A 72,089-nucleotide genomic window follows, 5' to 3' on the forward strand; every position below is an offset into this window, starting at 1 on the left:
TAAGAGTTTGTACTTATTCAATGATTTTGTTAAGACAAATATAAGGTTTGCACTAAAGCTACTGGGTTCGGCCGAACCCGTTATCGAAGCTCTAGCTCCGCACCTGGTTTGGTTCAAGACATTTTCTATTAAGAACTTGAAAATAAAGTTGAGCTACAATAAGAATGAATGATGAATCTAAATATTGAAAAGACATTGGTTCACTATGCATATTATCTTAAGAGTTATTTTTAACCCAAACATTGTATCATTATATTAGAAAAGTAAATAAAGATCAAGAAAATTTCAATTAAAACGAATATGATTGAACAAGGCAAGACTTTACCATTTAAACGAAGTGTTTTTTTTTATTTGGTAAACCAGATATTTAATTAATAAAAGTTACAACGCAAACATGTTTGTAGAGCTGTCCAGGTGGCCAGCATTGTTGGTTAGAGTGTCATTAATATTACAGATCATAGTTTTCCTATTAAATGTAGTTACTAAGATGTTTGTTCATATTGCATCGATAGCAAACATCGGACGAACTACCAAAATCCAAGTTTTATCAAAAAACTTCCTATTTGCTCCCTCTTTAGCTAGAAAGTCAGCTACTTGGTTCTGCTGCTTCCTGAAGTTATGATTGATGACTGGGTTCCCCAATTGATCCATCAAAGACCTGCATTTAGAAATAATAGGATTGTAAGGCAAATGACCAGCATGTAACATCTTAGTAACTTTCATTGAATCAGTGTTAATGCTCAAAGGAGTTAGATTATGTTCTGTTGCTAGTCTAAGTTTGGAATAAAGCAGATAATTCATCTAGGTTAATAGTGATGTTAGGAAAGCCTTCCATGCATCCAATAACCCAGTTGCACGAATGGTTCCTGATTACACCTCCCATACCGCATGTCCCTGTGTTTCGAAGGGAGGATCCATCTGTGTTTAGTTTGTAATAAAGTAACCTTGTGAGGGGGTTCCCATTTAACCTGGCTAGAAGGTGGTATTCCTTAGCCCTGGCAATAACGAAGTGTTAATTTCACCGGTATTTGTTTCTCTCATAATATATGGAGTAAATACTATAGTGGTAGGGGGATAGATATCATTTTCTTTTATAATCATGGTATCCGGACCTATTTGCGCATATCTGAATTAATTACACGGGGAATTTTATACCTCCCGCCAACACATGTACTAGGTTACTTTGTCCACCAACGCTAGGACAATTAGAAAAAAATTACGTATCTAGTAGAATACTATTTTTTTTCTCCGCTCTAATTTAAACTAGACCTCATGATTCTCAAATCACAACCCATTTTATTAACTCCTAAACCACACTCTTGGGATTGATCATCATTTTCTTCCTCCAACTTTAGCTCATAAATATTTTTTTCCACTTATATCAACTAATTATTGTCAACCCTGCTCAATATATTATATTATAATAATTTAATTCTTTTTGTGGCCTCTTTAACTATAATTCAAATAATGACATATCATATACGAAATGATGATATTTAATTGATTCAAAGTAGAATAGAAATTTCTCTTATAGATCTGTCATAAATCTACTGCCATTTTTAGTAAATGCTATTCAAATATTACGTGTATTATATATTTGAGTTCTCCTCCCTCGCGCCTCTTCTATTATCAGTTCTTTTAGATTGATTTATGAATTTAGGTGTCCTTAATGAAATTGCTGATATAAACAATTTTAGGATGTAAACTAAGGGTCCACCAAACTGTATAGAAAATCTGGTTCTCTATTAGTTTGTACAAAACACACACACACACATCGGTAAGTAAAAAACACAGCAGAGTTTTACGTGAAAAACTCCCAGCTCACGGATTAAAAATCACGACCTACACTCGTAAGATTTCAACTTCACTAATTGAGCAAACTTTAGATTACAACCTATTGTAATCTAGGAATTAACCTCTTAATCTCTCACCTACTTGTAATAGCTCTATTACAAGCCTCTTTGTAATAACTCTATTACAAAAGGCCACACTTTGACTAACTCTAGCCAAAACACAAACACAAGGTTTATGGTTTAAAAACCGATCTCACATGAAATGCTTCTAAGTAAGCGGAGTAGGAGTTACAAATAAAGAACACTAACAAAGATACAACAATACTAAGGACATATTATAGACTTAATGTTGGGATCTGGTCCTTGGTTTTGTTGTTACTTTATTCTTCGATCACTTGAAAGTCGGCAACACACTTGAGAGAGAATTGATGATTTAGGTTTTGCAAGTGTGTGTTTTCCCTTGCCTCATGTTGGTAATATATAAGTGAGATCATTGGGATAATGTATGCAATTATTCGATACAAGACATGCTTCATAAAGTGATTGCTGCACTGTTGCGTGTGCAGAGAACAGTGCAACGACTTTACAGCTGTAGAGAGTTTACTTGTACTGTCATCAGAAGAACTGATGGCCATCTGGTCCCTCTTTGGTTTCTTTGACTCAAGTTGTTGGAACTTGTGCCACATTTGAGACTTGTTGTTCTTGATCTCTTTGAGGATGTGTAAGATGTTCCCAATCTAGTTCTTGTTATGAAGTTTGTTAGATCATCAAAATTCAAGAAAGTACATAACTTAACGATTTCCCCCGTTGAAGATGACAAACTTATAATTGAAGTTCCCCCTGAGAACCACATCTCTATATAATTTTTCCTGCAAAAAGACTTTGTTCCTCCTCTCAATTTTCTTCCCCCTTTTGGCATCATAAAAAGATTATACACAATTAAATACAAAAAAGAAGTCCATCAAAGTTAACTCAGGCCACATATGTGCGCACAACATGGCTAAAAATAGAGCGCAAGAGTATAATATGCATATCAAAAGATGAGATGCACATTAATTTAAAAGACAAGAAATCAGAGGTAGTAGCACCATTGTTACAAAAAAAGCTACAAAAAAACAACTTAAAGTACCAGTCATAGGAACAATAAAAGAGACTAGGGTAGGACAAACATCATTCAACTGGACACTGGGAAGGGAACTGTTTAAGGGGTACTAGAAGGTGGAAGGAAGGATGAGGAGACAAGGGTTCTGAGTAGAATGTCCACTTGAGCATTTGCAGACACTACCTCATTAATCAGCCTCTCTTTCAAGTCCTTGACCTATTTCCTTAGATCTGCATTTTCAATGGTCAGGCGAGCAACCTCTGTGCCTTGTGCACTGCTATACCCAGGTGCCTCATTGGACTGACTAAGCTGCCCTTCAAGAATGTCATTTCGTGCCTTCAACCTCCTTATTTTCTCATTTACAGCATTTTGAGCATCAACCAATTGAAAAATAGTGGAATTGCTGCCAACACCCCCTTTCTTATCAATACACTCACATTCCTCCAAGGTTGTCTTTGAGAAAGTTTGCTTGCGAGTTGCCACTGTTGCTCTTTGATCTCGTCCAATTTCACCCCTCAATTCGAGGTTATGAAAATAATCGATGCAATAATAATACCCAACAAGAATTGGTGTCGAATTCTGCAGGGAGCTATATGAGTGGGAGTTAGTAGTATATATCGTAACGTGTGAGTTTGTATATCTAAATTTGCACTTCCACAAAATTGGGTTATTTTAAAGTCTAATTTAAACCACGATTGCAATTTAAGAAATAGAACTAGGAAATTGTTTTAGTTGTTTTTCAAATATTATAAAAAGCCTAGGGCTATGACCTTCACCTAGGTGTTTGCCTAATGGGATATAAACTTAAATACTTGTTTTATTAGTCGGGGTGTATTATAGCTATCAACACTATATTACCCACTCAATACCCTTCGGTCAGAGAGTGATTTTTGCTCAATTTGGCTTTCTCAAGTCCAAATGGATATTGAACAAAACGGTTGATAAAAGCTTAAGTCGGGTTGTTACCATTTCTAGGTTGAACCCTTTAATTGGGATTATCAATCCCTCGACTGACCCAATTTCTTGTTAGCCAAGTTTTTCTAGACTAAGTCTCTCTTTTTCAAGTAGAGACTAATAGGCATGAACCAATGTTTGTAACCATTAATTCCACAAAATAAAGCAAGAACAAGGCTAAATAATAAACACTCAATCATAAATAAACATTAAATTAAACACCCATTAAGTTTACACACTAGGGTTGGGTCACAACCCTTGTAAAAATCTAGCTACTCATGCTTGAAATGGAAGGAAACGGCTACTATAGCAGTTGATGTCAAAAGTTGACCTAAAAATGTGAAATTCATCTATTTATACATGGCTGAGAATTTCGGATAAAAATGCTCTTCAGGAGGTTCTGCGGCCGCATAATTCCATGTGTGGTCCTCACTTTTCTTCAGCTTGACAGGATTGGAAGTCTGCGGCCACATAATTCTGGTCTGCGGCCACAATGCACTCTTTCTGTGGTCCGCACAATTGTCACTGCGACCGCATCTTGCTCTTCTGCGGTCCGCACAATTGTAACTGCAGCCGCATAGCTCTTCTTCTATGGCCGCACAATTCTTGTGTGGTCCGCACTTCTGGGGACATGAAATGCATTTTCTCTAAACTTTGCTCCTGGCCCAGCTTTTGTGGTCGCACAATTCATGTGCGGACCGCGCTTTGCACCAAACTCTGATGGTTTTTCCTTAACAACATGCGACCGCAGATGGTATTCTGTGGTCCACACTTCTGAGTTTCTATGCCTTTTATGTCTTTGAGTTTATATTACTCCTTCTTGAGTTGGATTTCATCTCGGGAGTTCATCTTTCAATATTCCTGCAATTAAGCACATTTTATTAGTTTTCGGGAATACAATTAAATGCTTTTGGACTAATAAGTAGTCAAAATCCCCACTTATCAACTCTCCCAAACTTAAGTTCTTGCTTATCCTCAAGAAAATAAAGTAGTTCCTACCTCCATAAGTTAAGAACCATTCCAACTAATCAGAGGCGAGTCATTCACACATCAATTGGGACCAACAATATCAACAAGGCAACAAGTTAAACTTTCATGAACAAATAGTTCTAATGTGACACTTGAGCATTAAGAGTTGACTTTATTCATCAAGGAAGCTCGCTCTTTCATGTAGGTCATTGTGGATCCCAAACTCCTCCTCCTTTACTCTCCATTTGCCTATCTCACTTAAGAATTAAGCACTAAATCCAAATATTTGCGAAAGGTTCACTCCCCCAAACTTATCAACTCCCCCAAACTTAAGTTTTTGCTTGTCCTCAAGAAAATAAAGTAGTTCCCACCTCCACAAGTTAAGAATCATTCTAGCTAATCAGAGGTGAGTCATTCACACATCAATTGGGACCAATAATATCAACACGACAACAAGTTAAAATTTCATGCATAAATAGTTCTAATATGACACTTGAGCATCAAGAGTTGACTTTATTCATCAAGGAAACTCGCTCTTTCATGTAGGTCATTGTGGATCCCAAAATCCTCCTCCTCTACTCACCGTTTGCCTATCTCACTTAAGAATTAAGCACTCAATCCAAAGATTTGCGAAAGGTTCACTCATCTCTCTCAAAAGAATGCTGCAAGTATGACTTTAAGTACCATAGGCTTACCCCTCATGTAGATTACCACTAATGTAAGCTCACTCGGCTTGAAATCATGTAGGGCTTTTTCAGAATGCAATGGGTTTTGGACTAAGGTTGGATGTGCTATGATAGAACGGGTGCATCTTTCCTTAAGCACTCCATTTTCTTTTCTAGGCTCATGCTTTGCCAACTCTTTGAGGCATTTTCTTTTCCTTGGGGGAACTTGAGAGACTTAACACCACTCTTTCTTGATCATGACATTCATTTTCTCCCTCTTTGATTTCTCCATGCTTTGCAACATTACCTTTCTTTGAATCTCTTCAATTCCTCAACTTATTTACTTTCTTTTTGTATTTTTCTTTTTGTTCTTTCCTTTTCGCCTTTCCTTCTTTTTATTTCTTTTCTCTTTTTGTGCCTTGATACCTCTTTCAAGTTCCTCGTCTCTCCCCCAAACTTATGTTTTTAGCCAATTGTTTCACAAGAGTATTAAGGAAAGTTGGGGTGCCAAGAGAGGGTCACGACAAAATGGGTAAAGGCTTGTAACGTGGTTATCAAATGAGAAAGGTTTTAGGCTCAAATGGGTTGACTAGGGATAACAACATTGGTGGGCAATGAAAAACTTCAAGCGAGTCAAGGAGAGCCTACAATCACTTCTCAAGCCAAGGAAAACTTAAAATTTCGCCTAGAAACACATTCAGGGCAAGGTCTAGACCATTAGCACGAGTACTTGAACTTGCAACAACAACATCTCACCTCTCACGCTGCTGGATTGTTAAAAAGGATAAGAGTCGAGGGCCCATAATGACTATATTGAAGATTGAAAATCACTAAGGCTCGATTGAACCACTCAATGATTGTCTAAGTCAACACAAGAGTCACAAAGTCACTAACTAGAGCTATTTCTTTCCAAAAACCCTTATTTTTAACTATAAGCATGTAGTTAAGTGTGTTAGTACCAAGTGAAGCATGTTTGACTTTTCGAGCATGACTTAATTAGTTCTTTTTATTCATTACTACTACTATTATTGCCTAAACAACAAAAAACAGACTCAATCCCTTAAGAAGGTTGTCATGCCATCCATCGTTGGGAAGAGTCATACGGTTCACACAAACACTACCTTTGAAAAAAATGTGGCATTAAGAAAATCAAAGGCTTATTATCCACTAAAACATAGAAAAAAAACTATTAAATCAAAAAGAATCTACTAATTCAAAAAGAAAACAAACATAAATATAAAGAAGCTACAAAGCAAAAGAAAAACTATTAAAAGCGTAATGAATATACATAATGAGAGATAAGAGAGAATATATACATAATGAGAAAGAAGAAGAATATAGTAATAAGATAATTACATGCCAAATGTCTCATAATTATCAAAATAGAGGATCATTATAATATGTCAAAGAAACTCCACCCCCACCCTCCCGAATAAAAATAAGCATTATCCCCAATGCTTAACCAAATAAGAGTAAAGGAAGGGTAAGAGTGAAGAAGACTCCCTATGGCTCTGTGGCCATCTCTGTGTCCCCAGCAGTGACACCGACCTCAACCTCCAATTGGATCTCATCATCCTCAAGTCCGGGAGTAGCTGGGTTGGTGAACATCTGACGGACTGCCTTGGCAGTGTCAGTAGCAATGTTTGGCTCCTCAGACTGGCCAGCTGGGGCTGTAGGATCTGGGCCTGGGCAGTGCGGGTTAATAAGCATGTCAAATGGAATATCTCCGGTTGCTGCTATCTTGGTGACCTGTCTCCGGAGCTTATCCACTGACTTCTTTGAAGCCTGTGGCTTCCGCATCTTCTTCACTTCCTTGGCCAGCTCCTCTAGGACCGACCCATGCTGTACCAGAGTAGCCATAATCGTGTTGTGATTGTCCAAGATCTTTTTCAAGGTTTCTTCAACTGTAGGGGGAATTTGGGGTGCCGGAATAAATGACTGTGCTGCAACATGACTAGATATGTCAGATAGCTTTGCAGTAGCTGTCTGCATCCAGTTGTTGAGGCTCGCCAGTATCTGGGAGACTCACAATGTAGAGAGTGGAGCAGAAGTCATATGCACCGGCTTCAAAGTCGAGGTGGGAGGCACTGAGGCTGAAGGTGGAGGCATGGCAGCTGCAATGGCAGAAGGCTCTACTGAAGTGGATGGCAAATCAGTTTTCTCTATACCCACCACCGATGGCTCATCAGACTGGCCTACGGTAGTAATCGGCTGACCCTTTCTCTTCGGGTTGTGTGTATCCATCAGAGAATACCACGAGAAGGGCTTCTTCTCCCGAACCTTCGTGTCAAAATCTCTGGGTTCTACCCGTTCATCCGTAAGGTACTCAATGATGGTGTTGGGATACGGGTAGGAGATATCAGCTTGCCTGGAGACCACTCATGTTGGATGACATCACGACACCCACATTGATTGGCTACCCAGCCATAATAGAGGCGACTAGAACTGCCCGCGGAATAGGTAGGTTGGTTTCATTCTGGCACGGGTCTAGTCTGCTACATACGAAGGTCTGTCATCCCTTCGCCTCAAAGTTTAGGGAGTTCCGCTGAATAGGAACTCGGGCAGTAATCCATGGTGGTGGTGGCCCCAGGGCTGCAAGAAGCTCAGCTAGCCATGGGCGAGCTGCATCACCCATCGCCAGCTTCTCTAAGAACTATGCAGGCTCCACATCCTCAAACCCCAAATAGGAGTTCAGTGTGTGCTAGTCAAATCTCACTTTCAGATTCCTTACTTTTGTAACTTTGGTCCCTTTCTTGATGTGCGCCACATTGGCGTAGAACTCCCAGACCAAATACTCTTTGGCGTCCACAATAGTCTGAGTGAACCACATCCACCCCTTCAACTCCCGGAACTTTCTCAATACTGTTGGATTATACTTGTCAAGATCTTTGAGTTGAAACTGTCACTCAAAGTGAGCGATATCACAGGCCACCACCTACGAAAGCTGGTGAAGGCAGCTAGACTTACAAAATAGTCCTCCCAGACCTCTTTCTTTTTCGACCTCTCAAGGCCGGCAACTGTAGTATCACCCCCTCGGCCATCATCCGGAATATCATCAACAGTAGCCGTTGGTGCCTCAGGGACATGTGTAGAAGAGGGCTCTGAAGCCTGACTGGTACTCTTCGAACCCTCGGAGGTGCTATGTGAGGAGGAAGGCTCGTCCCGGAGTTGATACCTTCCTTGTGGTTGTGATTGGACAGCAGGTTGCTCTTGCACTGAGTCGCCCTTCGATGTTTCCCGAGATGGGGCATATTAACTAGATTCAGAGGTCTCTGGATTTCTTCCTCTGCGGGTTGTAGATTTCTTGGTGATTATCTTTTGGAGGGCGAGGGTTAAAATGCTTTTGCCTCGACCTCTGGAAGGTTCACCCCTCTCCTTTGAAGTATCACCACGACCTCAAGATCTAACCATTTTCTGTAACAAGCAACATCAACAGTCAGTTGTAGTTCAATTGCAAACAGACACTAAACACACAGCTTAGAACATGCTGGCAGGGTGGGGAAGTACGGTCCATATAATTACAAGTGCGGCCGCAGGCTGGGCTGTGCAGACCGCACAATTTGAACTTGTGGCCGCAGCAATGAATCTGCACTTTTATCATCGTGGCCGCACATCAGACTTACCAAAATGTCACCTCTATGAAGACAAAGATTGGGTTGTTATGCGGCCCCACTCACTTTTCTACGGTCGCGAAGGGATTTCTATGGTCGGCACTATTTCAAGTGCGGCCGCAGAATCAGCTTTGGCGAAGGAACCCTAATTTCAACTTCTGCGGGCCGCATAATTTCTTGTGCGGCCGTAGGTTTCAAAATAAAATCGAGCAGACTTTCTAGGGTTTTCAATTTTTTGCACAAATTCGACATGGTATTAACAATTAAACATGAAAATAAATTCACCCATTCCCCATAGAGTAATTAGCAGTTGACCCAACACAGATTAAACCCCACATGGTAGTAAAATTGAAATCTATTGACAAATGACCTAAAACTACCTAACAAATTGTATATTAAACTAAAAATTGAAAAATTCTATGAGTAATTGAAGCACACTAGATATGAAGTAATTGAGATGAGTGATCACAGATACGGATTGAGTATGGCAGATGATTGAACAGACGATTTCAATGTTTTAGAGTTTAGGGTGCTCAGAGAGGGGAAAAAATGTACAGTAACCCTAAGGTTACTATTTATACACACCGACTGACTAAGGGACAATGGTGAAGAGTGCGGCCATAAAATTCTTTCTGCGGTCCGCACTCTGTTACCTGGGGGCTCAAATACCCTTGATAATCTACTATTCGCAGAATTTCTAGTGCGGCCGCAAAGTTTTACGCGGACCACAGATTTTGAAGTGCGGCCGCACTTTGGCCATTTCTCTGACAGACCAAACTTCAGAGAATTTGCATTTTCCATTTCCAATTTGTGCAGTCCGCACTGTAATTGTGCGACCGCAGTTCCCTTCTGTTGTAGAAATCACAATTGTGCGGTCCGCACAATACACATGCGGTCCGCACAATACATATGCAGTCTGCACTTTTACCACACTTAGCCAATTTTCTGTGAACGGTTCTTGTAAATCACTCTCATTCCTACAACACACTTCAAATTCAGTTAGCACACAAATAACACCTATCTATAAATGAAGAAAAGAAAAAGAAAAAGAAAATATGGGTTGCCTCCTAAGAAGCGCCTGATTTAGCGTCGCGACACAATGCAGATTACCATCACTTCAAATGAATAACTGCCACCACGTAACCATCATCAACTTGTCCCAAATAATGCTTCAACCGTTGACCATTGACTCGGAATACCTCATCATTTTTGTTCTTCAATTCCAATGTACCAAAAGGTGTCACACCCATAATTTCAAAGGGACCACTTCATTTAGATTTCAGTTTTCCGGGAAATATCTTCAATTGTGAGTTGAACAACAAAACAATATCGCCCATCTTGAACTCCTTATTTCGAATGTATTTGTCATGAAGGTACTTCATCTTTTCTTTAAGGACGAACTTGCATATGCATGGTACCAGAACTCATCCAATTCATTCAAATGTGCAACCCGCAAATTAGCGGTTGCATCCCAATTAAGATTCAACTTCTTTAAAGCCCACATGGCTTTGTGCTCAAGTTCCACTGGAAGATTACAAGCTTTGCCAAACACCATCCGGTATGGAGATATCCTGATAGGGGTTTTGAAAGCAGTTTGATAAGCCTATAGTGCATCATCAAGCTTCTTTGACCAATTCATCCGGTTAGCATTCACTGTTTTGGACAAGATACTCTTTATCTCCCGGTTGGAGACTTCCACTTGACCGCTAGCTTGTGGATGATAGGGATTCGTAACTTTATGAGTGACACCATACTTGCTAAGCAAAGTGTCAAAAGCCTTGTTGCAAAAATGCGACCCCCCATCGCATATGATAGCCCGCGGAGTACCAAACCTTGTGAAAATATTTTTCTTCAAGAACGCCACCACACTTCTCGCTTCATTGTTGGGTAGAGAAAAGGCCTCCACCCATTTAGACACATAATCAACCACTACCAAGATGTAGATGTTTCCACAAGAACTCACAAAAGGACCCATGAAATCAATACCCCTGTTACACCCTGTGCGTCTCAAGGTGACGTAATGAATATGAGACTTTTTAATAATAATTTAAATGATTTGAAAGTCATAATATGGCTATATATGATGTTTGGATAGAAAATATGAAGTTTAGAAAAATCGGATTAAAGTTGCGGAAAAACTGACTAAGGATTTGCCTTGTAATAGAGCTTTTTGAGAAATAAATTTCGTGTGCTATATGAGGTCTTTTTGGGACATATTATATACCAAATTGAAGGTCCTGAAATGTAGTTTCCAACGCTCATAACCGTTCATTCATAATACATCCGTATAAAAAGATATAAGCGTCAGAAGATGGGCGAATGAGAGGGTGCCAAGCTAGCACCTCTTTGACTTTTCAAAAGTTGATATTTATGTCTTAACTCGTCTCTCTCATCATTTTTTCATAGAACCCGACCAGAGAACACCATAAAACTTATCCTTGATCTCTCTAATAGTGTTTCAAATAAGATTATCATCCCGGGCACGGAATCAAGAAGCGATAACATTAAAACGATCCCTCTCTTTTTCTTTGTAGTTTAAATTTTGGAAGGTAATTCACAGTTACGAAAATGTGTACTTTCTATATTTAAGTATTTAAATATCAAGGAATGTTGATAAATTCGTTTCCTAATAGTTAGAACTCACGGGACAGTGATTGGAAGCTGTGAGTTCGAGTTATTTAACTTGTAGTGGACTATTTTGTGGGCTGTTTCGTGTTGCCTTTGGGCTGTATATTTTGCTACTTTATAATGGAGTTTTGGAGGATAAATGGTGTGGATAAACACCACATAATTAGTGAATGGTGGGCTGGTCGTTCATCGTTATATTTTTTTAAGTTGTTTGACACTACTTTGGTTGTCATTTTATGTATGAAGTGATTATGGTGTGTGGGCTATTTTATGGTATATTATGATGGAGATAAGGTTGGAAAATGATGCTTACATTTTGTTATTGTTGTTTTCTTGTTGTTATTGTTGGTATATGGTATTAGAAGAGGGCCTAGTTACAGATGCTGCCCAAATTTACGTAAACGTGCTACTAGTTTAAGTTGCGGACTTAGCCTTTACTTAGCACTGATTTTGAATCTCCTTGTGATATGGTAGATTGAATTGAGTTGTTTGAAGAATTTCTTGGAAGGTATTAAGGACTCAACGGAGTTAAGGTATGTTAAGGCTATCCCTCCTTTCTTTTTGGCATGATCCGTACAATACAAACGAAACGAGCAAATACGCAACTTTCATAAATGACTCTATTCATAGAAATACTAGGGATGTCTATATTCTTGATTCTCCATGTGTATTATTATTCTATCACATGTTCATGGGTCTCATAAAAATACGCAAGTTGATAAAGTTTATTTCATGATATTAATCAAAGGCATAGTGATCTTATGACATTTTGAGAAATCTTATTAACGTACTTCTTATGCATTTCATTCATGTATACTTGTACAATGACCCATGATCAGATGACATTATATACACATATATTATATGTATATGAGATATGGGAAAAGGTTATGGCGTTATATACGCACCACCACCTGATCAGTTGGTATACGTTGATGATTTTGCCCATAGTGGCTGAGATGATATGATGGGATGCCCTCATAGGCTTGATGATGTTATGTACGCATATAACTATGCATGGTATGGCATTTATACGCACATGCATGACATTATAAATTTTCATGATTCACAGAGCTATTCAGAATTACAGGTTGAGTTCTTTACTCCATGTTTCTTTCATGTCTTTTATATACTACTGTCATGTCTTAAACACTCGGTACTTTATTTGTACTGACGTCCCTTTTGCCTGGGGACGTTGCGTTTCATGCTTGCAGGTCCCGATAGACAGGTTGAGAGTTATCCAAGTAGGCTATCAGCTCAACGAAAGATGTTGGTGCGCACCATTTGCTCCGTAGTTGCTTATTTGATCAGTATGATTCAGACGTGTATTGTTTAGTATGGCGGGGCCCTGTACCAACCTTTATGGTATTTATCTACTCTTAGAGGCTTGTAGACATATGCCATATACGTAAAAGATTGTATGGCCTTGTCGATCTATGTTTTGTGTACGAGTGATCATTTTGATCTTATAGGCCCAAGTTGGTATTTCATGTTTTATTCTACTTATCTCACGACAGCCTCTCCAGCTCATTTACATATGATAGTATGATACGAAACATACGTTACGTTGGTACTCGGTTGAGTAAGGTACCGGGTGCCCATCGTGGCCCATCAGTTTGGGTCGTGACAACCCCACACATCAAAAATATCAATCTCCAAAATGGTAGTGAGAGGCATTTCATTCTTCTTTGAGATTCCACCGGCCCGTTGGCATCCATCATATCTTTTCACCATATCACTTGCATATTTGTAGAGAGTGGGCCAATAAAAACCGCAACGTAGCACTTTAGCCGCCGTTCTTGCTCTGCCATGGTGACCATCATAAGGCAAAGAATGGCAAGCCTCAAGAATAACATTTTGCTCTTCATCCGGTACACATCTTCTAATTATCCCATCCGTGTAAATCCGGAAGAGGTAAGGCTCGTCCCAATAATAATCTTGACAATCCCGTTTGAGCTTCTTCATTTGATTTGAAGAGAACTCATCCGGGATGATTCCACACACAAGGAAGCTTGCTAGATCGCCGAACCATGGCACCTCCTTCATTGAAATAGCCAAGAGTTGCTCGTCGGGGAAGGAGTCATTGATTTCAAGGCCATCATGCGGCCTCCCCTCCTCCTCCAAACGAGACAAGTGGTCCGCCACTTGATTTTCACGCCCTTTTCGATCTTGGATGTCAATATCAAACTCTTGCAACAATAGCACCCATCTAATCAACCTAGCTTTTGAATTTTCTTGCTCATAAGATAGCGAAGTGTCGCATGATCCATATGAACAATAACATTTGCACCCATCAAGTATGGGTGGAACTTCTCAATTGCAAATATAATGGCAAATAGATCTTTCTCTGTAACGGTGTAATTGACTTAGGCATCATTCATTATCTTACTATCATAGTAGACTGGATAAAAAATCTTGTTGATACATTGCCCCAAAACAGCTCCAACCGCTACATCACTAGCATTACACATGAGCTCGAAAGGAATACTCCAATTAGGAGTGGTGGTAATGGGAGTAGTTGTCAACTTGAACTTTAGCAATTCAAAGGATCTCACGCAATCATCATTGAAAAGAAATTTAGCATCTTTCTCTAAAAGCTTGCACAAGGGGTTTACCACTTTGAAAAAATCTTTATGAAGCGCAGGTAGAACCCTGCGTGGCACAAGAAACTTCTCACGCCTTTCACTGAAGTTGGAGGTGAAAGTTTAGAAATCACCTCTATCTTTGCCTTGTCGACCTCTATGCCATTCTTTGAAATTTTATGGCCAAGGACAATGCCTTCCTCGACCATAAAGTGGCATTTCTCCCAATTCAACACCAAGTTCGTCTCTTCACACCTTGCCAATACTCTATCCAAATTTGCCAAGCAACCATCAAAAGAATCCCCGACTACCAAAAGGTTATCCATTAAGACTTCAAGGTAATCCTCTACCATATCCGTAAATATCGCCATCATACACCGTTAAAAAGTTTCCAGTGCATTGCATAAGCCAAATGGCATCCGCCTGAAAGCGAAAGTGCCATAGGGACAAGTGAAAGTCATTTTTTCTTGATCTTCCGGGGCTATAAGGATTTGGTTGTAGCCCGAATATCCATCTAGAAAGCAATAGAAAGCACAGCCGGCTAACCTATCAAGCATTTGGTCAAGGAAGGGGAGTGGAAAATGGTCCCTCCTTGTGACTTTGTTTAGCTTCTGATAGTTCATACACACTCTCCACCCGGTCACCGTTCTTGTGAGAATCAACTCATTCTTGTCATTGGTGACCACTGTTATGCCCCCCCTTTTTTGGGACACATTGTACCGGAGAAGTCCACGAACTGTCAGAAATAGGGTAGACCACCCTCGACTTCCAACTATTTGATAATCTCTTTCTTGACCACGTCTTGCATTGCTTCATTGAGTCTCCTTTGATGTTCAACAGAGGGTTTGGCATCTCCAAGTTAATCTTGTGCATGCAAAATGCGGGGATTATTTCCCAAATATCCGCCAAAGTCTACCCAATAGCTTTATTCCTCTTGTGGAGCACCGCCAATGTAGAGTCAACTTGCACGTTAGTCAAGCAAGAGGAAAGAATAACCGGTAAAGTAGAACAAGGGCCAAGGAATTCATACGTGAGATGTGGAGGCAATGGCTTCAAATCCAACATTGGAGGCTCTTCAATTGAAGGCTTTGTAGGAGGAGTTTTCCTATTTTCAAGATCCAAGGAAAGTTTCCAGGGTGCATACTTGTACGGCCCCATTCCTTGCAAAGAATTAACATATTCTATGAAGCCATCCATCTCGTCATCATCAAAATTGAGCAAGACGACCTCCAACATATCACCCACATTAATCGTGGAACTTGTATCATCAATAATCACATCGGTCACCAAGTCCACGAATGAACACACTGCATTGCTATTCGGTTGCCTCATAAATTTGCACACATGGAACACCACCTTTTTATCACCCGCCCGGAAAATGAGTTCTCCGGCTTCCACATCAATAAGAGCCTTCCCCGTAGCAAGGAAAAGTCTTCCAAGAATAATCGTCACCTCATAGTCTACTTCACAATCAAGAATAACAAAATCAGCTAGGAGAATGAACTTATCGACACGAACCAATACATCTTCAATCACTCCCAACGGTATCTTCATTGTACGATAGGCCATTTGTATTATCATAGATGTGGGTCTTGGTTACCTAATTCCCAAGGTCTTGAAAACCGAATAGGGCATCAAATTGATACTCGCCCCAAGATCACAAAGAGCTTTGGCAAACTCGGCACTTACAATGGTACAAGGGATTGTGAAAGCATCGGGATCTTCCAACTTAGGAGCCATCGAATGCACAATTGCACTCACTATGTGAGTGACTTTGATAGTTTCAAAATTCATCGACCGCTTCTTTGTCACCAAGTCCTTCATAAACTTTGCGCATACGGTCATTTGCTCCAAGGATTGAACTAATGGCACATTTAACGAGAGACTCTTGTTCATATCAATGAACTTTTTGAATTGATTCTCGCCATTTTGCTTGGCGAGCCTTTGAGGATATGGAGGAGGTGGCTTAGGCAATGGTGCCTTAGCCTTTTGCACTACCGGTTCCGGTATGTCAATCACATACTCCCCAGACAGGTTCACTTCCTCTTGAGTTTCTTTCACCGTGTCATCAATATCAATCTGTGCTTCATCATTTGCTTGCACTACATTGGTCAGGATCTCCTCTTCTTCTACCACTTGCTCATCATCCACAAGTTACCTTTGACTTGAGGTGGGTGCATTCCCACCTCTTCCACTTTTTATAGTAACGGCCATGGCATGCCCCGTATTTTTCCCACCCTTCGGGTTCACCACCGTATCACTTGGTAGTGCCTCCTTAGGATGAGAATTTAACACTTGAGAGATTTTCTCCATTAGTACTTCTAAGTTGCGAATCGATGTGTTGTGTGAAGCAAGTTAGGCATCGGAATCAGCATTCTTCTCCATCATTTGCTTGAACATGTTCTCAATATGGCCCATTTCATTATTGGAAGAACTAGGACCATGGGAAGGATAAGGAGGTGGGTTGCTCGGTTGTTGATACATCGGGAGCCTTTGAAAACCCGACCCCCGATTTCCTTGATTATTATTCCACCCACCTTGATTGTTGCCTCCCCAATTGCCTTAGTTATTATTGTTATGCAAATTTCCTTGATTATTGCTTCCACTCCAATTGCCTTAATTTGTGTTGTTATTCCAATTGCTTTGATTGTGAGAAGTCCAATTACCTTGATTATTTGAAGGTCTCCATTGTTGTTGACGAGGGTCTTGGAAGTTGTTTCTTTACCCTTGAAAGTTGTTCACATATTGGACCTCTTCTTCTTGATCATTATAGGAATCATCTTGATCAAATCCACTATCATCTTGCATAAAATTATCTACTCTTTGTTGCACTTGTGGACTTCTTGTTCTTCTCTTGTTCACCATCATATTTACTCCCTCCATTGTATTGACTTGCCTTGGGTTTCACACTTATTGAAGTTGAGCCTTTCCCAATTGGTTCATGGTGGTTGTCAATTCGACTATGGCTTGTCTATGGTCATGTAACTCTTTATGAAGAAAAATCACATTGGGATCAACTTGTGGAATATTGGATCTAGATTGCCACGTCAATGAAGTATCTGCCATCTCATCCAAAATATCACACGCCTAAGAAGTTTTCACCGGCAAGTTGATTCACTACACATTGGTTGGTGGTATTGATCCTCCGATAGAAAGTTTGTTGGATCATTCTCACCGTCATATCATTGTTGGGACACTCTTTTACCATTGTTCTATACCTTTTCCATATCTCGTGTAGTGGTTTATTGGGCTCTTGCTTGAACGCTAGAATTTTATCCCGAAGAATAGCCATGTGCCCGGGAGAGAAGTACTTAGAAATAAATTTTTTCGCTAGTTCATCCCAAGTATGAATGGAATGATTTTGGCAAACGTTCCAACCATTCTAAAGCTTTCCCCCGAAGAGAGAAGGGAAAAAGCCTTAGCCTCAAAGCATCCTCGGAGACATTAGTTTGTTTTGCTCCCCCAACACGTATCGACGAACCCCTTCAAGTGTTTATATGCATTTTGACTCGGTGCACCGGTGAAGAACCCTCGTTGCTCGAGCAAAGTGAGCATCACATTGGTTATTTGGAAGTTGTCCGCCTTAATACTGGAAGGGACTATAGCGCTTGCATACCCTTCATTCGGCAACACCCGGTGTGGTGCCTCTCGTGGTGGAGGTGGGGGTGGAGAGGAAACATTATTTTGAGGCGCTCGGCCTCATCTATTGGCTTGAGGTTTAAGAGGGACCTTATCCATTTGATCATCCTCAACATCCACATCCCCCACAGCTATGTTTCCAAGCTCATTGTTTTCCATGATTGCACCTACAATACTCAACACGTTAGTAACAAGGAAGGAAAAGAAGATATCCCCAAAATACACCTAAATATATAGCTAACACCATTTTTTAGCTCCCCGGAAACGACGCCAAAAATTGATCTCGTCCAATTTCACTCCCTAATTCGAGGTTATGAAAATGGTGGATGCAATAATAATACCCAACAAGAGTCGGTGTCGAATTCCGCAGTGAGATATATGAGTGGCAGTTAGTAGTATATATCGTAGCGTGTGAGTTTGTATATCTAAATTTGCACTTCCGCAAAATTAGGTTGTTTTAAAGTCTAATTTAAATTACGATTGCAATTTAAGAAATAGAACTAGGAAATTATTTTTTTGTTTTTCAAATGTTGTAAAAAGCCTAGGGCTATGACCTTCACCTAGGTGTTTGCCTAATGGGATATAAACTTTAAAGCTTGTTTTATTGGCCGGGGTGTATTATAGCTATCAACACTTAATCACTCACTCAATACCACTCGGTCAGAGAGTGATTTTTGCCCAATTTGGCTTTCTCAAGTCCAAATGTGTATTGAACAAAACGGTTGATAAAAGCTCAAGTCGGGTTGTTACTATCTCTAGGTTGAACCCTTTAATTGGGATTATCAATCTCTCGATTGACCCAATTTCTTGTTAGCCAAGTTTTCCTAGACTAAGTCTTTCTTTTTCAAGTAGAGACTAATAGGCATGAACCAATGTTTGCAACCATTAATTTCACAAAATAAAGCAAGAACAAGGCTAAATAATAAATACCCAACCATAAACAAGCATTAAATAAAATACCCATTAAGTTTACACTCTAGGGTTGGGTTACAACTCTAGTAAAAATCTAGCTACTCATGCTTGAAATGGAAGGAAAAGAAGAGGAAATGATAATTAAACTCATATTGCAAGATTAAAATGATAAAAACTAAGTTAAAATAGCTCAAAATATGAAAAAGTACTAAAAAGAGTAAAAGGAAATGGCTACTGTAGTAGCTGATATCAAAAGTTGACCTACAAATATGAAACTCATCTATTTATACATGGCTGGAAATTTTGAACAGAAATGCCCTTCGGGAGGTTCTGCGGCCGCACAATTCCATGTACGGTCCGCACTTTGCTTCATCTTGACAGGATTGGAAGTCTGCGGCCGCATAATTCTGGTATGCGACTGCAATGCACTCTTTCTGCGGTCCGCACAATTGTCACTGTGGTCGTATCTTGAACTTCTGCCGTTCGCACAATTCTAACTGCGGCCGCATAGCTCTTCCTCTACGGTCGTACAATTCTTGTGTGGTCTGCACTTCTGGGGGACTTGAAATGCATCTTCTCTGAACTTTGCTCCTAGCCCAGCTTTTGCGGCCGCATAATTCATGTACGGACCGCGCTTTACACCAAACTTTGATGGTTTTTCCTTCACAACCTGCGGCCGCAGATGGTATTCTGCGGTCCGCACTTCTGAGTTTCTGTGCCTTTTATGTCTTTGAGTTCAGATTACTCCTTCTTGAGTTGGATTTCATCTCGGGAGTTCATCTTCCAATTCCTACAATTAAGCATATTTCATTAATTTTCGGAAACACAATTACACGTTTTTGAACTAAAACAAAGGAACTTTGAAGAATTCAAACACCTTAGTGAGCAAGAACCCATAAGACAAACCATGGTTTCCGTCCTTGAAGTCTGCCACCTTCTTCATATTTTCAATCATAATAACAACAGATTGATGGTGGTATATGCATCCAGGGCTTCCATGAGAAACATGTCTGCTTTTGAAGTAATTGGGCGCCTTTCTACGCATGGAAGCAAGACCTTATTCACCATTTCAAACATAAGTTGATATATGGAAGGAGGGCCTTCTTGTGCACCCGTTCCCCTACTGTACAACCTGATCCTTCAGAATGACTCTTCTAAAGTTAGGAGAATATGTCCCTTCAATGGATGAGAGCCCTTCAGTAAGCACTCCCAAAATATTCCCTAGAACAACCTCGTCCATCACAAAATCTACTCCATTAACCTTCAAGCAAATGTGCTGGAGGCATATCCTCCTTATTTACTAGCTTTCCCCCTTTCACCAACCTCCTTCTCTTCTTTTCCTCTTTGTTTTTCTTCAGAACAGTCTCATACGCTTCTTTCTTTTGTAGCCTAGTAGTGAGTCTTTTAAGAATGGGATCTTTGGGAATTTCCCTAATACTTCTAGCAGTAATGAAGCTTGCCATAGTCATATTATCATAGTCTTCCATACTATTTTCATTTTTCTCTTCAAACAGAGGTCTCATTTCAGGAATAACAAAGTTCAAAGGCTCAGCATCAAAGTGAGGAGAAGGAGCATGATCAATACTGACATGGGGCTCTTTTGAGGAGCAAGGGGTTTTATCCCAAGTAGGAGTAGAGTGCTCTTCTTGGGCAGAGAAATCAGGTTCCTTTATTGTTTCCCCAGTAGTACTGAGTGGTGCCAAGTTTTTTAAAGGCACCAGTTCCCTACCCACAGCTCTATGACCTTCACCTTTCCCGTGATACCCAATTGTCTCATCATCACACTCATACCCTCTAACCAATTCTCCCTCTATAGCAATCAGTAGCTTGCTCTCAATAGCTTCTCTCTCATTCACCCCCAAAATATAATCAGAAGATGTAGGAAGAACATTATCTGTCGGAATGGCAATATTCAGATCAAAACTTGGAGCGAGCACTGCTGATACTTCACCATAGCCAACAACATCTTGTTGGGTTTCAAAGAATTCCCCAACCCGTTGACGGGAGACCTCTTGTCCCTCTTCTCTATCTACTATTACGCCATCTGCTATTGTTTCCTACGAGGCAGAGAGAGATGTTGTAGCAACAGATCTTTTGGGGTTATGAGTCTTATGGCTGCGGTGAGAACCAAAACTCGAAGGGGTTGGAGAAGAACCAGTAGGTGGTGGTTGTTCTGGTGTGGGGTTCAGACTGGGTAACGGTTGGGACTCAGACTCGCACTCATGTACTTCAAGAGACGAAGGCACATTAGGAATGACACTGGTAGTGTTTGAAGGCTCTGGACTCTACGACATAGTGAAGTTTGGAAGTAGAGACATGAGAAAAAGAGGGTTTTCTTTTGAGAGAGTAAGGAAATTTTGTGGCTTTGATGTGGATAGTTGGGAAAGAGACATCTTTTGGGGTTATTTAGAGGAGGTAAGGGACCTGTTGCAAATGGGTGTAGCGTTCTGGGTAGACGGGTCGGTTTGTAACGGGTGTGACATTTGGGTTTTTTTAAAAAGGTGATAGAGAGACGACAACATTTAATGATGTGGCACTTTTATAGCCGTTTAAAATCAAAAGTATTCGGTTATGAATGCAAAAGGAACTACTAACCTGAGTCAAAGGAACCAGGGAACTTAGTTTTGTAAATATGAGCCTCATCCTTTTACCAAGATGTAGGGTTGTTGGCTGCTTGTTTACTCTGGAATTGCCATGCATGTTTAGAAATTTTACGTGTTCATTCTTTCATAGCCAATCATTGAGGGACCTGGTACTCAGTTTGATTTTATCTACCCCAATGCCAGTCAATTCTTTTCAAAGTGCTCTCTGCTCAATGCTTTGGTGAAGATATTTTCTACCTGGTCCTCTGTTTTGCAAAATTTCATGCAGATGAGGCCCTTTTCAATATTATCCGTGAGAAAATGATGCCGCACATCAATGTGCTTTGTTCGCTTATGTTGAACCGGGTTCTTTGCCATGTTGAGAGCACTTGTGTTATCATATAGTAGTGGCACAAAATCCAAAAACATACCGAAATCCTCCAGTTGTTGTTTGATCCATAGCAGTTAAGCATAATAAGAGGCAACTGCCACATATTCAGCTTCTGCAGTTGAAAGAGCCACAGATTTTTGTTTCTTTATACCCCATGAGATTAAGCATGACCTCAAAAAGTGTGTCATGCCAGATGTGCTCTTTCTATCAAATAGATAACGAGCATAACTAGCATCAGCATACCTAATTAAGTCAAAATTGTCTCCTGACATATAGTAGAGAACCAGGTCCTGCGTTCCTTTGAGATACCTTAGAATCCTCACGGCAGCTTTCAGACGAGATTCCTTTGGACTGGATTGAAATCTAGCGCATAATCCCACAGTGAATACAATATCAGGTCTGCTAGTTGTGAGATACAAGAATGAACCAATGATACCTCTATAAATAGTTGCATTAACAGGAGAGCCGGGTTCATTCATGTCCAGACAAGTGGCAGTGGCAATAAGAGTATCAATAATTTTTGAACTTTTCATCTCAAATATCTTCAGGAGCTCTTTAATATACTTCTGCTGACTTATCATCGTTCCCTTAGGTATTTGCTTAACTTGCAACCCGAAGAAAAAATTCAGTTCCTCCATCATGTTCATTTCAAACTCGCTTACCATAAGCTTTGCAAACTCCTCACACAAGGAATCACTTGTTGCACCAAAGATGATGTTGTCAACATAAACTTGCACAATGAGTAGGTTCCTCCCTCATTTCTTCAAAAATAGGGTGTTATCAATTTTTTCTCTTGTAAAGCTATTTTCCATAAGGAACTTGGGCAACCTTTCATACCATGTACGAGGGGCCTATTTCAGCCCATATAGTTCTTTGTCAAGTTTGAATACATGTTCAGGATACTTATGACACTCAAAAATACACTCTTGACATCCATTTGGAATATTTTGAATTCCATATGAGATGCAAAGGCAATGAGGATTCTGATGGCTTCCATTCGAGCAACTGGGGCAAAAGTCTCATCATAGTCAATCCCTTCTTCTTAATTGTAGCCTTGAACTACTAACCTAGCCTTGTTCCTTGTTGTATTCCCATACTCATCAAGCTTGTTTCTGAACACCCACCTGGTTCCTATAATAGTTCTATTTGAGGGTCGAGGAACCAAGTGCCATACACCATTTCTCTCAAATTGATGGAGTTCATCTTGCATAGCAGTAATCTAGTCAGCATCTTTTAATGCTTCCTTGATATTTTTGGGGTCAATTTGAGAAATGAAAGTTAAGAAAGCAAGCGAGTTTTTTTGTCTTTGATCTGGTTTAAATTCCTGAATCAAGAAGAGTGATTATATTTTGGAGAGGATGTGAACTTTTGTGCTTCGAGTTAGACACTTGAATCTCATTGTGTGAAGACTCAAGTTCCTCTGAATGGGATCCATTATTGGCATCTATGGAGGGGTGAGTACCATTTCTCTGCTCAGCGTCAGGGGTTCCTTGCACGACATCAACAACTCTGTCTTCTGCTTCAGTTATTATAATGGAGGAACCAGGTTCTTCTGTATCAGCTGGAGGTTCTATTGTATTCTCTTCGTTGGATTCCTTGACTTGACTCATCAAATCAGTATTTCCATTTGCCATATCAATAACTTCTCCAGGAACCTTTGACTGCTTTCAGTCTTGATCAATCTTATCATGTGAATCTTTACCATATAAGTGGTGTGATTCATCAAAGATTACATGTATGCTTTCATCAACACATTGAGTCCTTTTGTTGTAGACCTTGTCTTCTTTGCTTTATGAGAAATATCCAAGAAAGATTCCTTCATCACTTTTGACATAAAAGTTTGCTCTAGCGCTTCCTTACCATTATTGAGAACGAAGCAATTACACACAAATTTTCTTAGGTGAGTTAGCTTGGGTTGACACAAGTTTACAAGTTGAATTAAACTTACACGAAGTAAAATTAGAAGGAGAAGCCCGGTAGAGTCAAAGTAAAAGTCCAAACCTCGATTTATTAGTCAACTTGGTTTGGCATCTTTGCAAGTACTAATCAAATACTAATAGTGAAAAGCGCAATTACCCTAGCAGAAATTTCAAACGGTCAAAGTTGTTCCTAATAAACAATCCCTAAGTCTCCACTGGCATTAATTAAATAAAGAACTAAGAGCCTGTTTGGATGAGCTTAAAAGCTGGTAAGCTTTTAAACAGTTTTTAACTTGTGGAAGTGTTTGGCAACCAAAAAAAAAAAAAATTTAAAAAAATTAAAATCTGCATAAAAAAAAAAGTCAAAATCAATAAGTTCGAAAACCCAACTTTTTCTAAATTGGCTTAAAAGCCATATTGATTTGACCAAAGATATTACATTCTTATCCCTTATAATTTTTCTTAATCCCGAAATTATCCCTCATTAGAAATATTGTTCTTTTAGCTTCTTTTTTTTTTGTTCCATAACATTTAATTTTTTTTGTCATTGAATCCTTCCTTTTTTTTAATTGGTGTAACTATATTCCAAAATTAAATCAGTCATCATCTTCTTTATAATGTTAACAACTTTAAGGATATTTCAGTCATTTTAACAAGAAAAAGTGTTTACCAGCACTTGTTTACCAAACACTTAATCAGCTTGTTTTTAGTTTCAGCACTTTTATCCAAATACATAACTGTTTATTTATAAAACAAGTTTCAACACTTCTAAAGTAATTTTAAGCACTTAACTTAAAAGTCACTTTTTTAAGTCAATCCAAAGAGGCTCTAAATCAGCCTATCAGTTAATTAAATTTTAATAAAGGAGACTCTAAGAACAAGAGAAATTACTCAAATAAAGATCAAAACGAGACGTTTGCGGTTAAAAAATATTTTACCAAAGAGGAAACAGTCAGCAATCATGTGAATGCAATAAAAAATGTTTTACGCGGCAGCCTTTTATTTCTGATCTTACTCTTCACCAGTATGGAAGTGTCAAGTGAGTGGATACCAACTGATCTAATCAGATGATTCACATCACCACCCATATGGTTTTCTTACCTAAGTTCACATTAATAGTATTAATTTTTGTGAAAAACGTTAAAGAGACTACTGTGTTTTTGTCAGCTATATATATTAATTTTAGTTTTAACTACCTTTTCTTTTTGGCAAAAAAGTTATTCCTTAATCATTAGGATTCTCACTACCAACTAAATGGTTTAGATGCATGAACTGTTCTCCCTCTAAACTTAACTACTCTTTTAATAAGCAATCTTGAGTAGAAATATTTCAAATCAAAACTCAGAAAATTCTATTTAAATTGATGGCATTGTTGAGTATGTTGAGGGGTATGAAGAGGGAGCTAGGGCCAAAAACTGCCCTTAACTTATGTTAGTTGTAACTAATACTAAGTAACTAGAAAATAATCATTAGGATAGATGCTGGGAAAAGAATGTATAGTGGTGGACAGGCAAGGAACTTTGAAGAGCGTCTTAAATTACGGATACTCCAAAAGTCAAGGATAAACTTCTCTCCTTTCAAATTTTATTTTGCGGTAACATAATTTTAATTTTTTTAATAAAAAGGAAAATTTCAAAACATATAAATACTCGTAAAAACGAATAGTTACTCCTACAGAAGATCGATCTTTATTCGTCTCTATGCAAATTTTCTCTCATCCAATTTAAACGATAAATAAATTAAACTAGCTCAATAGATTTGGCATTCTGTTGGGAAAAAATAAGTATAGATCTTGCATTCTAGTATAAACGAATCATCTCTGCTTCTTTTCCTTAGATACCGCTCTCAAATAAATTAGAAAATTGTTTCTTTAGAAACATCGAAAGAATTGAATGAAGCTCAAATTCTTACCTCTCATTTCTCCATCTTCGATAAAAAAGAAAGCACAACAGATCTAGTGAGTGGTCAAAAAGCGGGTGAAAACCATGAAAAGCTAAGGTTCATATTAAATTTCAATAAAGACGCTAAGTATTTTTTTTTTACGGTTATTTAGGTTAATTTTTTATATGAATTTTAGTGGATATAATTATTCAATACAACGATACGTATATACCTGATGGTCTATAGATGCGCTCAAGTTCATCAGAACACCTAGGGGTCGTCTGGTAGGGTATATAAGAATAATATTGAATAGAGTATATTAGTAACGGTGATATTATTTATGTTAAGATTATTTCTTATACACTGTTTGGTTTGGACGTACTAAAAATAACATGCATTGCATAGGAATGTATATATGCTTATCCATGTATTAGTTATACATAGATTGAAAATTACTATCAAACAAGAGATCAATAATAACAAAGCTAATACATATATTATTTTTCCCTGATTAATCCTTCCAAACGATGCCTTGTCGAAAAGAAATCTAGTGAAGGATATACTTTGAAACTTTTCATTCGTCACTCTTTTTACACATCCATTGAATTTTTTTCACTCTTGCCCATCTCATCCTAACACTTGTCTTTACAGGAATATTATATTAATAAAGCACAGTACCAAACATAATATATTAGTAACAATTAATATATCGATAACAAAATAAAATAACGTAAAATATATCATTGAGACTATCAAATTCAATCTCCAACGAACCCCATCTTTAGTGTTTACCAATCACCACCTTTATAAATTCAAAACCTAGTTGGCCATTTCCCTTCACTCCTCTCACCACCCCCTCCATTTGCCCATTTCTCAAATTAACCAAAGGTTTATCTCACCTGATCATTTATCCTAGCTAAAACTTTTTCATTATTGCATAAACTAGAAATTAAAACCAAGAAAATGACACAAATGGGACGTCAATGGTGGCAGAAAACCACCACCTCTACAACCACCGGAACCACGGCAGTAGGCACCATTTACGGCGGCGGTCGCACCACCAGAAGTTGTAGTTCAACATCATCAGAAAGTAATGCTGCAATGAGCTCATGTTGTGGGCTATCAAGATTAATGAGGAAGTTGAAGAGACATAGCAATAAAATGTTGAAAACAGCGGCAAGTACCAGTCGACAATCATCGTTCCAATGTCGGTATGATCCACTTAGTTATGCCTTGAACTTTGATACAAGTGGAACTGGAAGTTTATTGGATGAAGATTATTACAAGTTCTGTGCTTTTTCTTCAAGGTTTGTTGCTACCCCAAAAGCTGATCATCACTGCCAAATTAAAGTTTAATGGCTGCTGCTTCCCACTAATATAAAGATCTAGTGGAAAAAGAAAAAAGGAAACGTATGTACGTACCATTTTATCATATTATTTTATTTTAATTTGTTGGATGAAAAAAATGTTGTATACGCCTTATTAGTTTGAGGATAAGAAATCCCAAGTTTTGGAGCAATAAAAAGGAAATGTCTTCAAGCTTTACTTTGTTTCTTATTCTTCTCTTTAACTTATATTTAACTACTCATCTTCTTTTTAGGTCAATCAGAATCGTCTTCATTTACCCAATAAAAAGAAAAAGAAAAGTAAAGCAATGGCTATATGCAGCATCATTTTCTTCTTCTTTTTTTTCTTTTAAGTTTTTTTTTCCTTTTCGGTTTTTGTGTTTAGACGAAAACAATCATCTATAAGCATCGGATTCTATTACTGAATAAAAGGTTTTACACAGTAAAGTTAAAATTACCTCAGGTAAATGTCTTGACTAAAATTTAATTTGTTGATCTAGAAAATAAAGTAAACGATATATGGTGCACGTAACAGGTTAAAATACACGATAGTGTCTGTATAAATTTAATCTAAAATGTAGTGGTGGTTTTTGTACTAATGACTGCAGTGGTAAACAAATATTGGTTAAAGCTTGCAAACCGCTCGAGCTAACAACGACTTCACACAGTATTCTCACAAGTGGGTCTGGGGAGGTTAATATGTACGCAAGCGCATCCCTTGTTTCCCCGATACCCTCGGCTCGAAGTTCGGCCTCGATTTTTTTTCATGACAAACTTGCTTTATACTGTTAAATACCATAAAATTAGCTAAAGAACTTTTTAAATGACATTTTTGCTCATTTAGATTTCTGTGTTGGAGCGTGAGGGGTGGTGGGTGGGCTACAAATATTTATAAAAAGTGTGCATGCATGTTGGTTTGTACAATTTTCTGTGTGTGACAAAGAAAATGTTTGGTGAGCATGTGAAAGTGCCATGTGCCACCATTTCCAACAAATGTAAAATTAGAGTAAGTGTACTATGTTTCAAAGGACAGAATTCCGAGAACAATAGACCACCAAAAATGGTGTTAACAAAAAGGTTCCAGCATGGAAATAACACTATTTTTCATTTTCTGAATGGAGGGTGGTACTATCATATGATAGTTTAAGTTAAACTTGGAAGAATTACTCATATTGAAATTTCACCATTTCATACGAAGAATTACTCATATTGAAACTTATGTTTTGTACTTCAGTGAATATGTGCAATACAATTGCTTCTAAATAATAATGTTTGCGACTTAAGAAATATCATTAGTACAATTTTAAATCGTCACTACTCACTAGTAGTTAAATAAAACAGCCTTTGGGTTGTAAATCTAGATTTTATAATACGTTAATATGTGAACCGTGCGTATTGCTAAAACATGGTAAAATTTGTGCCTAAAAATATATCAGTACTATATTCCCTCTACCCTCCTGTCTTCAAAACAATCAAAACCACTAACTAGATATCAGATTTCACTATATTTCCACATAGCCACAACATCTCTACCTGCTAAATCAACAGTGATAAAGATAGGAGAATTGTATATTCCAGACACCACTTTGCATAAAATACATACAAGCAAAATTTGCTAACATGAGCCTCATTTTTGACACTTGGGAAGTCCTAAATCAAATGCTGAATCCAGCTCCCTAGGGTAGACAAGTCTTACAAGGTCAAAACCTTGCGACTCTAAGAACGACGACAACATTATATGCTAACTTCTACATTTTCTCTTCTCTTACACAAGCTTTACATAATAATTGGTCTAACCTGTACTGTATTTGCTACTTTAACTGAATCCTGCCCTACAAAAACTGAGAATAATGGAGGTTTAGAGACTTTCAGTTACACGGTGAGAGATGATTACAATTAACTCCCCATAGGAAAGAGCTATGGTTCACAGTCATCTGTCCGATGATCCGAGACTGTCCCTTCAGATGATATTTCCTCTACGTCTACCTGTCTAGCTCGAGCAGGATCTGACTGAGTTTTGCTAGAATCCCCACTATCAGTTTCAACTTCTTCTTTCTCCGCTTGAAATGGACCCCATGTACTAGGAGCTGAGACCTGATTTGTTTTCTGCTTTCCATGTGAATCTTGGGTGTCAGACGATGCAACCTTATCAACAGACTTACGGCAAGGGACCATATTTTCAAGTAAACATGAACTAGTAGCAATAGGTGGACCTGGTGCAACACAGGATGCAACCAATTGAAGCACTTCGGGTGAGGGAGACAATCCAGCACTCGTCTTTTTTAGGTGAAATGTATTAACTGAACTAGTTGAAGGGTTGGCATATAGACTTGGAGGAGGCATATGAAGGTTAGCTTCAACCGAAGGGAGTCCTGAGGTTCTGGCCATCATTCTAGAAAGCAAAGGGAATGATGGATCTTGTTGACCACTCATTCCAGCGATACCCTCACCATGTGAGCTACCCTGGACGTCACTAATTCCTGCAAAATCTTTCTGGAACTGCCTCATCACTTGCAGTCCGTGTTTCTTCTTCTTTTTCTTTTTCAAGCTCAACCGCGGGTCCCTGGGTCGAGATGGAGGTGGAGAAGGAATAACAAATGGAGGGAGGGAGGGCTTCTCCTCCCCATATAGCAAGCGAACTGATTGAGCAATTGCAGAGACAGTTGGTGGTAAATCGGGTTCAGGAGGTTTTGCTGGAGTATTCACTGCTTCACGAAGCCAATGTGGTAGCTTATTCTTCGGTGAACTACATTCTGCCACTTCCTTGCCCTTTGATTGAGAAACATTCTGACCTTTATTAAGTTCAGGAAGCGATGGAAGATTGCTGGATACACCAACTCCCCCATTGTTATGCGAATCATGTGAGATATTTGATGACCTGTCAAGAAGGTTAGGCAATTTAACAAATCTGCTTGCACCAATGTCATTCTCCTTTTTCAAGTCAAACCTATTCTGGCCACCCAAACCAAGAGGGCCCAAGCTACTGCTGCCCAACGAATTCAGCAGAAACGGCGACTCCATAAGAGAGCCTGAGGATGGCCCTGGTCTGTCAGAGGACCCCACATTAAAATCTCGAGAAATGTTCACACGATACTTGTCAGTGCTGGGAGTTGGAAGATGTGCGAAATGATTGTTATTCAGACCAAGTTGCTCAGGAGGTTCCAAATTTGGGAAGCTTGAAGACAGATCACCAAATCCCAATTTCATGTCTGTTAGGTGTGTTGGAAAGAGCTGCTCATTTAGTTTACAACCATGCAATGCTCGAGCCATCATTGCGTCGGAAATGCCTGAGAAGAAGCTTGATTTTCCCACTTTGGTAGGCTTGGATGGTTTAGGTGCAGGTAGTGGTGGCCCCTCCAAGATCTTGAGCTGCTCCTCTTCCCACCTAATTGACAAATCTTCAGGAGTTTTATACTTAGAAAATCTTAACTTGGGATCTCGTAGCATGGCATCCCAATGGCCCCTTCCATATCTACGTACACCAATCCAGAGATAATCCAGTTCATCTTCAGACCAAATGTCCAGTTTGTTTCTCCTTTTGAGTAGGTTGCCTGATCCTGATCCTGATCCTGACCCAGTTCTCAGCATAATGTTTTCAAGAACCTTCCTATGTTTTTCGGGAAATGATGATGACGACGCCATCTGCCCTAACCCCAGTACTGGAGGAATCTGTTGCTCTTGTGGGTTAAACCTAGATGATTCATGAGGTGGAAACTTGAGATTGGGCAAAATCGGTAGTACAGGATGCTCGTGGCTAGACTCATTCAAATCTGCAAATCTTGATCCCAAAGACAAGCTGGGAAACAAGTCAGAGGGTGGATGGGGCATGTTCATGGCAGGAAATGGGTATCTTGGTAAAAATGGCTCATCAAAAGATTTGGGCAATCCTGTCTTTGCTTGAATATCAGATAAAGTAGCACCAGAATTCTTGAAATTACCAGCAGAACCTCTTTCTGGCATAACAGATGGAGGATGCTGCAGAAAAGCCAACATTAGGAATTTACACAAGCATTATTTTACATTTTAATATGCATGAAAACATGTTAGACACAGAGAGAGAGAGAGAGAGAGAGAGAGAGAGAGAGAGCATACAGAATTGAATAGAAGATAAGAATCAGGTAAGCTACTCTTTGGAGGCTGTTGTGAAGGATCGAGGGGAAGATCTGGCAATTTGAATCTCCCGGAGAAGTTTTCCTGCCGTTTAGCAACCATTTCACTTGAAAGCTTAGAGCGAGGAGCAATATTTGGGAACTCCAGTCCCAATCCTTGTCTGTGTTGCCTGTTGTTTGACTTTGAAAAGTTCCTCTGTGGTGCCTCCACCTGATGAGCATTAGGAGCACATAGTCCCAGAACCGGTAAAAGGTGTTCGTTGGCCACTGAATTGATGCAGCTCATCTCTTGTGCATGATTACTTGACTGGGGAATGTCTGGAAGAGGATGACCACTTGTCTTAACTAGAACATTTATGTTATCGTTCAATTTATGTTTCAACTTTCCCAACCTTAAGGTTGAGTCAGCCATGTTTTTCTGTGCCTTCAATGATTTAAGAAAGCTATTGTTATCCAAGTTCATAGATGCATGTTTCTCTTCCCGGATTTGCAATGGTACATTTATTGGATTCACATCATGAGCTTGCTGAGGAAGGAGATGACAGAGAGACTCTTGTCCAGCCAGTCCTTCCATGGGGCCAGACGCTTCAATTGCATTTCTCCGGGCCAGCCGTTCTTTTTGCCTAGCGCGAAGCTTAGCACTGCTCCAAAGCAACAAAAGCAATCACATAAATATTATCTTTCAAAGTTCATAATTTACAGATATAGCCAAGTTTTTCATATAATCCTGCCACAAAGAAGTGAAATTCCGATATCGTGCATGCTACTTTTTTCCCCACTGAGTCATAAAGAAAATGTTTAATATTCAGAAGATGGTAAATAGAACCATCTCAATACACTAAAGCAAATCCGTAATCATTTAGATGCTGATAAGAGCCCAAAGAGTATAACTCACTATTTTGCCTTCAATGCTCGTCCTGCCGCACTGTATTCTCGCTCTGGTTCAGGCTCAGGCTCCTGCTCCTCTTCCGCACCACTCTGTAATTTCAGTTATTGGACAAAATTAGTGATCTAAAACGATGTCTTAATGAGACAACTACAGAGCGACTCCCTCCTAGGGAACAATCATCCATATTAAATTAATTATTCTTCAAAAGAACAAACTATATGCTTGTGGAATCACAATACTGTAATTGGTAGTTGACGTCGAAATTTTAGAGATTGAAGACACTGATTCTGAACAATTTTGAGGGGATGGATTGAAGAATTTATCTAAACAAAAGATAAAGGTTCAGATTATAAAAGTCTGCATTCCCCAAGTTATCACTTTACTGCTCTAAACATGAAATACAAATTTACAATATGGAAGTACCTCATTTAATGTTTCACTGGGGGGTAAAGCATATGCTTCCCTGTAAGAAACAGCTTTCCTTAGACGCTTGCCTCGACCAAGAGCTGCTTCCTCCTCGCTCTGATATTTCTCCCATCTACAAGCACAAGAACGTGATGAAAGTGTCCAAAAGCCACAATGAAGTATACCACTTCAAAGGTAATCATTTAACATGGTTTTGAAAACTTGCATTCTTAAGTACTAAAGTTTCTCTTCATTTTGTTCACCAATCAATCAAGTGACTCCTGGGCATGAATCACTGATCCATCAAAAGCAGCAATCATGTTACTGACAGATTTTTGTCAAATTACCAAATATTTTCGTCTCCTTGAGCCCAGCATCCATTTCCTGTATAAAAGCACCACTACTGTCTTTCAAGCGTTGAGAACGCAGCAAAGCTTTCTGGTACTACATCAAGCTTCTAAACTGTTCCAAGCATGTGCAGTTTAAAAACTTACATAAACCAAGATAGAAAAACTCTAATACTTCTTCCTGTGCTTTGCTCATTATTTCTTTCTCTCCGAGAAGAATCGACGGCCAAAACAAAAGGGGAAAAAGACACCAAGACAAGTGAAAACTAACTTGAAACAACCTCTGGAAGGTATAGAAAATGATTGTAAACGTTTTACCCATGGTTGCAACAATGCTACACCAGTAACACATCCATTGTTTCAAATACAAACACACTGGTTTCTCTTCTACATTGTCTATTGGAAGCCAGTACTAGTGAATCCTACAAGAGTTGAATCCTGTACTTGTCTTGTGACTGCCTGTGCCACCATTGTTTCAAATCTGTAATATCTTTCATGAACATGCAAAGTGGATCCTACAAGACAAAGCAACCTTTTGTGCTTCTACAATGTGGAAAAACAGCATAACATTCAATAGCATGTGGAGCATTAGTGTCATAGATAGGCGGGAGATTGTCATCAGTCTACCTTGACCAGCTTCCTCTAATAAGAGTACAGTATCACTTGTAATAAGTGCACTAGAGAACAACCGGAAGGTTTTACATGGCATCGGTTTTACATGGCATCGCAGAATTTGAAGAAACTTTCAAGAAAATGTATTTTATGCAGATTTAGAAGATTGTGATGGAGGGTTTCTGGAGAACCAAATCTGTGGCTCACTATCATCACATGCCTTAAAAACAATGCCCAAAATCAAGCGCTAGTAGAGAAACTGAAAGAGTTGGTGGAAGTGATTGGCCTTGGTAACAAGGACTGAGCTTTGTGAACAAGAAACATAGAGAGCAACCTCAAGAAAAGTCATTGTAATTATTCTTTTTAATCTGCTAAGGTAGTAATTGAAGTAGTCAAAGAGCTTCCTTTCATTAATTACAAGAAAATAGAGCTAGCTCACCGAAAACAATTTTGCAAGAATATAACTATCAATGTTTTTTGTTTTGCAAGAATATCTTTGGCATAAGAAAATGAAGCATTCATTAAAAATCCATTCACTGTATGATGAGTTCTTTTATTTGGACAACTTGTTAGACGTGTTGTCATAGTTACTTAATGCAAAGGAAACACACAAATATAAGTATATAACAACAACAACGCCTCAATCTCAAACAAGTAGGGGTAAGCTTATGAAAAGACTCCTAGCAAATATTGGACCTAGACTAATTGTAATAAAATGATCTAAGACGCAATCTCAACTTAGTACCACCTATATAGATCTTTTCTTTACATTGTGCCCTATTTTTTTTGCTAGGTTTGCCTGGATTCCAAGAAATTGTAGGTCTTTCGAGATAATTCCTTAAACACATAAATAGAAGACAAATCCAAAACACTATTTTTTTCAACCTTCAAGAAATTCATATATAAACTATGTTAGACATTTAATTGTTGATACTTGCGCACACCCGCATAGAATAGATATGCATAGCTGAGTCCATATAGCATAGTATACTATCAAACAAATACAAATAAGGTAGCAAGAACAATACCTCACTCTTAGAAGCTTGTCCCACTCATTTTCTTCAGTGCTACCAACCATGTTATCCTCTTTCTTCTCTACATTTTGTACACAAGTGTCTTCACTCACCACCATATGTGATGCTATTCCAACTTGCTCTTCTGCACCTTCCTCGTTCCATTCCAATGACTAACAAAAGAGACGAAAGAAAACACAACAGGCACAAAGAAAGATTCAGAAAGACATTGGAACGATCCTATAATGATTGCTGTTCCAAAGAACTAGCACAAGAATTTCCAAAGAAGCAAAAATTACTTCTTTATTGAATCAGAAAGCGGAAAGAAATACCTTAGAATTTTTTTTGTAAATAGCATGTCATGTTAAAGACAAATAGAATCTTAAATATTTTTGTAAATAGCATGTCATGTTAAAGACAACTAGAATCATAACTGTGTAACTATAGAATACTAACAGGCACAAGAGAGTGGTTAAATAAAGAGAAAAGCTTTAAATTCACGAGCATGGACGGCCAAAAAAAAAACTCATTTTACAAAGATACAGAACCATAATAAATGGAATGTGTGACAGTCATTACATGCCATAACAGACCAAAAACTAACCACATCGCCATAAATATCCAACCTAATACATAAGAAACATAACAAATTTCATTTCCATGCAGAGCTCTGTTAGAACATTTAAAGTTAGTAAAGTGATTCTACATCTTTTTTAGCATGTATATCCATCCAGTGAAAATTCACAGTAGCCCATTCAAATCAAAACATATTTTAATATTAATACAGCTAAAGCATACACCACTTTAATAGCTTTTTTTAGAATTAGGATATACCCACTTTAATAAATTTATCGTTACTTAGAATCAATCGTACCTTATGTGCTATAGCAGTCTTCATCTTCAAGGATAAACAGAACAAATGAAGAAACTTTTCGCTTGTAAACAATGTAGAAAGAGTTCTGAAACACATTTTAATTTAGGGGAACTAAAGTTCCTATAAATTCAGCATGTTTTCCCTAGTAGGTTGAATCAGAGAAAACTTCTGGAGCATTTAAATTTTAAACAACTCAACAGGCCAAAGGCCAACTTATGGAGTTAGAACACAAACTCTAAGTTTTCTTTCACATCAGAAAAAATGAAAGCTACAAAACCCACAATGAATACAAAGACTGTTTCAGAGATGACAAATTACCTGCTGGAAGTTTCCAGAGAAACTTTTCTACTTAAGATTGGCAGGAAAAGTTATAATTCAGATTAAGTTGACATTGCTAAGTTTTACACGCCAACTGTAGTTTGGTCATTTAATAGCTTTCAGCAATAACAGCACAAAATCTAGTTATGGGTCTTTAGATAAACAATTTAAAATTTTCCTAGTATATCTGAAATACGTATTTTGGAAATCAAGAGCTAGTTTCCTTGGAGGCTTTAAGTCCGTAAGATACAGTTGCATCGAAACTTTTGTCAAATGGATTTCTTGCAGAATTATGCTATGGCATTTATGTTTTTTCACTTTCTCAAATCTGTTTCAACTCTCTTTAATTCATGCTTCTTATTTTTCAAATAAGTTCAATTCCTACTGCTGTTACTATGATGAACCGAAGTAACAACAACAACAACAACAACCCAGTATAATCCCACTAGTGGGGTCTGGGGAGGGTAGTGTGTACGCAGACCTTACCCTTACCCTGGGGTAGAGAGGCTGTTTCCAATAGACCCTCGGCATCCTTTCCTCCAAGAACTCCCTACCTTGCTCTTGGGGTGACTCGAACTCACAACCTCTTGGTTGGAAGTGGAGGGTGCTTACCATCAGAGCAACCCACCTTGTCAATGATGAACCGAAGTAATAAGTCAAATATGACTAAAACCCTAAATTGTAATCATGGACCCTCATGATTGCTCAGTTTACAATTTCCAACTGTCCTTAGGTGCCCACTATCTTTCCTCCCAGTTTGAGCTACAAATCAGACCCTAATATTCAATCTTCCACTTCTGAATAATAGAGTTGGAAAAGTCTCACTTGTCTGGCATCATTTAAGAAATATGCATTTTTGATAAGCCGTTTAAAGTTTAACAGAACTGTGGAAGAGCTGTGGTTACCTTCACTGAACCAAGCATATCATTCTCCAGTTCTGCCTCATTGTTATCAGCTGAATCTGACTGAAGATTTGTACGGTCAAGCAATTTCGAAATGGCATTTTCATCCCAAACAATCTTAGTGCTGCCTTTCGTACACTTATCTTTATACACATCACCCAGGCTACCAGTCCTCCTGCGCTTATGCTCTACTTCAGGAACTGTTTCATCTTCAACAGCATCGTTTTCTGACATGCTAGAGGAATCAATGAAAAGTTCTTCTGTTCCCCATCGAAGGATATCTTCAACCTCCTTTTGGGATCCTGATTTGTTCACAAAAAGCTGATCAAGCATCAACTTCTTCTTGGCAAGCTGAAGTATCCGTTCTTCAACACTGGCACGAACTACTAGCCTGTACACTAGAAGTCTCTTTGACTGTCCAATACGGTGAGCCCGATTCATCGCCTGGATATCTGCATGTGGATTGAAGTCAGAATCATAGATAATAACAGTATCTGCAGTAGCCAAATTGATCCCCAGGCCACAAGAGCGTGTTGATAATAAGAATACAAATCGACTTTTGTCCTGATTAAACCGCGCTATTGCTGCTTGACGATCAGCCACAGCAACAGAACCATCAACTCTCTCATATGTTTTTGGCCCAAACTCAATTGCCAAGTAATCCTCCAGAATATCTAGAAGCTTCGTCATCTGTGAAAATATGAGGACTCTGTGACCTTCTTTATGCAAACTTTTGAGCATAGAGTGCAGAAGAGTCAGCTTTCCAGAAGCCTTTATCCTCATTTCATGAAGAAATTCTAGTGACCCAGATTCAGGCTCAGTTCCTGGTATGAGATACGGGTGGTTGCAAACTTTTCTTAACTGCATAACAATATTCAGCATCGATTGTTGTGCAACTCCTTTCCCAATGTTGCGAAGAAGCTGATAGTTCTTTGTAAGCATTGCACGGTAATATTCTGCCTGAATAGAAGATAACTCAACAGGAACCATTCTTTCAGTTTTAGGAGGAATATTTTGCATAGCATCCTTTTTCAGCCTGCGAAGCATGTGCGGAGCAACAAGCTTCTTCAATTCTTCCACCTTTTCTGCTGTTGTAAGATCATTAAACTTCTCTTCGAATGACGATAGTGAAGGAAATGAAGATGGCTGCAAAAAATTTAATAAGTTGTACATCTCGCCAATGTTGTTCTGAAGAGGAGTACCAGTCAATAGCACTCGATGCTGGAACGAGAATGTGTTGAGCATGCTAAAGAGCTTACTACTAGCATTTTTAAGACGGTGTCCCTCATCAACCACAAGAACTTCCCAGGGAATCCCACGCAGAAAAGGGGAATCAACGAGAACCATTTCATAAGTAGTCAAAAGAACATTAAATTTGTACGACGCCGACTTCTTACTCAGATTACTTCGATCACTTGCATGCCATTCAAATTGGCGAATCACAGCTCTTGCTTTAGCACTCCCGTGGTATTCTACAACATTTAGGTGTGGAGCCCATAACTGAAACTCTGCCATCCAGTTTGGCATTGTGGATAGAGGAACCAAAACTAAAGAGGGAAGCGCAGCATTGAACTCAGTATACAATGATGATAAGAAAGCAGAAGCTGATACTGTCTTCCCAAGCCCCATCTCGTCAGCAAGAATAACATTTTTGGATTTATGCCAGCATTTGCGCAACCAATTTAAGGCTTCCATTTGATGTGGAAATAATGCGCCTCCTTGCAGTTCTTTAGGCTGCTCTGTCAGAGTGACTATATCATTCTGATGGAATTCTCTCCTTTTGCTCACTACATCATCCTTGGTAGCATTTCTAGTCGATGCTTGGGATTCAAACTGATTGAATTGATCAATCAAATGAGATGATTTTGCAATCACAGGTTCCTCTATTTTTTCCCAGGTACATTCATCATAAGGAAGGCCAGTCCATCTCACAAAAACTTCAGCTGAACCAGCTGTACCAGGTCGAGTTGCAATTATCCGCTGAGGCATCTTCCACCTTTCGTCACAAATATTTATTGTTGTTGTCCCATACTTTGCCTTGTAGTTGTCCAGTTTTCTTTTTGCCAGAACTTTCAGTTTAGATTCAGGGACCCAAGAGTTATGAATATGTGATTTTCCAACCCACTTAACAAGATACTCATAGAAGACATTTACACCAGTAGAGGGTGGCAGCTTACCCAAGACAGTCTCCTTACTTCCCTTCAAAGAGCTGGTATCTGTAGTAATCATTTCATCTATCCCCTTGCCATTTCCAACTTCATGAATCCCAGATGTGACATTATCCTTCGAGTTGGCACGGCCATTATAGTTCTTCTCAGTGGAGTCACTGCTTTCTCCAGAAGTATTCTGCATATTAGCCAGGTCATCAGCATTCACAGCAGTGTCTTCTTCATTTGTGTTGATTGCACCTTCAGATACTGAACCTTGAGGGTCTTCTTTCAATGTGCCAGTTCCTTCTTTGCATTCTTTGCTACCCGATCTTCTGTACACTTGAATTTTATTCTTTCTGATATCATCCTTTGAGCTCCTTACTTCATCAGTAATGTCCAAAATTTCCCGAGAGCCACTGCCCGAATACTGTATACTTTCCTCAACTACGGGCACATCACAGCTAGGTTTTCCATCATTTACTTTCTCTCTATCTGCTAAACTTGCTGAATCTTCCAATGGAGGGTCATTTGCATTTGCTCCGGTGATATCATGAGAACAACTATTACTATCAGCTTGTACTCGACACGCCAGAACCCTATCAACCTGCAATTAAGCATGCGTCAGAAGTAGGAAAACAGTTTATCATCAATAATCTCGGTTTTCCAGCCCTTATAGCAGGAAGTTCCAATAATTACATCAAAGAGTGACAAAAGGAGCAGAAGATCCTTATTAAAAATTGATAATAAACCTATAAGTCAGTGCTTGGAACTAGTACCTGTTGAAGATCGAGATCATTATTATCATATATCAATGATTCACTAGCAACTTTTCCTTTTTCACGAGACAGATCTGATGGCTGAGCAGCCTCTTCAGAAACCAACTGCATTAGCCAAAAAGGAAAAAAAGAATCAACAAAAGAAAAACTATGAAGTTAGTTTTGCATATTATAATAACAGTTAAAGCAAAAAGAAAAATAGACATCTCAGAAAATTCTCGTTTCCTTTCCTTCTCTTTTTTGCTTTTCTTTTTTTGGCTTTTTACTTTAATTCGTAAAACATGTTAATCCACACCCTTCAAACAAAACTGTTATTATTAGGAAAGAATCCAAAAAGAAACTACGAAGCTCCACTATTTCTTTTTATTTTTCTGCTTTTTCAATTCTTTTATGGGTAAGCACTCTCCATTAAACTCAAAAAGAAGCAAGAACTAGGAGTACTCTATTGAAGAAGTCAAGGACCGCTGCTGATAATCCCACAAGTACAGGGACGCCGTAATTCTTCCATCAGGTTATTACTATTCCCTTTTTGAAAAAGTTCTTTCTTCTAAGATAGAAATTTAATCACATGCAAAAGTGGACATGCACATTTACACATAATAGAAACAACATCAGAATAAGCAAATAATTGTCCCACATGTAAAAGAAATAAATAAAGCAAAATAGTCTGGAACTGAAAACATCCCACACTAAAAAAAACATTTTTTTTAATAAGTTAAGAAGTTTTGAGAATTTATTTTGGGGTCATTATCATTCCACTAAACCCTAGAAAAGCCACGAAAATTCCAACTTTTGTAACCCAGAACCTTGATTTTTGTAACCCAAAACCAGCTTACCCACAATAGAAAAATTGTTTCTGCTTTTCTAATTTAAGAGAAGTGCTACATCACAGTATATGCTAATGTCCACACATCAATTTCTCTTCTTTATCGTGAGAGTTCTCTTCTAGAAGAATAACACTAGACGATACCACCTCATCTATTATCCATCTATCAAGCTTGAATCCCAAGAAAACATTTATTCAAAATCTGGACGATCATCTTAGGAAGTAGAACCCACATTTTCTCCAAAAAAATGAATTCATTCCTCACTTGACTTTCTTGGCCCCTCACACACTAGCTAACTTGTTCAGAAACCCTTTAATAGAGTTGTTCATCCTGAAAAGAGGAAAACTATTGCTGTGCCATGCAAACGTACATGGGATATAGTTAATTGATTAAGTGCTGAGGAGGGCTTTATGAGTTTTTACCAAGTTCAGCATCTACTCCATTATCAAGTTCACCACCTTGAATACCTTTACAGTAATGCCTTAATGGGCCATTATTCCCTTCCCTCTCAAATTTGACAACTATACCGCAAATCTTATGATCTTGATTACGAGCTAAACCATTTTCTTATTTTGCGCTAAACATAAAAATCACATCCAAGGTCTTCCTAACCCAAGCAATAAATTGTTTTAACAGAAACATCATGAACATGGTGTAGAATCGAACTCGTCTCCTCAAGAAGCACACATCCTTATGGAACTACTATTATCCTTACCAGCCAGTTAACGAGTGAATTGTGACAAAAAATGAACTGAAGCCTAGAGTAGTACTCCACACTGCCTATAATACCCATCCCACAAAAGACCTCTAACATAGAGAGAAAGACGCCATCAAAACTATGTTTCTCTATTTTTTGAGAAGGAAAAACTATGTTTCTCTATTGATGATGGGAAAGCCTGTATACAAGCCCTATACTAAAAAAAAGATTGAACCTAACACCAAAGAATGGTTCTCAAAGATCCTCTAACTAAGACAGCACATATCTTTTGTTAAAAATAGATGTCTTCAAAATTTATATTTTTGGTGTAGGAACAACATGATAGAAAATGTCCCAGTATATTAATTCTTTGCAGCTTCTGAGGATGAATTAGCGCCAGCAATCAGCAGTACTGTAACTTTTGCTTGTTGTTTTGCAGTACCTCCTTGGTACTTCATTAATGGAATTTCTTATCTTATAAAAAGAAGGTAAATACGTCAAAAAGAAGGTATCTAACTTAGAGAGAAGAGAAGTTAGAAAAAGTCAAAACTATGTCTCTCTCTTTTTTGGGATAAAGTAAATAAATTTATTGATGATGGAAACTCAGTATAATACCCCCAAAAAAAGGAGTAGAGAACCTACAGAAAAACGGTTCTCTACAAGAGAAAACCTATCTTGTATACAAGTAGGAATTTTCCATAAAAGGTCCGAAGAGAAATACAGCCATGAAATTTTTGCCAGTCTTGCATCAACTCAAATAAGTAGTAAACAGGAAGTATAAGGAACCCCAAAAAACAACCTCCAACCTTGTGATTCTACTCGTCCTTGCCATCATGCACACTTCCTATAATTTCAAAGAAGCCTACTTCTATTATCTACCCTTATATCTTGAAGGTTTGAGCATGCTCCTAATCAGACAGCTTCCTATAGCTGTCTCAGTTAAATCCCCTTCAGAGCTTTACTAAACTGATGGCAATCTCTGTCAAAGAACGTATACTATCAGATTAACTATTATCAATTAACTAGGCATGATGGTCAACATTAAGGTTCGATCCCTCTTTGGTAATAATTCTGCATGCTCCACAACGTTGAAGGCCTTAATACATAACTACAGTCTCCTCTCTTGAAAGTAGGTTATCACAATATTTCAGCATTCATATCTTAGTTTAAAAGGATAAAATAGACTGAGGGCATTCCCATTATTGCATGCCTGTTTTCTTTTTCTTTTTTATCAGTCTTATTGCATGCCAGTTTCGAGACATAGAAAAAGCAACAATAAAACCTATCGAGCAAAACCTGATGAAGAGGCTTCAGTCCATGTAATAGCTGTCACTTGAGCAACTTTAACGCGGAGGACGTCAGATACTTGTTCTTAATTTGCATTATTACCAGAAGTCTATGGGACATGTTCCGAAACATTTTTGGGTTACAGTGGATTATGCTACTTAGCATGACGGATGCCTTAATCAGTTGGTGCAGTTGGAAGGTGCAAAATCAAGAAGAAATACGTGGCAAGCCATTCCTAGTTGTATATAGAGAGGGGATGGAATCTGAGATGTCTTGAAGGAACCTCAGATTCTATTCCATCCCTAAAAGTTAGATGTCTTATTAATTTGAGTAGTTGATATTATTGTAGTAAAGCACCTGATGCAAATCAACTTTCAGAATTCATAGGTTCCTTGAGTTTAGTATAGGAACCAAGCATCATATTTTTTGTAATACTGCATCTTCTGGATGCCTTCAATAGTTCAATTAATAAAATATCATACCTTTTTTTTAAAAGTGAAGTCTATTGAGCAAAAACTATTCAAATTTGAGAAAGAATACTTAACAGAGGGATTGTACCTCATCTTTAAGCTGGACTTCAACCATATCTCTCCCATCCCTTTTTGACGGAGCCACTGAAGGCTGATGATCAAAACGCTTACGTTTTTTCTGCAATTTACTTGACTTTGAACCTGACTTTCTAGAATTATCAGCAGCTCGCTTTCCCTTGTCAGTCCTAGATTTGCTCTGGCTGTCAATGTTGTAAAAATTAGGTTTTCTTTTCCTGTCTTTCCTAGAAGCAGCCTCCGACATAGCTACAGGTTCATCACCTGGAGATCTATCACTAGAAGGTAAGTCAGGCTTCTTTTCAGAGGCTTTTTCATTTTTCTTTGAATCTGATAAATTTAAAAAGGGTGTCGCTTCATTCATGGAAGAGCTCGACTTCTCCAATGGAGTATCTGCAGAAGGCGCCTCTTTCTCAACTGGAGTATCTGCAGAAGGCACCTCTTTCTCAACTGGTGTATCAGAAGAAGGCACTTCCTTCTCAACTGGAGTATCTGCAGCAGGAGGCACCTCCTTTTCATTATCAACACCTGCGTACGATGACTTATCATCCGCAGCACCATGCTGGGAATGATGACTTGATTTAATATCACAAGAAACATCATTGGGGGAAGTACCCAGCTTCTCCATTGGGTTGCGATGTGATAAAGGTGTTTTTTCTCTTGCCGAGGATCTTCTCTTACCAGGAATGGAGCTTTCAAATATTAGGGATACCTTGGAGATTCCAGATGATTTATTTTCATTTTTTGCTTTTCCACCTGTAACCTTCGTTCTTGCTCGTTTGGCAACAGTATCTAGGTGATTAACAGACTCAAGGGGATCCTTCTTCTGATAACAACTAGGACATTCCCACTTTCCGGTCGGTATACGCTGTATAGATACAAAAATTTATCAGCAACAAAAATAAAGTGGATGGGATAAAATGAAAAGGAAAACTCAAATTAATACATGAAAGATTTAAAAGAAAAAAGTAAATCTGCCTTTAAATAAAGTAACTACCAAATATACCTTTAGAGGAGGATCCAGACACTGAAGATGGTAGGTTCGCGGACAGCTTTCACAACAAAGCAAATTTCCACCAAGATCACAAACAACACATTCATAATAGTACTGGATGAGAGCAAAAGAAAACAAGAGTCAGAAGCAGTTTGAAAATGCAAATGTATAGAAAGCGATAAAAAGCCCAGTTGGAAAATACTTAAATCACACTGCAAGGCAATAAATTCTCAAATAGCACTATATATTTTGGCCTTACTGTCCTGGCAAGACGATAGCAAAGCTAACAGCGAGAGATTAAAGGTAACATACTCGTAAAGAATGAACAAAAAAATGGGGACAAAAAAAACTTTAAGAATAGTAAGCTAAAGAAGCATGTTGATATCTTGATCAAGAAGTAAGTTTCATTGGAAATTTTCTTCCTGAACTACAGCTCAAGTCTTGTTTGCCATGTACTGTCGCAACCATAAATTGAAAAAGAAATTAAGTAGATCATAAAGAACATACTAACCCCATCATTTCCTTTCTTCTTGCTAGAAGAAGAACGACTTGAAGTGATTTCACTCTTCACTCGACTTTTGGATGAGTTACTTGACGATAAATCCAAGGGTTTTGAAGCCTTTTCTTGGCCATTCGATGTGTCAGGTCCAGATGGTAGTTTCCGACGCTTGCGTTTTAAGACCCAGTCTCCGTTAAGCATTTTACTGGACAGTGAACCGTTTTCTTTCATCATTGCAAACGGGGTTGTACATCTCAAGCCAGCAACAACAGGGGAATATCATGACCTCCAGGCATCAAATGTGATCACATATTCCTGCAAGGTTTGTTGCTAAGAGCATTAGATCATAAACCTCAAGAACAAAAATAGAACACCTTTCAGAAACAAAGGTAAAGAAGGAAGATTCGAGCATACTGCATGAACCGAAAACATAGTAGGCTATTCAAATAGGCAAAAGAATTAGTACATTTTAGTCTACATTTCAACAAAGCTCCCTAGACATTGATCTCGCTTCTATTTTGTCCCTTCTTCTATTTTTCTTTCAAGAGGACTTCTTCGACGCTCTTAACACTATAAAAGAAATGGAGAAAGCCACTTTTATAGGATGAACATACCATAATGTGCTGGAGCTTTCTAAAACATGCATTCACATAGATGTCAACTTAGTTAACTGATTAACTACTTCATTCGCTGAAAAAGTAAATCAGACACTGTTTTAGTTGCAAATAATCATTTATTACGTACATGGTACTAGCTTGTGAAGACCTAGCATAATTAATGTGTACGAAAGAAGAAAGAGGGTGCAAAGCGGAATGCTGCAATTATATCCATAAAACTCATCTAAATTAATGTGTAAGAAAGAAGAAAGCTCCCTCGAAATTAAATGGTGGAAAGAACACAAGAAATAAAATCATTGAGAGCACTAAACATGGACTGACTTTGCAGAGACAAGTACTGACCTAATAATTTCTAGAAAATCACTACAATTAACCTTTGAATGAAGTTAGCAGCCTAAAGTAGATAATTGGCTAATCTAAAATGAACATCAGGACTAAGTCTGCAGTAAGGTACGCTATTAATGTAGTAGGACATGTTCAGCAAAAAAATTGCATCCAAATAGACAGATATGAATACACTATGTTGACTAATATAACGTAAAGCAACGCATATCTTTCAGAAGCTTTCCGAACTAGGTTACGGGAGACGGGAAATTAGACCATGTGCTGATTATAGATATATGGGAAAGGATTTAAACCAAGCCCTCAAACGGAATCTGATTACAAAGGCTTATGCCATAGTAGGACAGATTACGAGAGACGGGAAATTAGACGATCTGCTGAATATATATGTGTGAAAAGGATTTAAACCAAGCCCTCAAACAGAATCTGATTACAAAGGCTTATTCCAAAGTAAGACAGGTTACGAGATACGGAAAATTAGACGATATGCTGAATATATATGTGTGGGAAGTATTTAAAGCCCTCAAACGGAATCTGATTACAAAGGCTTATGTCAAAGTAAGACAAGTTGCGAGATACGGAAAATTAGACCATGTGCTTCACTTCCAACTACGACCTACGCATTTCATTCATATCAAAGCTATTGACGTAAAAAAATTAATATACTAAAACTTAAGTCAAAATTCAACCAGTTAAGGAAAACAGCATAATTGCTATCAAGGAATCCTTAATTTTTATTTCAATAGACCTTTTAATCAAGTTGAAACTAGCCATACAAATGCTCATAGTCACTCGACTAACTAAAGCCATTTGGAATAATTAAAGCAATAAGGATTACATTTTCCTCTCTATCAATTCAGCAGAACAAGCCCTTAATCAATGTGCTATAGTAAAAAACCATCACATGCATGCACAGCTGAATTGAACCAACAATGATCACAACCTAAGCACCACAGACATTCATCTCTTTGCAAAACCCCTCAAACCATTTCATTTAGCAACGAAAAAACACACTCTAAATCACCAAACATCAAAACTACAGCAAAATTGAAGCTAAAAACACACAACATTTCCCACCAATCAAGCAACACCCACATCAAAATGAACAGCAGAAGCACACAAGAATCAGCTCAAATTACATATAAAACACAAAAACAAGCAACCCCAAATAAAGAATGAGAACAACCCAGATAAAGATTAGCACATACCAATCTTTTCTATGGATCAAAAACTCATAAAAATTCAATCTTTATATATAGGGAGCTGAATCAAGAACCACAAGTAAAAGGGGCAAAGGGGGAGTAGCCCAATTTAGGGTATGAGGGAATACAAGAACGAGAGAAAAGAGAGAGAAAGCGGTAGAAGGCAGACAAAAGATATAAATAGAGCGTGAAAGCGAAAGAGAGGTTTTAGAGAGAGGAGAGAGAGTGCATCCAAATACGGATTCACCGGGGTTATAGGACTTTGGGGGTTACACATCATAACACACAACACAACACAACACAAACACACCCAACACCAACACTGACATGGGCAGGGGCAATGGGGGGGGTGGGTAGGGGGGTTTTTGGGGTGGTGGGGTTGACTGGGGCTCTGTGGGAAGCGAGCCAAGAGACTTTTCCACTCAGAACATGCCACGTGGAGCCCTGGACGCTTGTCCCCATCCTCTCTCTTCACACTTTTCTCACTTCTCTTCATTCTCTTTAGACTTTCAAAAGACTCTGAAGATGTTCAAAAGAGATTAACAGAATCTGTTGAAGTATGCTTGTAATCCCATGTTTATATATGTTTCTCTCATTTCTCTCTCCTAAATCTAAATGTGCATTCAAGATAATACTACTATTATTATATCTCTTTCTAGATACGTATAAAGTTACTTCCTTTTTCTCTCTCTATATTTCTTTTCTAAGATTTTCTTTTTTTTCCCCACTATAGCCGCCATCAATTCTTCTGTAAGGCATTTGATGAAAGTGTTTTTGTTTCTGCAGCCTTTTATTACTTTTCCTGTTTCTAGTTTCTTTATTTATTTTTTTGGAAATAATTTAAAATATATATCTCCTGAGTAGTTCTCGTGATACTTTCTTACCTTTTATATATAGATAAGATATAGTTATAGAATGAAAGTTACATATTATTAGAGGAGCAATGTAGATAGATCTTTTTGTTAATCTATGATAGATGTTATTTATAGAAAATAAATATTGGTTTGAAAGTGACTGCATACTGCACAGTTGTTCTCTCTACAATTTGGGGCTTTTTTGGATTATGATTTTTTAACCAAAATAAAAAAGGAAAAAATTACGTTTTTCTGTTTTTAAGTAATTTATCAAAATTCTTGAAATTGTTCATTTGGAGGTTTTCGATAATGTCTTAAAGTGAACAAATAAAGTTATTTGAATTAGACAACTAATATTCTTATCTAAAACAATAACAATAAATCCAGTATAATCTCACGAGTGTGGTCTGAGGAGGATAGTGTGTGCGCAGAACTTACCCCTAAATTCAAAATTGATTAGGTGGGCGTTTGGACATAAGAATTGTAAAATTCCAAAATACGGGAAAAAAAAAATTTCAAGTGAAAATGGTATTTGAAATTTAGAGTTGTGTTTGGGCATGAATATAATTTTGGGTTGTTTTTGAAGTTTTGTGAGTGATTTGAGTAAAAAAAATTAAAAACAGTTTTTTGGAGTTTTTCAAATTTTCGAAAATTTTTAAAATGCATATTCAAGTGAAAATTAAAAATTTTATTAACAAACGCTAATTTCGGAAAAAAAGTAAAATTTTTTTGAAAAAAATAAAAAAAATTCTCACGTCCAAACGAGCTCTAGAAGTTAATGAGTTAAATTTGTTATAAGGATCAAATGAACTGTTTGGTCAACTTCTTAAAATCATATTTCCTTTTATTCCCTTTTTTCTATAAAATTTATGATACAAATTTGGGAAAAAATGTATGGTCATACTAGTGAAATACAATAGCATTCGCTTATGAATTACGATGTAGTTAATTAAAAAGAATAAAAATTATATATATAAGGAAAATAAAAATTGTTTATATTACTCAATATATAGTAGTTCACCGTAATGTATATTGATCATGTATAAATCATTATTATTAACACATAAGTAACAAAAAAAAATGTAAAAATCTGAAACAATGCATAGTTAGTTTTTAATGAAGTTCCCTTGTAGGCATAATTACTAATGGTAGTAAATGTTTAAAGCTATCAAGTGAACATAAGAATTATGATTACTTCTCATTAATTTTTTTCTTATCATGCACAAATTAGTCAACATAAAAGGAAAAAAAACTCGTTGATCTAATGTAACGACCCGACTTGTCGTTTTAAGAATTAACGCCCCGTTCAGCGACTTAAGGTCTCGAGCAGCTTCGCAATATGTATTACGACCCGCGGGTGTGGTCGAGTTTGATCTACTGAAGATTCGAAATTAAATTAAAAGAGAAATTCTTAATTAGAAGTTTAAATGGAAAGAGTTGGCATGAGAGTTGACTTTTGAGCAAACGACTCCGGAATGGAATTTTGATGATGTCAATAGCTCCGTATGGTATTTTGGACTTAGGAGCGTGTCCGAAAAATTATTTGGAGGTCTGTAGAGGAATTTGGCCTCAAATGGCGAAAGATGAATTTTTGGGAAGTTTGGCCGGGAGGTTGACTTTTTGATATCGAGGTCGAAATCCGATTCTGAAAATTTGAATACCTCTGTTATGTCAATTATTACTTGTGTGCAAAATTTGAAGTCATTCCGGATTGATTTGATGTATTTCGGCACAAGATATAGAATTTGAAAGTTCAAAGTTCATAAATCTTGATTTGAGGAGCGATTTGTCGCTTTGATGTTGTTTGAGAATTCAACTAAGTTCGTATGATGTTTTAGGACTTGTTGATGTATTTGGTTGAGGTCCCCCGAGCATCGGGGGTGTTCCGGATTGTTAACGGATTAGAATCGGGCTTGGTGTTATAGCTGAAGCATCAGATTTTGCTGGTGCTAGTTTCCTTATACGCATTCGCATAGAGGAAGTTTGAGTGCTGCTGAAATTTGGCCTTCGCGTTCGCGATGAAGGTCCCGCATTCGCGAAGGTGTAGAAAGATGGGTATCGCGTTCGCGTGTTAGAGCTCGCGTTCGCGAAGAGGAAGAAAAGGCAGTTGGGACTCCAATGAGTTGTTCTACACGTTCGCGTAGAGGAGAACACGTTCGCGAAGGGTATGGCAAGTGAAGCTACGCATTCGTGAAGGGTATAGCAGGTGAAGCTATGCGTTCGCGAAGAGTAATTCTGATCCGTGGATTTTTGCTCTACACGAACGCGATGAGATGGACGCGTTCGCGAAGAAGGCCTATCTGAGCAGAATTAAAAGTCCAAAAAATGGGGGGTTGAGTTCATAACACAAAATCAAATTGGGAGCTCGGCGGAAGGTGATTTTTTGAGAGATTCTTGCATGGGTGTTTGGGGTAAGTGATTCTAATCCAGTTTTGATTAATTTCCATGATTATGCCTTTGAATCCATCATTTAATTCGGAATTAAATGGAGGAAAATCAAGATTTTTGTAAAATCTTCCAAAAACTTATTTAAGATTTGGAGGTTGAGTTGTTATTAGAATTCGATAAAATTGGTATGGTTGAACTCGTATCGGAATGGGTGTTCGGATTTTATGAAAATTATGTCGGGTTCCTAGAGGCGGGCCCCACATTGACTTTTGTTGACTTTTTTAAATAAATTTTTAAGTCGATGTATTATTATCCGAAAATATTTCTGATGAATTTTAATGAAGTTATACAATTAATTTGGATAGATTTGAGCTGTACGAATATCAATTCAAGCAAGAAGGCTATTTTGGAATATCGGCCTAACTTCAAAAGGGTAACTGTCTTGCTTAACCTCGAGTGGGGGAATTACCCCTTAGGCATCGAGTCTTATGTGCCATTTGTGAAATGTAAAAAGCCGAGTACGCGAGGTGACGAGTACGTACTCGGGTTTATATATGCAAAGTTTATTTAGTTAAAGTCTTGAGAATATTGTGTAGTAAATTATATAATTGTTGGCATATATTTAATTATCTATTTGCCATGCCTCAAATCATATTTATTGAATTTATTTTTATATGACAATTTGATGTAATTATTACTTGTATATTTATGTGAATCCCGTGAGTTTGATGGTTGATATTCTTGGAATTTAATTTTCATTATGAATTCTTCTTATGCAAATAATTAATTAAGCAAGTTTAAAAAGAAGAGTTAATATAATTATCTAAATTTTAATTAATGAAGGTTTTGCTTTATGCTGAGTAATTTCTATCTCTGCTGATTATTTTTGGAGTGTTATACATATTTTGTGGAGCCTTCAGCTATCTATTGTGAAATTATTTGATTTGGTTGTGTCTTTGAAATTTTGGTTGTGACCATTGGGCAATTTGTGATATGAATCGATTTTGTTATGTTGCCATGATATTTTTTTCGTGTAAATTGTTGTGTTATGTGAGTTATTATTCTGAAGAGATTAGGGGGGGCATTTCATTGTTGTTGTGTTTGTTGGAATATTGTCTGGGTGGAGTGATAAGGGCAGCTATAGGAGCGATAAGGATGGCAATAGGAGCGATAAGGGTGGCTATTGATATTGTTGGGGCGGAGCGATAAGGGTGACTATAGGAGCAATAAAGGTGACTATAGAAGCGATAAGAGTGGCAATATGAGCGATAAGGGTGACTATTGTTAGGGACGATATGTGATGATGTTGAGTTGTGGTGTGATGATTCTCATGTGATATTGTGATTTTCTTGTGTTTGTTTTTATACTTTGTGCAAATTGTCTTGTTGTTGATAAATTAATAATAATCTCATTTATGTTAAAATTGGGAGCCCGCAGCTATTGCCATGCGGATTATAAAATAAAATGTGGGCACGAGGTGATGTGAGTAAATAATGAGGATATTGACATGTGAATTATCCGTGCAGTTGTGATATGAAATGAGGGCACGAGGTGCCGGGGGAATAATATGATTTAATGATGGGCACGAAGTGACATGAAAATATAAAAAATAGGCTGAGACCTGTGTTTATAAAAAAATATAAAAATGGACTGAGACCCGTGGTTGAATGATTATGAAATGAAGTGTCACATAGTGACTTTTTAATTGAAAGAAGTATATTCAAAATATTTAATTGGAAGGTTTTTATGCAAAAAGATTTATTGGAAAGGACTACATTCGAAAGATATTAATTTAAAGAAAATATATTTGAGAGAAATTTATTCAAAGGAAGTATATTTGAAAAAAATATATTTGAAAAAAATAGTTATTTGGAAGAATTTTATGTGAAAGACATTTATTTGAAGGATTTGATTTAATTGGGTGTACTGGTATTCATTATTTATTAAGCGATATTAATGGTGTTCTTGTTGTATTCCTGTGCATATCATTGGTTGTTTGATGTTGCTATTATTGTTATTTGTTTTCTATTATTTTGTATATTATATTGTAAAGGTTATTAGACTAGTGAGTGTCTTGACTGTACCTCGTCTCTACTCCACCGAGGTTAGTCTTGATACTTACTGGGTACCGACCGTGGTGTACTCATACTATACCGACCGTGGTGTACTCATACTATACTTCTGTATATTTTTGTGCAGAGCCAGGTATTAGAGATATCGGACTTGAGCAGAGTTAGAGCGGGATCGTAATGACTCAACGTATAGTTGCTTGGTCGTCGCAGTCCCTTAGAGTCTTTTTCATTTTATTGTACCATTAATTTGTAGTCCAACAGTATTGTATATTCGGTTCTCGTAATTATTCCATGTATTCAGTTAGAGTTCGTGACTCAGTACTATCAGTCTTGGGAGGTTGTAAGTTCATATTGTTTCGCTGTTAGTTTTGATTACCTATTTAATTCTTATTAAAAAAAAAAAAGGCTTCGAAATTTAATTGAAATCGGCTTACCTAGTCTTAAAGACTATGTGCCATCACGACACCTGTGGTGGGATTTTGGGTCGTGACATATTAAGTGGCTAATCTTGAATGTTAATTGTAAATTTTTAGAGTAGTTTAAATCTCGCAAACCTTATTTGCAAAAGAAGCAAATATACATGTCATGTGTTGTGTTCCTCAAATTTTGAATATCATAATAAAGGCAAATGAATACTGAATTCCCTTGGTTACTTACATAGTTATACACTTTGGGGGAAGAAAATTATTCACACCTAATAGTACGTTTTAATCTCAATATTTAAGTGAAAGCCATTATTCCCTTTAAAATACTTATGAAATTCATATGCTTTTTGCCAAACGTGATTTGAAATAAAAGGTTCATAATAAAATTTTCCACGCTTGTATTTCCTTTTTCAAGGCGTCAAAAAACAAAAGATATGCCGACTAAATTTTAGTTGTCAACCCATTTTTTGTTCATTTTAGCTAACTATATTTTATGTTACTAGTTTTTGCGTACGTGCGTTGCACGTGTGCCTCGTGCTAATCAATAAAAACTGTATATATAAAAAGCACAATTTATTGAAAAATAGCAGCGTTAAAATGAATGCAATATTTTTTAAATGATAATAAATTAATGTTATTACAACATAGTAATTGCATTCAATATATTCTAAACATACAAAGACGATAAAGATTTTTTTTTTTAAAGAATCTTCATAATATTTATATTGATTGAAGAGAAATCTATTGAGTGTTAATGGTCTAGATCACGAAAAAAGGGGAAAAAATTTCTTTAACGACGATATAAAAATATAGGGAGCTGTCATTTAGTGTAATGAAAGCAAACAGAGAAAAAAATCAATGACAACTCAAATAATTATCTTCTATTATTTCATCCTTAGTGCTTCAAGTTTGTATTATTTTAATTTGACTCTTAATACTATATGATCATCGATTTTTTTTTATTTCTGATTGTTTTAACCAACAATTCTCTTTTATTGAAATAAATTTATGTACCCTAAGAGGTTTTTCAACTTGAAATTCTTTTTACTAATATGATGAATTTAGAAAAAGATTTGGATAAGAATATTTTGTTAATTAGTTAATTCAAAAATTTAATTATTTGTTCTCAATAAGGAAAAAATTTATTTTTTATTGATTAAGATTCTTGATATTATTTAATCCCAATTTTTAAATATTTAACTGTAATTATAATTTTATTCACTGCAAATTCTATTGTAAGGAATAAAAAAATGATGTGATATTTTATTTTTGGATATTTGTGTTTGCAGAATCATTAGTGTTACCAAATATTTTTCTAGTCTCTCTCTCCCTTGCCCGCCCCCATCCCTGTCTTTTATATTTTTAAATATTATTTTAGTCATTTATTTTAATTATTGAGTGAAATTTTTAAAGATATTTTTACTAAACAGAAAAATATTGTTTGGAGAGAGAAGTAGTTCAAATATAATATGAACTATTATAATTCACATATAATAACATGAAAGGAATTACAATTATGTTATATTATTCAAATAAAAATAATTTATGTAAGATAATTAAAATATTAATTAGTTTTAAGGTCCAATTTAAAGATTTAACAAAAAATTTAGGTGAAAGAAAGGGACAATTCCTGAAGTATTAACCATTATTTTACGTATAAATTTGCACCTTTTATCCATTCACAATGTCATGGTTAATATTACTATAACTTCTACAAGAACTATATTTGCAAAAATAATATTTTTATTCGTCTTTCGTGGTTGATATTTTTATAACTTCTACAAAAACTAAATGTGGAAAATTTTTAGTATTACTTATTTAAAGTCCTAAATACGTGACTTTTTAAATATTAGGCATAAAAGTTGCATGATCTATTAATTACTTTAATTTCGTTAAAACACAAGCGTTATTTTAATTACTCTTTTTCCCATAGAACTGTACATAGACTAAAAGTAACATGAAAAGAATTATAATTATGTTATATATAGAATTTAAACAAAGAAAGAATTTATGTATGGTAAAAGACCAATTGATTTAATGTCCTAAATTTTAGAACTTCTTACCTACCTCAAATAAGGAAAGATTTAATGATCAAAATTTTAGTCAATTTTAAAGTTCTAAATATTAGGGAATTAATTAAATAAATATTTTATCTAATGCGAAATCTATTTTTAAGGACTAAAAAAGGCGAACGATATTTCGCTAAGGGGCTTCATGCTTTTAATATATATATATATATAGGCTATAAATAGATTAATTATATGAAAACAAATTATCTTATAGAAATCCTTAATCATCATTCCATATTTTCGTTTATGACACTCACAAATATTTTTTAAAAAGATTGGCCAACTACAATAATATATTTATCATATACTGAAAAAATCACTTCTCAAATGAATTAAACAAATACAAACAATTACTCTCTAAAAGTATTTTTCTATTATTTTGACAAATGTACTTTTTAAAATAAATCGTTTTTTGAAGCTTGACCAAATACGTAGTAAGATTTCTGCAGTCTATGCTTTGGAGCAAGACCTTTTTTTTTTGTTGCTCTAAGTTGATAGTTGATTATGGAGTAACTAATACATACGTTGATAGATGAGACATTTGCTACATTCGAACTCATGTCTATGATTTATTTCCTTCACTTCATATGCGCGCATAATAGAACGTCATGTGCATGCTTACCACTTGATTATCCATTCTATACCTTCTATAACATTATAAAATATAATTTTAGATTTAAATACGAATTTCTAAAATAAGAAAAACTTAATAAATAAAATTTTAATACATTTCAAAGTTCTAAATATTAGAGAAATTGTATGCATAAAGTAAAAAATCAAAGTCGAAAATATTAGGAATTTCTAATAATTTTAAAAATGTAAATAAGAAACAAAATTTTATTTGGTATCAAACTTGACAATTTTAATTGATTTCTTTGATGCTCAATATTACAACGGTCTAAAAACTTCTTAGTTCGCATACTGATACGATGTTTGTATTAGAAGGACAAAGATAAAACAACTCAAAAGGCATTACTCCAATGTTAATCTAACGAAAGGATTGACAATATTTAATGTCATACAATAAAAAATAATACTCATGGCTCAAAATAATAAAGGAGTTAATAGAACTCCTAAATCTAAATGGAGTCGAGAGTTTGACAAAATTTATTAACAAAAGAAAACCTCCTAAACCTAAAAGGAGTTACGCGATCGAAGCTTTCCTTGTGTTAGAAATTTAATAGTCCTAATTCCCCATTTTGAATGGAGTTGAAAGTGAATAATTTATTAACAAAAAGAAACCCTCCTAAACCTAAAAGGAGTACAACGTGGTCAAAACTTTCCTAGTGTGAATTGAAAGTACCTAATTAAAAGGACTCAAATTATAAGTGTAAATAAAAGTCCTAAATATTAGAAAAATAATTAAATAATTATTTTTAAATATTAAAAAAATAATTAAATTACTTATTTAAATATTAAAAAAATAATTAAATAATTATTTTGTCCAATATAAACTCTATTTTAAAAGGGTAAAAAATGCGAACGATATTTTGCTAAGGGCCTCATGCTTTTAATATAGTATAGATAGATTCGCAGAATTTGAGATATTAAATTTAAAAATATAAAAATATATTAATTGTTGAATGGTCAACACAATTATTATCGCAAATAAAATGACAATCGGAAGTAATACGTTCACATTTGCTATAAATAACTTAAAACAGGCATTAATTATCATGATCCATAATTATCACTCATATGAGAGATTACAATCACCTACATGAAGATTATACGTAATATGTAAAATTAGTCATATTATAATTCTTTTACTTATTCAATATTCGTTTACCTTGCATACTATTTAAAATGTCGTTAAGTCGCTCGAAAATGTCAATGCTTGCGGGTAATTTAAAAATAGTAGTATATTTTTTATGCAACGCAATTTCTAGTGAGGTTTATAAATTATAATTTATAGATTTCTGACATGATTCTTGTGGTAGAGGATGAAATTTGAAGGTTTTAAAATCAATAAAATGATAAATACTAGGATATGCATCACTTGATAAAAAATTAATCGATTTGTCAAGTATCGCCCACTCAACGATATTCTTGTTATTTACATGTAACTTTTTTATTGAATATTAACTTTGTCTTTCATAAATTATTGTGCGACTTACTCTACACATAAATTATTACATGCTATCAATAATTGTGGAGTTTATGCCGAAATATCATATCACAAGTTACTTCAAGATAGTTTTTGTACGGTTTTAATATTTTATCTTCAATGTAAAATAATTTCTACTGCAATAACTATACTTGATGATGTTGTTTTTCTTAAACTAAAGTTGTCAACTGGTTACGTTCATGTATTGTCTTAGTTGTATCTATTGGTATACATTATGTTCAACACAAAAGTGAAACCCTACGCAGTTGAGCTCGAGGTTGGACCTTGGGCCCATGCAAGTTAGAAACTGCATAGGATAGATTTAGCCAAGTTGCAGTTATCGATTTTCACAAGTTGAGTGGATCAAATTGTCTGAGGAGTTTGAGAATTAAAAAATAGCATTTAGTTTTATTCTTATAACTTCTATATTGTTGTACAAGCGAGAACCTTTGTCACGATCCGAAATTCCACCTTCGAACCGTGATGACGCATAACATTTCACTTGCTAGGAAAGCCAACGTTAGAATAATATTATCTATTTTTAAAATAATTTTAAATTTATTAATAACAAGGAAACAAATGCGGAAGCAAAGTTTGAAATATAGTAAAATAATTTATCAAACAACGGTGTCTAAATACCATCCCAGAATTGGTGTCATAAGTGCACGAGCTTCTAGAATAAATACAAATAAAGGTCTGAATAATATAAAGCTGTTTGAAAATAAACACACAACTAAAGTATAATAGACGGGAACTTCAGAACTGCGGACGCCATGCAGTTATACCTCAAGTCTCCTCTGATAGCTGAAATCCGAGCAAGTCTATGGTACGCCGCTGGGACCAACTCCAAAATCTGCACAAGAAGTGCAGAGTGTAGTATCAGTACAACCGACCCCATGTACTGGTAAGTGCTGAGCCTAACCTCGACGAAGTAGTGACGAGGCTAAGGCGGTTCACTTACATTAACCTGTACGCAATATTAGTAACAACAGCAATAATAGGAATAAATAAGGTAATTCATTTATAATATTTGAAGGCAATTCAACAATCATAACCAATTATCATTTCCATTATTTCTGTTGCAGCGTGCAACCCGCTTTCACAATATATCCATATTCAGTTCTGTTGCAGCGTGCAACCCGCTCCTCCAACATATTCATTTTAATCTAGTCTGTTGCGGCGTGCAACCCGTTCCTCCAATATTAACTTTTTAACAAGTCTGTTGCGGCGTGCAACCCGATCCTCCAATATTGACTTTCAATAAGTCTGTTGCGGCGTGCAACCCGATCCTCCAATATTGACTTTTAATAAGTTTGTTGCGGCGTGCAACCCGATCCTCCAATATTGACTTTTAATAAATCTATTGCGGCGTGCAACCCGATCCTCCAATATATTCATAATAATCAATCATGTTGCGGCGTGCAACCCGCTCCTCCAACATTTTCATTTATCAATTCTTATAGAAGAAATTTTTCCCAGTAAATGTAACAATTAATATAAAATTATGAGACAACAAGCATACAATAATTATGGTTTAATTATGAAGCAAATAATGACAAATAGCAAATTATTATGAAAATCAGGGAGCAAATAGGCAGTTTAATATTTATTATGCTAAATATCAAATAACAATTAAGGCACATAATTCAAATAGCATGTAACAATCAATGCAGGAATTCAAGAATTTATATTTGCAAATAATAAGAGAGAAATAATTATTATAATAATTAATTTATGATTAAAAATAATTTATGATTTTTCAAGTAAGCAGACAAACAATTAATTTGACGACGTATAGACACTCATCACCTCGCCTATACGTAATTTACATGCAATTCACATAACAAATAATTTAAGGGTTCTATTTCCTCAAGTCAACGTTAACCCTGACACTTACCTCGCTTTGCAAATTCCAATCAATTATTCAACCACAACTTTTCCTTTTAAATTTGCCTCCGAAAGCTTCAAATCTGTTCACAAACAATTCAATATATTCAATACGAATCATAGGAATTAATTCCATATGAATTTATAAATTTTCCGGATAAAAATTCGAAATTCATTAAGATATTCAGCAGTGGGACCCACGTCTCAAATTCCGAAAAAACTCGCGAATTCCGAATACCCGTTCCGATACGAGTTCAACCATACCAAATTTGTCCAATTCCGATATCAAATGGACCTTCAAATCTTAATTTTTCGTTTTTTGGAAAGTTTTACAAAAATTTCAATTTCTTCCATCTAAATCCGAAATAAATGATGAATATAGACATGGATTTGTGAAATACAATCACTACATGATAAAGAACACTTACCCAATTCAAAGTCGTAAAAATCCCCCTTGAAATCGACTAAATCCGAGACTTAAAACTCAAAAATGAGTAAAAATGGCTAAGACCCGGTTTTATGTATTCTGCCCGGCATTTTCGCAATTGCGAGTTATATTTCGCACTTGCGGTCTCGCATTTGCGAGACAAAGCTCGCATTTGTGATGTAGGGCTGCCAGGCGAGGTTCTGCACCTGCGGACAAAATGTCGCACCTGCGACGTCCGCTTCTGCGCAAAAGGGCCACACCTGCGAAGACCGCATCTGCGATAGAAGTCTCGCTTCTGCGAGCTCGCACCTGCGGTCAAAATTCCGCAGGTGCGATTACACCAGAACTCAAAACTTCAGATTTTGCTAAAGTCCAATTCTTGTTCCGATTTCGATCCATTTCACTCTCGGGGTACTCGGGACCCCGCTCGAATATACCAACAAGTCCCGTAACATAATACGAACTGACTCGGGGTCTAAAATCACGTCAAACAACACTGAAATTACAATTCACACTCGATTCGAACTTTGAGTTTTATACTTTTAATTTACAAATCTCGTGCCAAAACATATTAAATGAATCCGGAATGACTTCAAATTTGGCACACAAGTCATAAATGACATAACGGAGCTGTTCAAATTTCCAAAATCGGATTTCGGCTCCGATATCAAAAAGTCAACCCCGTGGTCAAACTTGGGATATTTAGCCTTTAAATTGCTAATTCCGTTAAATGGTCATAACTTGAGCTAGGGACCTCCAACTTAAATTCCGGGCATATGCCCAAGTCCCAAATCACGATACGGACCTACCAAAAATTTTAAAATACTGATCCGGATCCGTTTGCTCAAAATGTTGACCAAAGTCAACTTAGTTGAGTTTTAAAGCTTTATTTCCCATTTTAATCTATTTTTCACATGAAAACTTTTCAGAAAATTTTACGGACTGTGCACGCAAGTCGATGAATGATAAATTGTGCTTTTTTCGAGGTCTTAGAACACATAATTACTTATTAAATTTAAAGATGACATTTTGGGTCATCACATTCTCCACCTCTAAAACAAACGTTCGTCCTCGAACGGAGTTAGAAAAAGTACCTGAGCTGGAGAAAAGGTGTGGATCTTTACTCTGCATGTCCGACTCGGACTCCCAGGTAGATGCCTCTACCTGCTGACCTCTCTATTGTACCCGAACTGAAGGATAACTCTTTGACCTCAACTGTCGGACCTGCCGGGCTAGAATAGCCACCGGCTCCTCCTTATAAGTCAAATCTTTGTCCAATTGAACTGAGTTGAAATCTAACACATGAGACGGATCACCATGATATTTCTGGAGCATAGACATATGGAACATCAGATGAACCGCTGATAAACTAGGTGGTAATGCAAGCCTGTAGGCTACTTCACTCACCCTTTCAAGAATTTCAAAGGGTCCGATATACCTAGGGCTCAACTTTTCCTTCTTTCCGAACCTCATTACACCTTTCATAGGTGAAACCCGAAGCAATATTTGTTCTCCAACCATGAATGCAATATCACGAACTTTATGGTCGGCATAACTCTTTTGCCTAGACTGAGCTGTGCGAGGTCGATCCTGAATAATCTTGACCTTATCCAAGGCATCCTGTACCAAATCGGTACACAACATCGAGCCTCTCCCGGTTCAAACCAACCAACTGGTGATCGGCATCGCCTTCCGTATAATGCCTCATATGGAGCCATCTGAATTCTCGACTGGTAACTATTATAAGTAAACTCCACAAGTGGCAAGAAATGATCCCAAGAACCTCCAAAGTCTATAACACAAGCGCGAAGCATATCTTCCAATATCTGAATAGTGCGCTCTGACTGTCCGTCTGTCTGTGGATGAAATGTTGTACTCAACTCCACCCGCGTGCCTAACTCACGTTGTACAGCCCTCCAGAAATGTGAGGTAAACTGTGTACCTCGATCTAAAATAATAGACACAGGCACACCATGAAGGCGGACAATCTCATGAATGTAAATTTCAGCTAACCTCTCTGAAAAATAGGTAACTGCCACTGGAATGAAATGGGCTGACTTGGTCAACCTGTCCATAATGACCCAAACTGCGTCAAATTTTCTCTGAGTCCGTGGGAGCCCAACAACAAAATCCATTGTGATACGCTCCCACTTCCACTCAGGAATTTCTAACTCGTGAAACAAACCACCAGGTCTCTGATGCTCGTACTTAACTTGCTGACAATTCAGACACCGGGGCTACATGTGTAACTATATCCTTTTTCATTCTCCTCCACCAATAATGTTGCCACAAATCTTGATATATTTTTGCGGTACCTGGATGAATAGAATACCTGGAACTGTGTGCCTCTTCAAGTATTTATTCACGAAGCCCATCCATATTAGGCACACAAATACGGCCTTGCATTCGCAGAACTCCATCTTCCCCCACAACAACATGTTTAGCATCACCATGCCACAACGTGTCCTTAAGGACAAGTAAATGAGGATCATCATACTGCCATCTCTGATGTGCTCATATAAAGAAGACTGAGCGATTGTACAAGCTAGAACACGACCGGGTTCTGAAACATCTAACCTCACGAACTGATTAGCCAAAGTCTGAACATCTGCAGCTAATGGCCTCTCACCAACCGGAATATACACAAAACTGCCCATACTCACAACCTTTCTACTCAAAGCATCGGCCACCACATTGGCCTTTCCGGGGTGATACAAAATGGTGATATCATAGTCTTTCAATAACTCCAACCATCTTCTCTGCCTCAAATTAAGATCTTTTTGTTTGAACAGATACTAAAGGCTATGATGATCAATAAATACCTCACATGAGACACCGTAGAGGTAATGCCTCCAAATCTTCAGCGCATGAACAATGGCTGCCAATTCTAAGTCATGAACAAGATAATTCTTCTCGTGAACTTTCAACTGCCGCGACGCATATGCAATTACCTTGCCATTTTGCATTAATGCTGCACCAAGCCCAATGTGAGATGCGTTACAATATACCGTATACGATCCTGAAACCGTGGGTAATACCAATACTGGCGCCGTACTCAAAGCGGTCTTGAGCTTCTGAAAGCTCAACTCACACTCGTCTGACCATCTGAATGGAACACCCTTCTGGGTTAGTCTGGTCAATGTGCTTGCTATAGATGAAAATCCTTCCACGGACCGACGATAATAACCTGCCAAACCCAGGAAACTCCGGATCTCTATAACCGAAGTATGTCTAGGCCAATTCTGAACAACCTCAATCTTCTTAGGATCCACCTTTATGCCTTCTGCTGATACAACATGTCCCAAAAAGGCAACTGAGTCTAACCAAAACTCACATTTTGAAAATTTGGCATATAACTAATTATTCTTCAAGGTGTGAAGCACACTTCGAAGATGCTGCTCATGCTCCTCTCGACTGCTGGAGTAAATCAAGATATCATCATGAATACAACCACAAAAGAATCCAGATAGGGCTTGAACACCCGATTCATCAAATCCATAAATGCCGCTGGAGCATTTGTCAACTCAAATGACATCACTAGGAACTCGTAATGCCCATACCGAGTCCGAAAAGCTATCTTAGGGACATCAGATGCCCTAATCTTCAACTGATGGTAACCAGATCTCAAATCAATTTTCGAAAATACCTTGGCACCCTGAAGCTGATCAAATAAGTCATCAATTTTTGGCAGCGGATATTTGTTTTTGATAGTGGCCTTATTTTACTGCCGATAATCTATACACATCCGCATCGAGCCATCTTTCTTCTTTACAAATAATACTGGTGTACCCCAGGGCGAGACACTGGGTCTAATAAATCATTGATCAAGCAAGGCTTGTAACTGCTCTTTCAATTCTTTCAACTCTGGTGGGGCCATACGGTATGGTGGAATAGAAATGGGCTGAGTGCCCGGAGCCAAATCAATACAGAAGTCAATATCTCTGTCGGGTGGCATCCCTGGCAGATCTATAGAAAATACTTCTAAAAATTCACGAACAACTGGTACTGAGTCCATAGAATGGACATCTGTACTGGGATCGCGAATATAAGCCAAATAGGCTAGACACCCTTTCTCTACCATACGCCGAGCTTTCATATAAGAAATAACCCTGCTGGCAGAATGGCCATGAGTTCCTTTCCACTCTAATCGAGGTAACCCCGGCATAGCTAGGGTCACTGTCTTGGCATGACAGTCCAATATAGCATGATAAGGAGACAACCAATCCATACCTAAGATGACATCAAAATCTACCATATCAAGAAGTAGAAGATCCACACTAGTTTCAAGATTACCAATAGTAACCACACATGAACGGTAGACATGATCTACTACCACAGAGTCTCCCACCTGTGTAGATACACACACAAAAGCACTCGGAGAATCACAAGGCACAACCAAATATGAAGCAAAATAGGAGGACACATAGGAATAAGTAGATCCTGGATCAAATAGAACTGAAGCATCTTTATGGCAAACTGGAATAATACCTGTGATCACAGCATCAGATGACTCGGCCTCAGGCCTAGCTGGAAAAGCATAAAATCGGGGCTGGGCCCCCACCACTCTGAACTGCATCTCTGAGACGGCCTCTAACTGGCTGGCCTCCACCTCTAACGGTCTGACCTCCACCTCTAATGGCCTGACCTCCACCTCTAACTGCCTGACCTCTACCTCTAACTGGCTGAGCAGGCGGTGAAGCAACCGGTGCCGGTATGATGGCACGAGAATCTTGCCGAGATATGTTACTTGCCAATCTAGGGCAATACCTCCTGATGTGACCAATATTCCCACACTCATAACACCCATCCTGATGTCGTGGCTGCTAAAGCTGAAGCTGACCCAGATGGGCCGGATGACCACTGTAGTAACTCTAGAGTGGTGGTGCACTGATAGGAGTTGAATGTGCACTGAATACTGGTTGCCCAGAGCAAGGCATAATAGGACCGTGACTCCCTGAAGCACCGGGAGATACATGAAGTGCTGAATGAAACGGTCTGGGAGGATGACCCCTACCAAAATTACCCCTGCCTCCAGACGAGGCATCACTATAACCACCAAATTGAGGAGGCCTCTTATCGGACCTTTGCCCTCTTTCCTGTGTAAGAACCATCTCGATCCTCCTTGCGACATTAGCAGCCGCCTAAAAAGAAATCTCACCTCCGGTCTCCCTAGCCATCTGAAGTCTGATAGGGTGTGTGAGTCCCTCAATGAACCTCCTCACTCTCTCTCCCTCCGTAGATAGTAAAAGGAGAGCATGACGGGTCAAATCCACAAAACGGGACTCATACTGAGTAACAATCATACTGCCCTGCTGTAGACGCTCAAATTGCTTGCGAAATTCCTCTCTCAGTGTGATAGGGAGGAATTTCTCCAGAAATAGCTGAGAGAACTGCTCCCAGGTAAGTGCAGGTGATCCGACAGGTCGGGTTAATGTGTAATCTCTCCACCACCTCTTGGCGAAACCCGTCATCTGGAATACAACAAAATCAATCCCATTGGTCTCAATTATACCTATGTTCCGCAGCACCTCGTGGCAGCGTTCAAGATAATCCTATGGGTCCTCAAAAGGTGTATCACTAAAGTGAACTGGAAAGAGCTTAGTGAACTTATCCAGTCTCAATAAGGCATCAAAAGACATGGCGGGCCTATCACCGGTCTGTGCCACAATAACTGGCTGAACTACCCCAACTGGCGGGGCTGCTGGAGCCTGATTCTGGGGAGCCATCTGCTCCAGAACGGGAATAGTGAGAGTTTGTGCTTTTCCCCCAGCCTGTGAGACGGCTGGTGCCACCAGAAATATACCATTCTAGGCCACACCCTCCATAAGACTCACCAATCGGACTAGAGCGTCCTGAAGCACTGGAGTGGCTATGAATCCTTCTGGGACCTGAACTGGTCCAACTGGTACATTCTGAATTGGGACCTCCTCCTGAAGGTCTACCTGAGGTTCTATAGCAGGTGCAGCTGCTCGAGCTATGGACTGAGCTCTACCTCGGTCTCTGCCTCGGCCTCTAGCACGACCTCGGCCTCGACCTCTACCCCTGGCCATAGTTGCCACCGGGGGTTCTGGTCCCTGTCCATCGGTAGAAGTATTACGTGTTCTCACCATCTGCGAGAGAATAAGAGTAGAATGGTTCAATCATCGATGATAGAATAAAATCGCACGACAGAATTAGAAAGAAGTGATATTGTTCCTAAACTTCATAGTCTCTGAGAGATAAGTACAGACGTCTTCGTACCGATCCTTCAGACTCTATTAAGCTTGCTCGTGACTCGTGAGACCTATGTAACCTAGTGCTCTGATACCAACTGTCACGACCCGAAATTCCCACCTTCGGACCGTGATGGCGCCTAATATTTCACTTGCTAGGCAAGCTAACGTTAGAATAATATTATCCATTTTTAAAATAATTTTAAATTTATTAATAATAAGGAAACAAATGCGGAAGCAAAATTTGAAATATAGTGAAATAATCCATCAAACAATGATGTCTAAATACCATCCCATAATTGGTGTCACAAGTGCACGAGATTCTAGAATAAATACAAATAAATATCTGAATAATATAAAGCTGCCTGAAAATAAACACACAGCTAAAGTGCAATAGACGGGGACTTCAGAACTGCGGACGCCATATAGTTATACCTCAAGTCTCCTCTGATAGCTGAAATCCGAGCAAGTCTATGGTACGTCGCTGGGACCAACTCCAAAATTTGCACAAGAAGTGCATAGTGTAGTATCAGTACAACCGCCCCCATGTACTGGTAAGTGCTGAGCCTAACCTCGATGAAGTAGTGACGAGGCTAAGGCGGTTCACTTACATTAACCTGTACGCAATATTAGTAACAACAACAATAATAGGAATAAATAAGGTAATTCATTTATAATAATTGAAGGCAACTCAGCAGTCATAACCAATTATCATTTCTATTATTTCTGTTGCAGCGTGCAACCCGCTTTCACAATATATCCACATTCAGTTCTGTTGCGGCATGCAACCCGCTCCTCCAACATATTCATTTTAATCTAGTCTGTTGTGGCGTGCAACCCGATCCTCCAATATTAACTTTTTAACAAGTCTTTTGCGGCGTGCAACCCGATCCTCCAATATTGACTTTTAATAAGTCTGTTGCGGCGTGTAACCCGATCCTCTAATATTGACTTTTAATAAGTCTGTTGCGGCGTGCAACCTGATCCTCCAATATTGATTTTTAATAAGTCTGTTGCGGCGTGCAACCCGATCCTCCAATATTGACTTTTAAAAAGTCTGTTGCGGCGTGCAACCCGATCCTCCAATATTGACTTTTAATAAGTCTGTTGTGGTGTGGAACCCGATCCTCCAATATATTCATTATAATCAATCATGTTGCCGCGTGCAACCCGCTCCTCCAATATTTTCATTTACCAATTCTTATAGAAGAAACTTTTCCTAATAAATGTAACAATTAATATAAAATTACGAGACAACAAGCATACAATAATTATGGTTTAATTATGAAGCAAACAATGACAAATAGCAAATTATTATGGAAATTAGGGAGCAAATAGGCAGTTTAATATTTATTATGCTAAATGTCAAATAAAAATTAAGGCACATAATTCAAATAGCATGTAACAATTAATGCAGGAATTCAAGAATTTATATTTACAAAGAATAAGAGAGAAATAATTATTATAATAATTAATTTATGATTAAAAACAATTTATGATTTTTCAAGTAATGAGGCAAACAATTAATTTGACGACGTATAGACACTCGTCACCTCGCATATATGTCGTTTACATGCAATTCACATAACAAACAATTTAAAGGTTCCATTCCCTCAAGTCAAGGTTAACCCCGACACTTACCTCGCTTTGTAAATTTTAATTAATTATTCAACCACAACTTTTCCTTTTAAATTTGCCTCCAAAAGCTTCAAATCTATTCACAAACAATTTAATATATTCAATATGAATCATAGGAATTAATTTCATATGAATTTACAAATTTTTCGGATAAAAATTTAAAATTCATTAAGATATTCAGCAGTGGGACCCACGTCTCAAATCCCGAAAAAACTTGCGAAATTCGAACACCCGTTCCGATACGAGTTCAACCATACTAAATTTGTCCAATTCCGATATCAAATGGACCTTCAAATCTTAATTTTTCATTTTTTGGAAAGTTTTACAAAAATTTCAATTTCTTCCATCTAAATTCGAAATAAATGATGAGTATATACATAGATTTGTGAAATACAATTACTACATGATAAAGAACACTTACCTAGTTCAAAGTCGTGAAAATCCCCATTGAAATCGCCCAAATCCGAGACTTAAAACTCAAAAATGAGTAAAAATGGCTAAGACCCGATTTTATGTATTCTGCCCAGCATTTTCGCATTTGCGAGCTATATTTTCACACCTGCGGTCTCGCATTTGCGAGACAAAGCTCGCATTTGCGAAGTAGGGCTGCCAGGCGAGGTTCCGCACCTGCGGACAAAATGTCGCACCTGCGACGTCCGCTTCTGCGCAAAAGAGTCGCACCTGCGAAGACCGCATCTGCGATAGAAGTCTCGCTTCTGCAAGCTCATTACACCAGAACTCAAAATTTCAGATTTTGCTAAAGTCCAATTCTTATTCCGATTTCGATCCGTTTCACTCTCGGGGTACTCGGGACCCCGCTCGAATATACCAACAAGTCCCGTAACATAATACGAACTGACTCGGGGTCTAAAATCACGTCAAACAATACTGAAATTACAATTCAAACCCCGATTCGAACTTTGAGTTTTAAACTTTTAATTTGCAAATCTCGTGCCAAAACATATTAAATGAATCCGGAATGATTTTAAATTTGGGACACAAGTCATAAATGACATAACGGAGCTGTTCAAATTTTCAGAATCGGATTCCGGCTCCGATATCAAAAAGTCAACCCCGTGGTCAAACTTGAGATATTTAGCCTTTAAATTGCTAATTCCGTTAAATGGTCATAACTTGAGCTAGTGACCTCCAAATTAAATTTCGGGCATACGCCCAAATCCCAAATCACGATACGGACCTACCAGAATTTTCAAAATACTGATCCAGATCCGTTTGCTCAAAATGTTGACCAAAGTCAACTTAGTTAAGTTTTAAAGCTCTATTTCCCATTTTAATCCATTTTCACATGAAAATTTTCCGAAAATTTTTACGGACTGCGCACGCAAGTCGAGAAATGATAAATGGTGCTTTTTTCGAGGTTTTAGAACACAGAATTATATATTAAATTTAAAGATGACATTTTGGGTCATCACAACCTTATATATAATATGGTCGGGATTGTGTTAACAAGTGATCATACGACTATGGAGCCAAATTCATTATGTGACAATTCATATTCCTCGAGCTATCTTGCTTGACCTGTTTTCAACTAACTTATATATCTCTCCAACATCTTTAATCCTGACGATTAATATTTTTCTTACCTTAGTCGAATTTCAACAATTTTATTTTCTTATCGTCTCGCCTATTTTGAACTTGTTTAGCCATTAATGAATGCACTCTCCTACTCAATAGTTCTATAAATCTTGAGGAATACTTCTCATTCGATCTTGGATAAACTTACCAAAATAATGTTGCGCTAGTTTGGCCAATGATTCGTAAGCCGAATTTCACTTTAAAATTTAAATTAATATGTATTCTAAAGAATAGTTGAAACAACATAAATAATAATAAATAAATTACATACACTTATAGTGCTTGACAAGTTATACAACCCTCGCTAACTCACCTTTCATGCATTACAAAGGATGAAACGAATATACATGACAATATGATAAGTATTAGGAGAGCAGTTTGATAATGTATGGGTAAAATTATCGTGCACTCTATCTCCTTTCTCACTCTTTATCCCTCGCCTCTATTGTTTTAGTTTAATTGTGTTCGTCCTCTTTTTTCTCTAGCCATGCTCGCGTAGTTAAATATCCTCTAAACCTGTACAAATAGTTGCCATCTTTCTTGGGAGGTGAACCATATATTCATTTCTTCAAGATTATAATGTCATTCTTGAGAACTTGATAATTGCCAATTTTTCCATAGGTTTAACACATGCATATCGGACACTAATGTTTTTCTTGATTGGATGTTCTTTGTAAATGGATTAATACTTACTGATAAGTTCCAACAACATCTTCATCACATTGTAAAATTCATCAAATGCTGCAAACAATCATATCATTTGCATAAAGATAACTCTTCTTGCTGGTCATTTCTACTTAACCTAATGCTTTCATTGTTCTCCATTGTACTTGATACCACTAATTTGTCGCATATGAATAAAAATATAAAATATATTAATTAATATTCTATGAGAAAATATAATTATGTTAAAGTATTATTTAGATTAGGAATGTCTTTATTTCACCGATTCTTTTGAAGCTTGGCTTTTAACTAACAAGAAGTTCAATTCACCAAAGTCAGAAATAGTCAGGACCCCCTAAACTTGACAACTTTTGTTTAGTTCCCCCTTGAACTTTATGTGGTCTTTAATACCCTGAACTTGAAAATTTAATAGGCTCGACACCCCTAGGCACTGATGTGGCAAAAAGCGTGACTACACTCTCTTTTAGGCGCGTGGGAGGGAAGAAAATTTGAGAAATCAGCTTCTAAGTGAGGTATTTTTTCAAATATTAATTGCCACATACTCAAATATAATAATTTATTTATTCCAATTGTATTTGTCATGGTTTTTTCTTAATGTACATTGCATTTTTTTTTAATCTCAATTGTGTTTTAGATACAATGAATATTTATCTCTACTATGTATAATTTTTTTCCGGTCCAAATCTACAAAAGTTAGTTAAAACTCTATTTCTTTTAGCCAAATAATTAAAAGAAGGTTTATTCAAAGTAATAAAATTCAAATGATATATTTTCTACAAAAAAAAAATATTATGTATTTTTCTTTTCATGCGACTATTTATTTAAACTATGCATTATTTTTTTTCGGGTCAAATATATAATATTTGGTTGGAATTTTATTATTTTTAGCCAAAATACGAAATTTCAATAACGTATTTTTTTTATTTTTTCTTTACATGGAATAAGTAAATGTTCTAACTGTGTATTCCTTCTTTTCCTAACCAAATCGTTAAAATAGTTTGATTAAAATATTATTATCTTTATCCAAATAAAAAGTTATAGTCAAAATAATATTGTTCCAATTTTTTTTTATTACAAATTTGGCATGAAAGAAAATAATTTAAATAATTGGTGTACCTAAAAAGGTAAAAATATATATTTTACTATAAAAAAAATACTATATGGACAAAAAAAATCCATGTGGCAGTGCGTGTGCCACACTCGTGTAGATGTCAACGTACATAGGGGTTGAGGCTATCCAAATGCTAAGTTCAGAGGGGTATTAAAGACCACATGAAATTTAAGGAGAAACTAAATAAAAATTGCCAAATTTAGGGGTTCCGAACTATTCCACCATTCACCAAAATTTGAGTGTATGCATGAGATATGACTTCAATTTGACTAGACAATAATGAACAACCTAGCTATTTCTCAAGTCATTATAGATCGAGTTGAACCACCATAGTTCTTAAATTTTCGATCTCTCATACCCTAGTACTTGCGCGCAGATTATATGTACCCCACACATATTTCACAAGCCATGTTTTAAACTGATGATGTTCACAACTTCTTATCCTCTTTGCTCAAGATCTTTTCGTTCTTTAATTCTCATTCATCCTGTTATAATTTGACGACCGAGACCACCCTACAGGCTACACCTCTAACCATTATTTATCACCCTTATTCATTTATTCCAATAAGATTTTTAGTCGTCAAAACTCAAAATACATCCATCAATCTCTCTCAATATCTAAAAGGATCAAGCCACTTTTTAAAACTCTTTAAAGTCTTCTCTACTTTATATTAATCTCCAAAATCAAGCTTTGATCAAGGTGTTAATTTAAGGCACTTCATTAGTTTAAATGAATAATGCTGAAGTTTTGACGAGACCAATGTGCATAGGATTTTTCTGCTCGTACTCAGTCAAATTCTAGTATAGTTTATGATATCGTCCCACAAAGATTGGTTAATCTAGGCTACAAACTTTTAATATTTTTACTACTATTTGAGAGAACCGAATTAATGAAAGGTAAGTGAAGTTTTAAAACTTGTTAATTACTTAAAGCAAAACAAACAACTTCCGAAAAATTCACAATTTAAAAAGAGTTGGGAATCGTTGAATTCACTTGATAATATTATTCCAATAAAATATCAATTTCTACATGTATTTATCTAAAGAATAATCGCTTATTGTTAATACAATTATATTTGCTCACTAAGAAAAAGTCAATTAATAGCACTCTATAAGTTTATGTAATTAATTGAGTTAAAACTAGTGACGATCAAATCGAAATATTTTCTAGCTTGAATTGTGCTAAAAGGTAGTAAAAATTTCGTAAGAATATTTTTACTAAAAATCAATAATCTTGCCTACAATAATTCCTCCGTGAGAATTAAAACTGAGTCAAACAAGATTGCAGATTTGAAATAAGAGTTTTACAAAAAATTATTCTCACTCTACTATTTTATTCATTGGTTATTATATATATTAATTTTGCTCAGTGAGAATTATAAAATTAATATAAGAATAACTTAAAGAAAATATATAGAAGTAATAATAATGATTAATTAGAAACCATTATTTCAGCACAATATAAATTGTAAAAAGAAAATTTCAAGCCAAGGATGTATTAAAACTGAAATAATATTATAAAAATACTTATCAAGCTTCATCAACTATCCCAACAAACGAGATTACTCCATTATGGAGTATTTAAATCTCACAACAAAAAGAAATTCTAGAATATTACCAATACTCTTAGAAAATCCAAAAACTTACAAGAAGACAATAAAATAGTTAAAGAAAGAAGTTAAGACCATAGTTTAGAGAAAGGTAGTTCTCTTCCTACCGCTCTCCCATTTTGTTAGAATATAAGGGTCCACCAAACTCTATAGAGAACCAGGTTCTCTATCAGTTCCACTAGAACACACGCACACAACAGTAAGTAGATGATAAAGGAATTTTACGTGAAAAATTCTCAGCTCAACGGGATTAAAAACCACGACCTATCCTTGTAGGATTTCAACTTCACTACTGAGAAACTTTTAGATTACAACCTATGCAACCTAGGAATTAACCTCTTAATCCCTCACTAACTTGTAATACTCTATTACAAGCCACTTTGTAATAACTCTATTACAAAGACTTTACAACTTGACTAACTCTAGCCAAGACTCAAACACAAAGGTTTAAGGTTTACAAAGGGTTTCCTACAGAATACTTCTAAACAAGCTAAGTAGGAAATATAATTTAAGAACTATTACAAAGTTACAACTCAACTAAGGACATACAATGACTTGTTGTGGGGAACTGATCCGTAGTAGTGTTGTTCTTTGTTCTTGATGCACTTGAGAGTTGATTGTTTGATCATC

The 72,089-nt window shown here is 37.2% G+C and overlaps 2 protein-coding genes across 5 annotated transcripts; both read right to left on the reverse strand.

Moving 5' to 3' along the window:
* Window positions 1–21,902: 21,902 nt before the first annotated feature.
* Window positions 21,903–23,462, reverse strand: LOC138904816 (uncharacterized mitochondrial protein AtMg00810-like). Its single transcript, XM_070193316.1, has 2 exons — window positions 23,291–23,462; window positions 21,903–22,558 (listed from the first exon to the last, which is right to left on the reverse strand). Exons 1-2 carry the CDS (start codon window positions 23,460–23,462, stop codon window positions 21,903–21,905), a joined length of 828 nt encoding a protein of 275 aa, XP_070049417.1.
* Window positions 23,463–28,522: 5,060 nt separating this feature from the next.
* On the reverse strand, window positions 28,523–47,114 carry LOC104110554 (protein CHROMATIN REMODELING 4). Of its 4 annotated transcripts, XM_070195344.1 has the most exons (12): window positions 46,386–47,114; window positions 44,231–44,533; window positions 43,732–43,833; window positions 43,165–43,593; window positions 42,739–43,131; window positions 39,370–39,474; window positions 36,447–39,197; window positions 34,365–34,522; window positions 32,396–32,510; window positions 31,979–32,061; window positions 31,067–31,724; window positions 28,523–30,949 (listed from the first exon to the last, which is right to left on the reverse strand). In XM_070195344.1, the coding sequence occupies exons 2-12, from the start codon at window positions 44,450–44,452 to the stop codon at window positions 28,892–28,894; spliced, it is 7,074 nt and encodes a 2,357-aa protein (XP_070051445.1). In that variant the 5' UTR covers window positions 44,453–44,533; window positions 46,386–47,114; the 3' UTR covers window positions 28,523–28,891. The 4 variants fall into 4 exon arrangements, with proteins under 4 accessions (XP_070051445.1, XP_009618374.1, XP_018631245.1 ...); XM_009620079.4 differs by having other exon boundaries at window positions 42,739–43,593; XM_018775729.3 differs by having other exon boundaries at window positions 42,739–43,593; window positions 46,364–47,114.
* Window positions 47,115–72,089: the final 24,975 nt, after the last annotated feature.

The sequence above is a fragment of the Nicotiana tomentosiformis genome, chromosome 2 (genome assembly GCF_000390325.3).
Source record: "Nicotiana tomentosiformis chromosome 2, ASM39032v3, whole genome shotgun sequence".
NCBI classification, from domain to species: domain Eukaryota; kingdom Viridiplantae; phylum Streptophyta; class Magnoliopsida; order Solanales; family Solanaceae; genus Nicotiana; species Nicotiana tomentosiformis.

Coding starts and splice junctions, on each gene's coding strand:
- LOC138904816 (XM_070193316.1), bottom strand. CDS start 23,462: ATGGCAAATGGAAATACTGATTTGATGAGTCAAGTCAAGGAATCCAAC. Junction 22,559..23,290: donor TGACGCTGAGCAGAGAAATG/GTACTCACCCCT, acceptor TCATTGTGCAAG/TTTATGTTGACAACATCATC.
- LOC104110554 (XM_009620079.4), bottom strand. CDS start 44,452: ATGATGAAAGAAAACGGTTCACTGTCCAGTAAAATGCTTAACGGAGAC. Junction 43,834..44,230: donor AGAAGAAAGGAAATGATGGG/GTTAGTATGTTC, acceptor GCTCTCATCCAG/TACTATTATGAATGTGTTGT. Junction 39,475..42,738: donor AAGTCCAGCTTAAAGATGAG/GTACAATCCCTC, acceptor TGGCTAATGCAG/TTGGTTTCTGAAGAGGCTGC.